A 72,089-nucleotide genomic window follows, 5' to 3' on the forward strand; every position below is an offset into this window, starting at 1 on the left:
CATTTTTATCTTCTTCACCTCCCTCAAAAAAAACTCAGACGATCCAATACCATAATCAAATCTTCACAATACCGATTTTATACTTCAAAATAAATATAAACAACTAGTATCCAAGATTGTGTTAACATAAAAAGGAAACAAATTATGAAAAAAATGAATTGGTAGAACATATTGCTTGTCACGACCCTACTTTTTCCGTTATCTTTTACCGTTAATTATTTAACGACCTTTAACTGTTATTCGTGCCACATATTATTATTTTTGTAATAATATATTAATTATTATGTGTTAAATGAATATTTGTATTCATATTTTAAATCGTACGTTTCTACGTGTCGCGGATTTCTATCCGGCGAATCTTTTCGGTTTTCAAACCAACGGTCGAGCTTTTGGGATTTTTAAATCCTAATTATTTTAAATATGATATTTTAATGTCATATATTTATATATAGTGTTTATATATATTTTTCGTCGCGTATTTGTTATCTCTCCGAATTTTCAATCGCGTAGTAGCGTTTTCGCGTTTCGGGCTTCGTTCGGGCATTCGGGCCACAAGCTATTGAACATTTAGAAATTTGGGCCACAAAGGGGCCCACCCTTTCATTTTTGGCCGAAATACTTCCACCCTTACCCCATTTTCTTTTTTTTCAAATTTGTATTTCATTTTATTTCTTTCTTAAACCTAAAACTAGCAAGTCTTTATTATTTTTCTCTCATTTTTTTTTTGCTCTCTCCTCCTCTTTTCTCCCTTTTGGAGCAGTCAACCACCACCATAAACATCATCATCATCTTTTGATTTACACCTTGAAGATTTAGGGCTTTTCACATAATCGGATTCTACTCTTCAAGCTCTACGCGATTACATCCTTTGTTCTTTGATTTGGGTATACCTATGAACCCTAATTTTTTCAATTCTTATTCATTTCTACTGATTATGTATGTATTTGATGTTATTATGATAGTATAACACTTGTGTATTGTTGTAGTGATGATTGTATGCGTAGAATTGCTCGATTATATATGTTTTCGGTTTGATTAATTTGGGACAGCAGCCTTTTCATTCATTTCTGGTTATGTATCTGTTATAAAAGTAAAATTGAAGTATTTAGATGAGTTCCTCTCATCAATACATTAATTTTAGACTCCGGATTCATGTCATTTCGATTCCCGGAGCTTAAGATATGATTAAAATGGTGTTATGTGGAGATTAAACTATGAAAACGAATTGAACCAGGTTTGGTCCGACTTTGTGACTATTTTTAGAGTCCTTAGGGTGTACTAGTGTGTTAGGATTGATTATGGGATGAACTTTCATGTTCGGGTCATCGAAATCCGAGCCACGGATCACCTGTTATGACTAAAACACGTTTTTGAGCGGATTAAAGGTCCAAACTGATTAAGAGCTGTAAGTCACGACTTGGTGACTGTTCTTGGGATGTTCTTGAGCTCACTAATGTTTCGGGTGGGTTGGTTAGGCAAAGATATATATAAGGCTCGCCGAAAACTGATTCCCGGGGCTCAAGCTATGACCCGACGAACTTTTGATTAAAACTTATGGTTATTAAATAAAACTTATGATATAAATAATGATTTTCATTATTATTAAATTACTTATGATATAAAAAGTAATTATTATAATTTAAGACTTATGATATATATTTATTATATCATTTAATTATTACTTATGATTTAATTAAACTTTTAATTAAACTTATGATTAATAATACTTTTATTATTAATGGAAAATACTTATGATAAGTATTAAACTTATATTATGAAATTATTATAATAAGACTTATAATAAGGATTAATTAATTATTTAATTATTATAAGGCTTAGTTATTATTTAATTATAATTTAATTATTAAATACTTATGATTTAATAATTATAATTAGAAAATTATGATATGATTAATAATTCATTATTAATTAATAATACTTATAATATGATTTAAATTTTATTATTAATTAATAATACTTATATTATGACTAATATTTAAGTAATTAATTAAATACTTATGTTATATTAAATATATCATTTAAACTTATGTTAACTTTAATAATTCATTTTAATTTAATTAAACTTATATTATGACATAATTATACATATTTAACTTTAATTAACATTATAACTTATATTATTATTATAACTTATACTTTTAAAATTAATGTTGACTATGTTTGACCGAGGTTGACTTTTAAGTTGACTTTCGGTTGACTTTGACTTTCAGTTGACTTTTGTTGACTTTCTAAATAAGGAAACTTTCCTAACTTGAAACTTTCTAAAAATAGAAACTTTCTAAATTTGAAAACTTTCCAAAAATAGAAACTTTCATAAAATAGAAACTTTCCAAAAATAGAAACTTTTCAAAAATAGAAAATTTCCAAAAATGGAAACCTGCTAAAAATAGAAACTTTCTAAAAATAGAAAGTGTGTGTCCGTACGCTGTTCCGATCAAACCGATGCATGTTGAGTATTGTTCTATGTCTACTTGCAACATGTACAATAGCTATCATACTAAGACTTGACCTAAGTTAGTTATTTATATCGACCTGCTTTATTTATAGGTCGGCGTTGTGATCATTCCTGATCACTTTACTTCTATTGTTGTTCGCTTATTTGTATGGTTACTTCGCTTGCTATTAAGGTGAGTTATAGTCCCATTTTTCTATTTTAAATCTTTTGGGATGAGAATACATGCAATTTATTTTGTATTTTTGGACACATGTGGAAGTTGGTTTAAATTATTCATTGTGAGTTGAACAAAAATATTCCCTAGTCTGGTAACTGTAATCACTGGTTTCTACTGGTGAACGCAAATCCTGCGGATAGATCTATCGAGTTTGACAACCCCATTTCGAGCTAGCCGCGCTAGCAATTTATAATCGAAATGTTTAGTACTTCGTATTTAGTTGAAGATACACTTGTTCGGTGTATATTATTTATTGTGTTTGGCAAGGGTAAATAAATGGTTAAGTGGTTACCAGGTGGCTCACGGAAAATGGAATAATGTTTTTATATGTTTTCTAGCATATAATTTTGTGGTCCAAACAGGGGTTTTTATGTTTTCAAACATAAATTTTTATGGTTTAAATTAAATATTGTTTGCAATATTAAACCTATAATTCACTCAACATTTTTGTTGACAGTTACTCGCATGTTTTATTCTCAGGTTCATGATTGATTGCTTCCGCTGTGCTTAGAGAGTCTACATATTTATGATGGCAGCTTTTGTTAAACAATAACTTGCATTCTATTTTGATACATTTAATAGTGGATGTTGTTGACTTTGTTTTGGTCAACTTTTGGTTAAGTAATAATGTATGGTTTTTCTAAACTTACATATTTTGGTAGATTTCCTTTATAGGAAATCATTTTTAAACAAAGAATGCAAGGTTATTTATTAAATTCATATAGAGTTATGATCAAGCTGTGGGACCAAGATAACGATGGTCGTCAAGTGTACTTTGACGGGTCGTTAAATTGCTGATGTTTGTCGACATATACAAAAAAAAAATTGATTTTCGAATTCCATGAAGATTTGGAAAATTGTTACAACATAAAACACATTTTAAATCATTTATAAAAAGTATTGGAATCATCAATTTAACTGGAAACATCACAGAAAATTCCAATTCGATTGAAAAATAAAAGTTAACTTTTTAGAACAATACCTTTGACTTCAAAATTCGTATTTGATATTAAGAATTGGGGTATGAAACTTTACAGATAGTTTGTTTAAAACATTCCTAACACAAATGCAATTATAGATTCTGAAAATTAAAAACAATTTCGAGCTCTTGGAAAAATTTGACACGAATAGAGGGTAATGGGTTCGTTGCTTGAGTTTTCTGTTTAATTCTTTATATAATCGCCATTTACAATTGATAATTGATAGTGATGAATAACAGATCGAATAAATTGATTACAGAAAAATATGAGATGGTTGATTGGGTTTTGTGGGACTGATGTCGACCAGAAATCACAGACGAACAGAATAATAGAGAAAAAAAACAAATAATCGATCAGATAGTGATGCTGCATAAATAACGCGTGATATATCTGCTCCATTATATATTGTTTTAATTTTTAATAAATAATAATTATATAATTAAAATTGATATTGATATTATTATTAATAATAATAAACATACTAATAACGATAATAATACTATCAAAATAAACTCAATAATAAGACTAATAATAAAAGTAATAATGATAACAATAATTTTAGTAATTATAATACATTAATTGCATCAAATTTTATGTATAACTATCATATATTGTAATATTAATAATACTAATATTAATAATAATAATAATAATAATAATAATAATAATAATAATAATAATAATAATAATAATAATAATAATAATAATAATAATAATAATAATAATAATAATAAGAGTAATAAAAATTAAATAATAGTAATAATAATAGGTCACAATAATAATAATATTAGTGAAAATGATAATAATGTAAATGATAATAATATTAATATCATACCAATTTATATGTATCAACATTCCTATCTAGATTTTATCTATTGAAGATAATAATATGACTAACACTGATTTTTAATTTTAATATTAGTATTGGTATTGGTGTAACAATCATATTTTAAATTTGTAATTTCATTTAATATCATACCTTGTAATTATACCATATATATATATATATATATATATATATATATATATATATATATATATATATATATACGTTGGATATTTATTATTTATACATTTTAATATAAATACATTATAAAATATATGTTTGCATATTAAATATGAAAATATAATTGTTTAATATATATGTATATATATTATATTATTTCAGCATTAAAATAAATTTCGACATATAATATCTATAACTTTTATTACATAACCCAATATACATAAAATTATAGAAATAATATATATTTATACATAGATTTATTTTAATAACAACTTATCGTGTATATTATTTTACATATTTAATTCAAATGGTTAAATCATATTTATTATTTCAATTTATTAGATATTTTTGGTTATATTTATTTATATACATATATGCATTATTACTCACACACAATTGTTCGTGAATAGTCAGGAATAGTCAATGGTCAAATGATATTATGAATATAGTTTACAAACTTTATTACTCAACATTACAGACTTTACTTATCGTGTCGAAATCATATAAAGATTAAGTTTAAATTTGGTCGGAAATTTCCGGGTCGTCACAATTTACCCCCGATATTAAGTAGTAAAATAATCAATTAATTAACTTTATTGAAGAAATAAGTGTTTATTTGCTTTATTTGGTAGATCAAATGAATTGAAGACGATGTAAGATGAATCGAAGAAAACGGACTTAAAACGAAGAATCTAGAGCGAAAATGATGAAAACCAAGTTACGACCTAGGAAACCAAGTTACGATCCCGAAAATAAGACTCAAACGTGACCTGTAAATGGATGGTGCGTTTTCATACAGCACACTTAAATGGTCTGTAAATGGATTGTTACAACCTGAATATATAGCAACATTACTTAGCAAATCATGATGGGCACAAGTTAACAATCTAATAGTCCTATAGAGAAGGGATGTGAACAGCAATAAAAAAGTGACAAATGTATGTGGTTGATCCTTAAATTTTACTCATTAAAAATTACACGGATGATGATCTTTTTCTTTAATTTTGATCTAGATGATTTTCAACTTTGCAATTGTAACACGGATGACCCTGACAATAACAATCGTTAGTATTTTTCCATTAAGTGAATCAAGTGTGTGGCATGTGAGGGTATTTTTGTCAAATCACATCTTCATCACCTATCTTTCAAAAAAAATTAAAGCCCTAAATTCATGTGCAACTTCCAAATCAAAATACCCAAATATCACTCCCACCTATCCTCACCCACATGAAGCATGTAACGGAAAAGATTGCACCATTACTTGTTCTTCTTTTTTAAAATGTTTCAAAAAAATTAAACAACTTGAAAGTAAAGAACAAGACCCAAAAATTCAGAATTGGAAATCGAAACCTTCAAAGAGCACTAAGAAGAAGAATCTAAAATCGAAAGGTGGAAATCTTAATAAAGAAGCTTTTGAGTCTTCTCTACAGCTTGAGTCTGAAGATGATGAGTTAGACGGGTTCACGGATGAGTTAACAATTCGCAAAGTGAAATGTCCCGTTCATATTGATTATAAACGTTCCATATTAATTGATTTCGTCGCGAGGTTTTGACCTCTATATGAGACGTTTTTCAAAGACTGCATTCATTTTTAAAACAACCATAACCTTTATTTTATCGATAAAGGTTTAAAAAGCATTACGTAGATTATCAAATAATGATAATCTAAAATATACCGTTTACACACGACCATTACATAATGATTTACAATAAGAATATATTACATCAAAAATAAGTTTCTTGAATGCAGTTTTTTACATAATATCATACAAGCATGGACTCCAAATCTTGTCCTTATTTTAGTATGCAACAGCGGAAGCTCTTAATAATCACCTGTGAATAAACATGCTTAAAACGTCAACAAAAATGTTGGTGAGTTATAGGTTTAACCTATATATTATCAAATCATAATAATAGACCACAAGATTTCATATTTCAATACATCCCATACATAGAGATAAAAATTATTCATACGGTGAACACCTGGTAACCGACATTAACAAGATGCATATAGAATATCCCCATCATTCTGGGACACCCATCGGACATGATAAAATAAAAGTACTAAAGCATTCCAAATTCCAGAATGGAGCTTGTTGGGCCCGATAGATCTATCTTTAGGATTCGCGTCAATTTGGGGGTCTGTTCCCAAATTCTTAGGCTACCAAGCTAAAAAGGGGCATATTCGGCTTCAATCATTCACCCATATAAAGTAGTTTCATTTACTTGTGTCTATTTCGTAAAATATTTATAAAATTGCATGTATTCTCATTCCAAAATATTAGATTTTAAAAGTGGGACTATAACTCACTTTCACAGATTTTTACTTCGTCGGGAAGTAAGACTTGGCCACTGGTCGATTCACGAACATATAACAAATATGTACATATGTATCAAAGTATGTTCAAAATATATTTACAACATTTTTAATACGTTTTACTGTTTTAAGTTTATTAAGTCAGCTGTCCTCGTTAGAAACCTACAACTAGTTGTCCACAATTAGATGTACAGAAATAAATCGATATATATTATCTTGAATCAATCAACGACCCAGTGTATACACGTCTCAGGCTAGATCACAACTCAAAGTATATATATTTTTGGAATCAACCTCAACCCTGTATAGCTAACTCCAACATTACTGCATATAGAGTGTCTATGGTTGTTCCAAATAACATATATACATGGGTCGTTATGATATGTCAAAACATTTGCATACGTGTCTATGGTATCCCAAGATTACATAATATATTAGAATACATGTATAATACAATATGAGTTAGCTAGGATATTATTAATATAGATTTGTTACCAATTTTCACGTAGCTACAACAAGCAAAAATATCCAATCTTGTTTTACCCATAACTTCTTCGTTTTAAATCCGTTTTTAGTGAATCTAATTGCTATGGTTTCATATTGAACTTAAGTTTATGAATATATACAGAAAAAGTATAAGTTTATAGTCGGAAATATAGGTTACAAGTTGTTTTTGTAAAGGTAGTCATTTTAGTTGAAAGAACGACGTCTAGATGACCATTTTGGAAAACATACTTCCACTTTGAGTTTAACCATGATTTTTGGATATAGTTTCATGTTCATAGGAAAAATCATTTTCCCAGAAGAACAACTTTTAAATCAAAGTTTAACATAGTTTTTAATTAACTAACCTGATAATGCTAAAAACGAACATATATTTCATAGCATTATTCCTCAAGAAAGACAAGCTTTTAGTTGCAGTTGTCCTATTTACAAGTGATATTCGTTTAAATAATAAAAGGTGAAGACAAAAGATAGATTTGATGAATTGAAGACGCAAACGACCAAAAAGCTCAAAAGTACAAAATACAATCAAAGTGGTTCCAATTATTGATGAGAAACGTCTCAAAATTACAAAGAGTACAAGATTCAAAACGCAAAGTACAAGATATTAAATTATACGCAAGGACGTTCGAAAATTCGGAACCGGGACCAGAGTCAACTCTCAACGCTCGACGCAACGGACTAAAAATTATAAGTCAACGGAGTACAAGAATATAATATAATATATATATAATTAAATTTAATTATATATATTATATTATATAATAAATAAATAAATAAGCAGCCTACGTTTTTGTAGACTTTTGAGCCTCCCCAGCTGGCCATGCGATCGCATGAGCCTGAAGGGCAAAGCTCATGCGATCGCATGAGCACCTTTTCCAGCCCACATGCCCTATAAAAACGAGTGTTTGGTTCATCAATATCATATATAAATCTCTCTATCTAAATGTATATATATATATATATATATATATATATATATATTTATATTTTAATTTTAATTTTAATTTTAAATTCTAATAATAAGGGTATGTTAGCGAATGTTGTAAGGGTGTAAGTCAAAATTCTGTCTGTGTAACGCTACGCTATTTTTAATCATTGTAAGTTATGTTCAACCTTTTTACATTAATGTCTCGTAGCTAAATTATTATTATGCTTATTTAAAACAAAGTAATCATGATGTTGGGCTAAATACTAAAATTGGGTAATTGGGCTTTGTACCATAATTGGGGTTTGGACAAAAGAACGACACTTGTGGAAATTAGACTATGGGCTATTAGTGGGCTTTATATTTGTTTAACTAAATGATAGTTTGTTAATTTTAATATAAAGATTTACAATTGGACGTCCCTTTAAATAACTATATACACTCGATCGGACACGATGGGCGGGATATTTATATGTACGAATAATCGTTCATTTAACCGGACATGGGAATGGATTAATAGTCTATGGAATTATTAAAACATGGGTGAAATTATGTACAAGGACACTTGGCATAATTGATAACAAAGTATTAAAACCTTGGGTTACACGCAGTCGATAACCTGGTGTAATTATTAAACAAAGTATTAAAACCTTGTTACAGTTTAAGTCCCCAATTAGTTGGAATATTTGACTTCGGGTATAAGGATAATTTGACGAGGATACTCGCACTTTATATTTATGACTGATGGACTGTTATGGACAAAAACCAGACGGACATATTAAATAATCCAGGACAAAGGACAATTAACCCATGGGCATAAAACTAAAATCAACACGTCAAACATCATGATTACGGAAGTTTAAATAAGCATAATTCTTTTATTTCATATTTAATTTCCTTTATTTTACATTTAATTGCACTTCTAATTATCGCACTTTTATTTATTGTCATTGTATTTAATTGCACTCTTAATTATCGTACTTTTTAATTATCGCAATTTTATTTTATCGCACTTTTATTTATCGCAATTTCCTTATCGTTATTTACTTTACGCTTTAAATTAAGTTATATTTATTTTTATTATTTTACATTAGGTTTTAACTGCGACTAAAGTTTTTTAAAATCGACAAACCGGTCATTAAACGGTAAAAACCCCCCTTTTATAATAATAATATTACTTATTTATATATTTTTATTTTTATAAATTAAAACTAATATAGAGTTAAGCTTTGGTTAAAGATTTTTCCCTGTGGAACGAACCGGACTTACTAAAAACTACACTACTGTACGATTAGGTACACTGCCTATAAGTGTTGTAGCAAGGTTTAAGTATATCCATTCTTTAAATAAATAAATATCTTGTGTAAAATTGTATCGTATTTAATTGTATTTCCTAGTAAAATATACAATATTTCATATACGCCTCGCATAACATCATAACCCAAAACAGCCCGCGGTGTTACTACGACTGCGTATATCCAGTTTTACGGTGTTTTTCGTGTTTTCAGGTTTTAAATTATTAAGTTAGCATATCATATATATATAGAAAATGTGTCTAGTTGATTTTAAAAATCAATTTAGAAGTATTAACTTTATTTGCGAACAAGTTTAAAATTAACTAAACTATATTCTAGTGATTACAAGTTTAAATCTTCGAATAAGATAGTTTTATACGTATGAATCGAATGATGTTATGAACATCATTACTACCTTAATTTTAGTAGGTAAACCTACTGGAAATGAGAAAAATAGATCTAGCTTCAAAGGATCCTTGGATGGCTTGAAAGTTCTTGAAGCAGAATCATGATACGAAAACAAGTTCAAATAAGATTTCCACTCGAAATAAGATTGTTATAGTTATACAAATTGAATCAAAGTTTGAATATGAGTATTACCTTGTATTAGAAAGATATCTTACTGTAAATAAGAAAGATTTCTTGAGGTTGGATGATCACTTTACAAGATTGGAAGTAAGCTAGCAAACTTGGAAGTATTCTTGATTTTATGAAACTAAAACTTATAGAATTTATGAAGAACACTTAGAACTTGAAGGTAGAACTTGAGAGAGATCGATTAGATGAAGAAAATTGAAGAATGAAAGTGTTTGTAGGTGTTTTTGGTCGTTGGTATATGGATTAGATATAAAGGATGTGTAATTTTGTTTACATGTAAATAAGTCATGAATGATTACTAATATTTTTGTAATTTTATGAGATATTTCATGCTAGTTGCCAAATGATGGTTCCCACATGTGTTAGGTGACTCACATGGGCTGCTAAGAGCTGATCATTGGAGTATATATACCAATAGTACATACATCTAAAAGCTGTGTATTGTACGAGTACGAATACGAGTGCATACGAGTAGAATTGTTGATGAAACTGAACGAGGATGTAATTGTAAGAATTTTTGTTAAGTAGAAGTATTTTGATAAGTGTCTTGAAGTCTTTCAAAAGTGTATGAATATATATTAAAACACTACATGTATATACATTTTAACTGAGTCGTTAAGTCATCGTTAGTCGTTACATGTAAATGTTGTTTTGAAACCTTTAGGCTAACGATCTTGTTAAATGTTGTTAACCCATTGTTTATTATATCTAAAGAGATGTTAAATTATTACATTATCATGATATTATGATATATTAATATATCTTAGTATGATATATATATACAGTTAAATGTTGTTACAACGATAATCGTTACATATATGTCTCGTTTCGAAATCAATTAGTTAGTAGTCTTGTTTTTACATATGTAGTTCATTGTTAATACACTTAATGACATGTTTACTTATCATTTATAATGATTAAACATAGTGTATCAATATCTTAATATGATTCATATGTATTTAGTAAGACGTTGTTATAACGATAATCGTTATATATATCGTTTCGAGTTTCTTAATTCAATAAACTCAATTTTATGTATATAACTCATTGTTAAAATACCTAATGAGATACTTACTTATCATAATATCATGTTAACTATATATATAATCATATATGTCATCATATATTTTTTACAAGTTTTAACGTTCGTGAATCACCGGTCAACTTGGGTGGTCAATTGTCTATATGAAACCTATTTAAATTAATCAAGTCTTAATAAGTTTGATTGCTTAACATGTTGGAAACACTTAATCATGTAAATAACAATTTCATTTAATATATATAAACATGGAAAAGTTCGGGTCACTACAGTACCTACCCGTTAAATAAATTTCGTCCCGAAATTTTAAGCAGTTGGAGGTGTTCACGTATCTTCTGGAAATAAGTGCGGGTATTTTTTCTTCATCTGATCTTCTCATTCCCAGGTGAACTCGGGTCCTATACGAGCATTCCATCAAACTTTAACAACTGGTATCTTGTTTTGCTTAAGTCTTTTAACCTCACGATCCAATTTTTTGACGGGTTCTTCGACGAATTGAAGTTTTTCGTTGATTTAGATTTCATCTAACGGAATAATGAGATCTTCTTTAGCAAAAAATTTCTTCAAATTTGAGACGTGGAAAGTGTTATGTACAGCCGCGAGTTGTTGTGGTAATTCAAGTCGGTAAGCTACTGGTCCGACACGATCAATAATCTTGAATGGTCCTATATACCTTGGATTTAATTTCCCTCATTTACCAAATCGAACAACGCCTTTCCAAGGTGCAACCTTAAGCATGACCATCTCTCCAATTTCAAATTCTATATCTTTTCTTTTAATGTCGGCATAGCTCTTTTGTCGACTTTGGGCGGTTTTCAACTGTTGTTGAATTTGGATGATCTTCTCAGTAGTTTCTTGTATTATCTCTGGACCCGTAATCTGTCTATCCCCCACTTCACTCCAACAAATTAGAGACCTGCACTTTCTACCATAAAGTACTTCAAACGGCGCCATCTCAATGTTTGAATGGTAGCTGTTGTTGTAGGAAAATTCTGCTAACGGTAGATGTCGATCCCAACTGTTTTCGAAATCAATAACAACATGCTCGTAGCATGTCTTCAAGCGTTTGTATTGTCCTTTCGCTCTGCCCATCAGTTTGTGGATGATAGGCAGTACTCATGTCTAGACGAGTTCCTAATGCTTGCTGTAATGTCTGCCAGAATCTTGAAATAAATCTGCCATCCCTATCAGAGATAATAGAGATTGGTATTCCATGTATGGAGATGACTTCCTTCAAATACAATCGTGCTAACTTCTCCATCTTGTCATCTTCTCTTATTGGCAGGAAGTGTGCTGATTTGGTGAGACGATCAACTATTACCCAAATAGTATCAAAACCACTTGCAGTCCTTGGCAATTTAGTGATGAAATCCATGGTAATGTTTTCCCATTTCCATTCCGGGATTTCGGGTTGTTGAAGTAGACCTGATGGTTTCTGATGCTCAGCTTTGACCTTAGAACACGTCAAACATTCTCCTACGTATTTAGCAACATCGGCTTTCATACCCGGCCACCAAAAATGTTTCTTGAGATCTTTGTACATCTTCCCCGTTCCAGGATGTATTGAGTATCTGATTTTATGAGCTTCTCTAAGTACCATTTCTCTCATATCTCCAAATTTTGGTACCAAAATTCTTGCAGCCCTATACCGGGTTCCTTCTTCCCGAATATTAAGATGCTTCTCCGATCCTTTGGGTATTTCATCCCTTAAGTTTCCCTCTTTTAAAACTCCTTGTTGCGCCTCCTTTATTTGAGTAGTAAGGTTAGTGTGAATCATTATATTCATAGCTTTTACTCGAATAGGTTCTCTGTCCTTTCTGCTCAAGGCGTCGGCTACCACATTTGCCTTCCCCGGGTGGTAACGAATCTCAAAGTCGTAATCATTCAGCAATTCAATCCACCTGCGCTGCCTCATGTTCAGTTATTTCTGATTAAATATGTGTTGAAGGCTTTTGTGGTCGGTATATATAATACTTTTGACCCCATATAAGTAGTGCCTCCAAGTCTTTAATGCAAAAACAACCACGCCTAATTCCAAATCATGCGTCGTATAATTCTGCTCGTGAATATTCAATTGTCTAGACGCATAAGCAATTACCTTCGTTCGTTGCATTAATACACAACCGAGACCTTGCTTTGAGGCGTCACAATATATCACAAAATCATTATTCCCTTCAGGTAATGACAATATAGGTGCTGTAGCTAACTTTTTCTTCAACAATTGAAACGCTTTTTCTTGTTCATCCTTCCATTCAAATTTCTTCCCTTTATGCGTTAATGCAGTCAAGGGTTTTGCTATTTTGAAAAAATCTTGGATGAACCTTCTGTAGTAACCAGCTAGTCCTAAAAATTGGCGTATGTGTTTCGGAGTTTTCGGGATTTCCCACTTTTCAACGGTTTCAATTTTTGCTGGATCCACCTGAATACCTTCTTTATTCACTATATGACCGAGGAATTGAACTTCTTCTAACCAAAATGCACACTTTGAAAACTTAGCGTATAGTTTTTCTTTTCTTAGCAACTTTAGCACTTTTCTCAAATGTTCTTCGTGCTCTTGATCATTCTTTGAGTAAATAAGTATGTCATCGATGAAGACAATGACAAACTTGTCAAGATATGGCCCACACACTCGGTTCATGAGGTCCATGAACACAGCTGGTGCGTTAGTCAATCCAAACGGCATAACCATAATCTCGTAATGACCGTAACGCGTCCTAAAAGCAGTCTTCGGAATGTCATCCTCCTTCACCCGCATTTGATGATACCCAGAACGTAAATCAATCTTCGAATAAACTGACGAGCCTTGTAGTTGATCAAATAAGTCGTCGATTCTCAGTAGTGGGTAGCGGTTCTTGATGGTAAGTTTGTTCAACTCTCGGTAGTCGATACACAACCTAGATGTACCATCTTTCTTCTTGACAAATAGAACAGGAGCTCCCCATGGTGATGTACTTGGTCGAATGAAACCACACTCTAAAAGTTCCTGTAATTGACTTTGTAATTCTTTCATTTCGCTGGGTGCGAGTCTGTATGGAGCACGAGCTATTGGTGCAGCTCCTGGTACAAGGTCTATTTGAAATTCAACGGATCGATGTGGGGTAATCCCGGTAATTCTTTCAGAAATACATCGGAAAATTCTTTTGCGACGGGAACATCACTGATGTTCTTTTCTTCAGGTTTAACTTCCTTGATGTGTGCTAGAATGACGTAACAACCTTTTCTTATTAGTTTTTGCGCCTTCAAACTACTAATAAGATTTAATCTTGCGTTGTTCTTTTCTCCGTACACCATTAAAGGTTTTCCTTTTTCACGCACAATGCGAATCGCATTTTTGTAACAAACGACCTCTGCTCTCACCTTTTTCAACCAGTCCATACCAATTATTACATCAAAACTCCCTAACTCGACTGGTATTAAATCAATTTTAAACATTTCATCCCCCAGTTTAATTTCTCTATCCCGACATATATTATCTGCTGAAATTAATTTACCGTTTGCTAATTCGAGTAAAAATTTACTATCCAAAGGCGGCAATGGGCAACTTAATTTAGCACAAAAATCTCTACTCATATAGCTTCTATCCGCACCCGAATCAAATAAAACATAAGCAAATTTATTATCTGTAACATCCGTCCCACATCTGTTGGAGAGGAGAACGAAGCATGCCTTATAAGGGTGTGGAGACCTTTCCTAGCATGACGCGTTTTGGGACCACAAGCGCAGCAGATCCCATGAGAACTCTTCAGTTAAGCGTGCTCAGGCGAGAGCACTATCGGGATGGGTGACCTCCTGGGAAAGTGCTCATCGTGTTTGGTCGCCAAGAAAAATCCGTGCGCCTACGGGCAAAGCGGACAATATCATGCTACGAGGAACGTTTTACCCAGGGTGTTACATTATCAATAAGAAACGTACCCGTAACAAGCTCCGGGTCTTCCTGCACTTCCGTCGTATTAATATTGAAAACTCTTCCGCGGCCCTGCCCATTAGTATTCCCCTGATTCGGGCAATTACTTCTAATGTGGCCCGATTTTCACATCCATAACAAACAAAGGCGGCATTACTTGTTTCGCCACTATTTGTTCCTTTAGTTCTGTTAAACTTTGGTCCGTAGATCTCACACTTTTTCGCACCATGGCCAGTTCTTTTACACTTGGTGCAAAATGTCGTGCAGAACCCATTCTGGTGGTACTCTTCACACCTTTGGCATTTTTGGTTTTTGTTGCCATTGTTGTTATTGAGGTTGTTGTTGAGATTGTTATTGTTGTTGGAACGGCTATTGTAGTTGTTGTTGTTATTGGGACGTTTATTGTAGTTATTGTTAGGATTGAGGTTATTGTTGCGATTGTTGTTGCGGTTGTGGTTGTAATTGTTGTTGTTGTTGTTGTTGTTATTGTATTGGTGACCCTTGTCACTGGTTTCTTCTCACTTTCTCTTGAGTTGTTTCGTGTTGGATTCTTCGGCCACCTGCTCTTTAATTCTTCCCTCAATCTGATTTATGAGTTTATGAGCCATTCTACTTGCCTTTTGTATGGAAGCGGGCTCGTGTGAACTCACATCTTCTTGAATCCTTACTGGTAACCCTTTTACAAAAGCGTCTATCTTCTCTTCTTCATCTTCGAATGCTCCCGGACACAATAGGCACAACTCTGTGAATCGTCGTTCATATGTGGTAATGTCGAATCCTTGTGTTCGTAACTCTCTAAGTTCTACCTTGAGCTTATTGACTTCGTTTCTAGGACGGTACTGCTCGTTCATTAATTGCTTGAATGCCGACCACGGTAGTGCGTAAGCAGCATTTTGTCCTACCTGTTCAAGATAAGTGTTCCACCACATTAACGCAGTACCTGTGAAGGTATGCGTAGCGTACTTAACTTTGTCCTCTTCAGTACACTTGCTTATGGCAAACACCGATTCGACTTTCTCGGTCCACCATTTCAATCCAATTGGTCCTTCGGTTCCATCAAATTCCAAAGGTTTGCAGGCAGTGAATTCTTTGTAGGAGCATCCTACACGATTTCTTGTGGAATTAGTTCTAATGCTAGATCCAGAGTTATTATTATTTTGCATCGCAGCCTGTACTGCGGCTATGTTTGTTGCAAGGAAAACACGGAAGTCTTCCTCGCTCATGTTCAAATTCTGACGAGTCGCCGGTGCCATTTCCTTCAAAAATAGGAAAAATAATTGAGTTAATCATACAGAATATTAAGAGTAGTCAATAGTATTTTGTAGCATAATATGAACTCATTTATAAAAGCTTTTTCTTCATATTAGCGTTTTATAAGTTTAAATTCGGGTACTACCTACCCGTTAAGTTCATACTTAGTAGCTAATATACAATTCAACTACTACAATTCCATATGAAAAACTGATTATAATAATATATCACATACATATATTCTTCAAACTTACAACATCGCTATATTACATATAACATGAAATATAGTACACTTTGATACAGGACAGTTTTGAAGATAAATCTAGTTAATACGAAAGTTGTTCAGCAAAGGAAATAAAGACACGTAATTCATAAGTCCAGAAACAAGTCATGCATTCTGGTTTTACTAAGACGACTTCCCATCCTTGGTCTTGTGGAAAATAACCGTTATGACCATTGGCTAGGCAGCATGTTGTAATGTCGTCAAAAGGACGAGGGTTTCGTAATGTCCAACAGCCCCGTAATAATCTAAAAACCTTGTTTCTCACCCCAACTACTGAATCCGTCACTTGTGGGAAGGTTTTATTTAAAAGTTGCAATTCGATGTTCTTTTTCTCACTTTGGTAAGAAGCGAACATCACTAACCCGTAAGCATAACATGCTTCTTTATGTTGCATGTTAGAAGATCTTTCTAATTCACGAAATCCTATGTTGGGATATGTTGAGTCAAAATAGGTTCTTAACCCGTAGCGTAAAATTGCATTTGGATTCCCCGCATTTAACGCTTTAAAGAAAACACGGCGTAACTTACGGTCTCCCCAATGTGATATACCCCACCTATCAAAGGAAAGCCTTTTATAAACTAAGGCATTTCTGGAAAGTCTTTCAAATGTTTGACAAGTTAATTTTGCCATAATTAATTGTGCTGATGAATTCTGACCGACTCTAGACAAGATTTCCTCAATCATATCCTCTGGTAGATCTTCTAAAATATTAGTTGTCTGCCCTTAACATCCATTTTGTTTTTATACTGTAAAATAGACAAGGATTAGATTCGTAAAAGATAATTAACAAACAATACAAGTAATTTTTACATAGAACATAAAAGTACAAGCACACTACAATACATATAATACACAACATGATTACAACCCTCTAATCTGAATCACGGGTTTCTTCTTCTTCGGACTTGGTTCGTTTTCCTAATTTTCTAGGAATATATGGTGTTCCTCTAATACGAGCCATCGTTTTCCACAATGGTTTAGAAAAACTTGGTGGTTTAGTGGTTCCCAGGTCACTGTTACATTTTAGGAAATACGGATGTTGCCGATACATATAAAGTTCATCGGGGTTGGAATCGGGTTTCTCTATTTTTATACCTTTTCCCTTATTATTTTCTTTCGCTTTATTAAATTGGGTCGAGGTAATTTCTATAACATCATCGGAATCCTCATCGGGATCCGATTCATCGAAAAACTGGTAATCTTCCCAATATTTTACTTCCTCGGCAGAAACACCATTGACCATTATTAACTTTGGTCTGTTGGTTGAGGATTTTCTTTTATTTAATCGATTTACTATAGGCATCAATATTTCTTCCTCCGAAACCTCTTCTTCTTCTTCTTCTTCTTCTTCTTCTTCCGGTTCCTCCTCTTCCGGTTCCTCCTCTTCCGGTTCCTCCTCTTCCGGTTCCTCTTCTGAATTTGTGAATCTTCCCAAAATATATTCGACTCTTCATTATTATTAGGTGAATCGATGAGATTTGTACTAGTGGTAGACATCTATCACACAATATCAAACATATTAAGAGGTTCTCTAAGACCAACGCTCGGATACCAACTGAAATGTCCCGTTCATATTGATTATAAACGTTCCATATTAATTGATTTCGTCGCGAGGTTTTGACCTCTATATGAGACGTTTTTCAAAGACTGCATTCATTTTTAAAACAACCATAACCTTTATTTTATCGATAAAGGTTTAAAAAGCATTATGTAGATTATCAAATAATGATAATCTAAAATATAACGTTTACACACGACCATTAAATAATGGTTTACAATAAGAATATATTACATCAAAAATAATTTTCTTGAATGCAGTTTTTACATAATATCATACAAGCATGGACTCCAAATCTTGTCCTTATTTTAGTATGCAACAGCGGAAGCTCTTAATAATCACCTGAGAATAAATATGCTTAAAACGTCAACAAAAATGTTGGTGAGTTATAGGTTTAATCTATATATTATCAAATCATAATAATAGACCACAAAATTTCATATTTCAATACATCCCATACATAGAGATAAAAATCATTCATACGGTGAACACCTGGTAACCGACATTAACAAGATGCATATAGAATATCCCCATCATTCCGGGACACCCATCGGACATGATAAAATCGAAGTACTAAAGCATTCCAAATTCCAGAATGGGGCTTGTTGGGCCCGATAGATCTATCTTTAGGATTCGCGTCAATTTGGGGGTCTGTTCCCAAATTCTTAGGCTACCAAGCTAAAAAGGGGCATATTCGGCTTCGATCATTCACTCATATAAAGTAGTTTCATTTACTTGTGTCTATTTCGTAAAATATTTATAAAATTGCATGTATTCTCATCCCAAAATATTAGATTTTAAAAGTGGGACTATAACTCACTTTCACAGATTTTTACTTCGTCGGGAAGTAAGACTTGGCCACTGGTCGATTCACGAACCTATAACAAATATGTACAAATATATCAAAGTATGTTCAAAATATATTTACAACATTTTTAATACGTTTTACTATTTTAAGTTTATTAAGTCAGCTGTCCTCGTAAGTAACCTACAACTAGTTGTCCACAGTTAGATGTACAAAAATAAATCGATATATATTATCTTGAATCAATCCATGACCCAGTGTATACACGTCTCAGGCTAGATCACAACTCAAAGTATATATATTTTTAGAATCAACCTCAACCCTGTATAGCTAACTCCAACATTACTGCATATAGAGTGTCTATGCTTGTTCCAAATAACATATATACATGGGTCGATATGATATGTCAAAACATTTGCATACGTGTCTATGGTATCCCATGATTACATAATATATTAGAATACATGTATAATACAATATGAGTTAGCTAGGATATGATTAATATAGATTTGTTACCAATTTTCACGTAGCTACAACAAGCAAAAATATTCAATCTTGTTTTACCCATAACTTCTTCGTTTTAAATCCGTTTTGAGTGAATCCAATTGCAATGGTTTCATATTGAATTTAAGTTTATGAATCTATACAGAAAAAGTATAAGTTTATAGTCAGAAATACAGGTTGCAAGTCGTTTTTGTAAAGGTAGTCATTTTAGTCGAAAGAACGACGTCTAGATGACCATTTTGGAAAACATACTTCCACTTTGAGTTTAACCATGATTTTTGGATATAGTTTCATGTTCATAAGAAAAATCATTTTCTCATAAGAACAACTTTTAAATCAAAGTTTAACATAGTTTTTAATTAACTAACCCAAAACAGCCCGCGGTGTTACTACGACGGTGTATTTCCAGTTTTACGGTGTTTTTCGTGTTTTTAAGTTTTAAATCATTAAGTTAGCATATCATATAGATATAGAACATGTTGTCTAGTTGATTTTAAAAGTCAAGTTAGAAGGATTAACTTTATTTGTGAACAAGTTTAGAATTAACTAAACTATATTCTAGTGATTACAAGTTTAAATCTTTGAATAAGATAGTTTTATATGTGTGAATCGTACCTTAATTTTAGTAGGTAAATCTACTGGAAATGAGAAAAATAGATCTAGCTTCAAAGGATCCTTGGATGGCTTGAAAGTTCTTGAAGCAGAATCATGACACGAAAACAAGTTCAAATAAGATTTCCACTCGAAATAAGATTGTTATAGTTATACAAATTGAATCAAAGTTTGAATATGAGTATTACCTTGTATTAGAAAGATATCTTACTGTAAATAAGAAAGATTTCTTGATGTTGGATGATCACTTTACAAGATTGGAAGTAAGCTAGCAAACTTGGAAGTATTCTTGATTTTATGAAACTAAAACTTATAGAATTTATGAAGAACACTTAGAACTTGAAGATAGAACTTGAGAGAGATCGATTAGATGAAGAAAATTGAAGAATGAAAGTGTTTGTAGGTGTTTTTAGTCGTTGGTATATGGATTAGATATAAAGGATGTGTAATTTTGTTTACATGTAAATAAGTCATGAATGATTACTAATATTTTTGTAATTTTATGAGATATTTCATGCTAGTTGCCAAATGGTGGTTCCCACATGTGTTAGGTGACTCACATGGGCTGCTAAGAGCTGATCATTGGAGTGTATATACCAATAGTACATACATCTAAAAGCTGTGTATTGTACGAGTACGAATACGAGTGCATACGAGTAGAATTGTTATGAAACTGAACGAGGATGTAATTGTAAGCATTTTTGTTAAGTAGAAGTATTTTGATAAGTGTCTTGAAGTCTTTCAAAAGTGTATGAATATATATTAAAACACTACATGTATATACATTTTAACTGAGTCGTTAAGTCATCGTTAGTCGTTACATGTAAATGTTGTTTTGAAACCTTTAGGCTAACGATCTTGTTAAATGTTGTTAACCCATTGTTTATTATATCTAAAGAGATGTTAAATTATTACATTATCATGATATTATGATATATTAATATATCTTAGTATGATATATATACAGTTAAATGTTGTTACAACGATAATCGTTACATATATGTCTCGTTTCGAAATCATTGAGTTAGTAGTCTTGTTTTTACATATGTAGTTCATTGTTAATACACTTAATGACATGTTTACTTATCATTTATCATGATTAAACATAGTGTATCAATATCTTAATATGATTCATATGCATTTAGTAAGACGTTGTTATAACGATAATCGTTATATATATCGTTTCGAGTTTCTTAATTCAATAAACTCAATTTTATGTATATAACTCATTGTTAAAATACCTAATGAGATACTTACTTATCATAATATCATGTTAACTATATATATAATCATATATGTCATCATATAGTTTTTACAAGTTTTAACGTTCGTGAATCACATGTCAACTTGGGTGGTCAATTGTCTATATGAAACTTATTTCAATTAATTAAGTCTTAACAAGTTTGATTGCTTAACATGTTGGAAACACTTAATCATGTAAATAACAATTTCTTTTGATATATATAAACATGGAAAAGTTCGGGTCACTACACAAAGTGTCTAAACCAATCGGCAAGTTGGTAAATCCAACGAAACACATGGTTGAAATGAAAAGCTATACCGAATTTATAAGTGGGATGAGCAAGTACGGCGAACCACCTACGCCCCCTCACAAGAAATGAAGATGGGCCAAAACTCATCGACAACAACAATGCTCTTTGGATATTGCGACTCTAGGAAGCTCGGATAATATGGAATTGGTTATGGGCTCATCATGTTGAAAGCGAACGGTTAAAGACAGATCTTCAATCGAATTTTGGAACGATGTCTGGATATCTTCTACGCCTCTGAGTTTATGGTACCCGTACTTGTTTTGATTGTGTTTGTTGAAAGACAAGCATATTAACATTATTAATCATTCTACTGTCGGTTCTCTAGTTATTGGTTGTTACATATTCCTATGTCATTGCCTGAGTACGATGCTTCCAAATACGACATTTTGATGGCCGAATTAGATAAGTGGATCGCTAGAAATATCACACTATTTGGAGGTGTTTTTACTTGCTGGAGATTAGTTGTGAAGTCGATCAACTTAAAGGCCTTTTAATGGGCTTCATGTGCAAAGCTAGTGAACTCCTTTCAATATCACGTTTGGTCAATCAATCCTTGGATTTTAATTTAGATCTACTGTGTTGCTTTGGCAATTATGCAATACTTTTGTATCCTAGTATGCACGTTTTAGTTTTTATGGGTTGAGTAACCTATCTGTTCGGTTATCTCGATGCCAACTCTCTTGTACTTTCTATATCATCATTTTGATGATAGTTTATTTATATATTCCTGTTTTTTGCCACAAAAAAAAAAAAAAAAAAAAAAAAAAAAAGATACCCAAATATTATCAACATATAAAGAAAATAACGACTAACTAACTGAAAGGGTACAAAGTCGACGTTCCAAATCTATCTTAAAAATAACCAGAGATCTGAACTCATTATTTCACCAAGAAAAACAACAATAAAATTAGCAATAATCTGTTTGTTATTACCTAGTTGTGTCGAATGGTGTATGAGAATAAAATTAGCAACAACAACAAAATTAGCACTAATATGTGTATCTATTAAACTACCCAAATCTTTAATTCCGATTTCAAATTTGAAACGTTTCATTTAATTCAATTTCACATCATTATATCATCATTATATATACATAGTACGTACATACAAAATATAAATATCTATGCATCTATCAGACCTTACTTCTTTACCTCAAACAACTAGAAATATTATATGTGTACACTAAGACACTCCAACCAAACTTTAAATAACTAAAAATCAATGAAAAAGAAAATGAAGTTAAAACTAGAGAAAATAATACGACGGGAAAGAGAAACCGGCAATGGTTGGTTTGCCGTTGTCGGCACCATCTTCAACCACCACAACCGTCGTCGTGTTCAACCACCACAACCACCTCGTCTTCAACAACCACCACAACAACGGTCTTCATCAACTCACGTCGTCTTCAGCAACTCACGTCTATCTGATTGAATTTAACGATTTGAAACCCAAATGAGGTGGGTGGTTATTGGAGTCGGAGAGAGAGATTTGTTTTTCTCTTTCATTGATTTAGAGGCAAATATTTGTTTTCTCTTACTCTACAACTCCATTTTTCAAGGTTTTTGGTTTGAAGATACTCTTGGAATGAAAACAAATACAAAGGTTATAGAAAATGAGAGGAATTGACACAAATACCCTCACATGTCACACATGCGATTTCAACGGAAAAACACTAACGATCGTTAGTGTCAGAAACATCCGTGTTTGCATAGTTTAAGGTCATTCAGATCAAAATTAAAGAAAAATGTTATCCACGTAATTTCCAACAAATATTAGGGACCAATCAAATAATTTTAAGGGCTGTAAATGAACCCCTGCCCCTGTTTTAGTGAATAAATCGGGTTGTGTTAATGAGCCTGTTTGTGAGCCTGAACTGGGCTCTGTTCGTGGTGATAGTGTATCTAACCACCCGGTTATAGAAGAAACCAATGAAGACAATATCACTTTTGCGGAAAGGTTGGATTACTTGAAGAAAAAGAAGAAGAAAAAGAAGAAGAAAAAGAAGGAAGAACTGAAGGTGAACCGAGAGGAGGTCTCGAAAGAAGATAGGCCCTCACCGATTTTGTTTGGGCATAGTGGAAGGATTTATTGCGATTGCGAGGACCCTTCGTGTGAGGGTTTTTGTAAGTCGTGGTACGTTTTAAACAGAAAAGTTCCGAGAGATCAATTCGAAGGCGTGAATTTGTGTTCAAGAAGGAATGTTGCTTCTACTTCGGGTTCATTGAATCTCGTTGATCATGACGATGATTTGGACTATGGGGACGCCATTCAAAACCTGTTTATGGCGGGTAAGGTGGAGAACAAAATTAGCATTGCGGGTTCGACAAAGCTTAATATGACCAACGAAACTTTTGCGGCTTTTGATAGCATGATGACATGTTTGGCCAAGAGTGAACCGGCTACGGTTAACCCTATTAACTCTAGTGATATCCCGCATCTCCCGGTTAAGAACAAGAAACAGCAAAAGCGAAAGGAAAAAGTGGTTCATGGCGCTGAAAAGGCAAAATTCGGAGTGTTCATAAAGGACATTTGAGTTCCTTTTCGGTTTCACATTTATGTTTTGTAGTTTTTTTTTCATATTTGCAATTTGTTTCTTTCGTTTGCTTGTAGTTTTGGTTTGTTACAGTTTGGGTAGGTGAGACTCGGTATCAAAAATGTTTTTAGTAGCCGACGTCTAGATGCGAGCCTCATCGGGGCCCTATGTTGTACTTCTTGTTGAATCCGTTTTCTTTTCGAAAGCGTGTTCTGTTTATATAAAAGTTCTCGTCATTTTCGTCGAAAAAAAAAAATCAAATAATTTTATCTAAAAAAAATGCATAAGTTTTTTTTAGAGTAAAGAAAGAAAATGAATGATTTTATTGTAATTTACGTTTCAATCTTCCATTTCCTTCCGGTTCATCCATCTTTCATTTCTTCTCTTTTAGTTTCATGACAAAACTCAAGAACATAGCCAAATAACATATTACCATATTTTTAAAAACCACACATAAGCATCTATAGTTGTTTTGTCTATCCAAACCTACAAACAAGATTTCAAAAATGATTATACTCACACATAAACTGTTTTTTATGGATATAAATGGGGAATTTTCTCCAACAATGAAATTACAGTGACATACAAAGAAGGCAAAGACCAGTATAATGTTGGAAAAATGTCATTACAACAACAAAAGTGCTTACATTAAAAATGAGACAACTAGTACTTTTGAGAGATGGTGTGTTGAAAATGATCGGTATCACTTGGTGTAAAGAACATCTTCCCATGGATGCCTGTATAGTGGCTGCTTCAACCTCTTTTGGTCAAACGTGTGCCTGCAAGTTTCAAATCATCGATTCATTAGTCGAATGGAATGGCATACGAAAACAAGCATAACACGCGTTGAATGTACAATTCATATCAAAAGACGATTCTCATACAAGTTCAAGGTTGTGAAAGTCGCGACAAGTCGGTCGAGACTTTGTAGGGGCGAGTCGGTCGAGTTGAGGACGACACGGGGACGACTCGTGCGTTGACCGACGTTGACTTTTAGTAATAAATAAACTAAACATATATATTACATATAAGTATATCAAACATAAAACATAAGTATTCCAAACATAAAAAACTAATTTTTAAAAATAAAAAATTTTTGATCTAACTTTGACTTTGACCCACTTAGACCCGAGTCGGCCGACTCAAGACAACTTTGACCCGCATTGACTGACTTCTAAGACGTCTTTGGGCGAGTTGAGACGGGCTAGTCATTAGCATTTAGTAGGTCTAATGGATCTTAATTAGAAAGTAAGATGGATTTGTAAGCAAGGATGAAACTCACCCGATGAGACCGATGGAACGGGCCAAGACGAAAAGCCCGTTGAGGTAACCGATAGCGACAATTTCGTCAATTTCTTGCTTAGTGAACATTCCACTACCAGCAAGAAGATCCATGAAAAGGGTACCAATTGCACCATCGACGTTCATCACTAAATTATTCGCTTTTGAAAGAGTGTAAGTTTCGACTTCAACCGCATACTCCATGTATTTAGTTGACGGAAAATGTGTGCGAGCAAATAGTTGTAGTAATTCAACTCTTTTATCTCTATTATCACCTCTTTTGATCCTTTTAACCAGGACCAAATACATGTTACTAACGTTCCATACTCATTGCTTTATGAACTGAAAAAAATATATATATATAAAATAAAAGAAAATGTACCTGTGCCCGATTCCTGGCACGCGAATACCCTTCTTTTTCATGCTTTCGACAAACTCATATGGTGTAAGTTTCTGCATTAAAAAGAAAGAAGCAACAATTTAGGACATGACATATTGAGTTTGTTCAAGATTTGGACATTAAAATTGTAACTCACCCTGTCATAAGCATCCTTAAAGTATCGAGCAGCGTCATCAACAGCACCGCCAAAACGAGGACCAATTGTTAGCAAACCTGTTTCAAAAAAATACAATTTCTCAATATGAATAAAAATGAGCAGGAGCGGACCTACGAAGGGTCAACCGGGGTTGGCCGCCCCCAATGACCCAAATTTTTTTCAATGTACATACGTGTTAAAGTTCGACGTTTGGTGTATATGTTAAAATTCGTCATTTTGCACCCGTTTTCTTGTTTGTTTTTTTTTTTTTAAAACATTTTGCACCTGTCGGAAAAAATTCTTAATCCTCCAAATGAGCATTGTTGCTTAGAGATGACAAGTTTATTTGATTAACCAATGTATTATATAAAACCAAAATATTATTTTTCTCGAATAAAAAGGAAATTACATAGACTTGTACACCGAAACAGACGGAAGTTGGCTTTAAGTTAACATACCTGAAACAAGACTGGATACAAGATCTTTTCCTGCTCTTGCAGTCACTATTGTGTTGTGAGCACCAGACACACAAGGACCATGATCAGCACACAACATGACGCAAATCTGAGAAATTTTTACAATCATTAGTCAAGAAATAAAAATTAGTCTAATATTTAAAAAAATAATTAACGTTTCGAATATGATGATGGATTGATATGACTTAAATAACAAACTTTTATTCTAATTAAATGATTTAGGAGACTTTTTGCATTTAATTTAAGGCGACTTCGGATTACCCTATCAACCCCTATGACTGTTTCATTATTCCCCAACTACCATACGTTTAATCTCTAAGGAATATAACATGACTCAAATCGACCCATTCATAAGTCAATAGGTTGAAATTGTCACCTCTATTGTGAATACGTAGGGGGTGTTTGAAGTTGCACTATTATTGTGCTAGCAAAACACAAATTATCATAAAAAATGTTTAACAGCAAGTGAATAACTGTGATTTGAACCACAAAAGAGTAGCCAACCTCTATAAATTGTGTGCAGTATCGAGGAAGACTACGTTTAAACCACAAAAGCGAAATAACGTCGCCAATACCCATTCCTTTTTCAACAATTGTCGACATTGGAACCCCGGCATAGCATGGCTCTTCACCTGCAAATAAAAAATAAAAATAATCATTTGCTACAAACCATGATAACATTATTTGTTTTAAACTGAACCCATTTTAACCCAATACCCAACCCACTCAAACGCCCAATTTGCCACCTCAAAACGAACATGACCACTAAAAAGATCATGCTATAAGTTCATACCTCTATCATCAGAGATGGTTGAGATAATATGAGTAGGTGCTCGTACTTTTCCACTTTTAATTGCTGAGTTAAGATCCTCAGGAATTTGTGGAGGAACAATTTCGTTTACAGGGGTAATCTTGCCATCCTCAGCCTATATTAATACCCAAGAATTATGAATTTCTAAAAAAAAAAAAAAAGAAAAAAAAAGGAAGAAAAAAACAAAAACAAAAAGAGGTAAAATTTAGGCTTACCAGCTTCTCAAATGTTTCCTTGATCGAAGTTTCAAATGCTTCATACGAAGTGGGGACAACGGCACCGGCATCTTTAAGTGCTTGATTTTTAGCTTGTGCAGACTCCATTTCACCACCACTTTTGGCACCCTGATTGTTGGGTAAAATATTTACCATGGTAAGAAAATTACTATACTACCCCTACCGATGAAGTATAGGAGATAAAGGTAATAAGATTACCGCATGACCAAACTGGACTTCAGATTTGAAAAGGCGTGCACAAGTTCCGCTGACCCATGCGCATACTGGTTTACTGATTTTTCCTGATTTAAGTGCTTCAACTAATGAATACTCGTCTCGACCACCCAGTTCCCCAAGCACAACGATCATTTTTATCTAAATTACACCACGTATAAATGGTAAAAAAAAAAAAGGTAAAAACAATAATAGATAAATAACCAAACGAAGTTATACCTGTGGAATATTATTGAACCGCAGAACATGATCAGAAAGGGTCGAGCCGGGAAAAACATCCCCACCAATAGCAATGCCTGCAATAATTATGTAACCGAATATATGTTAGATTTTTACACTAAAATAACTTGATCTCAAACTATATTAAAAATAATAATGACAATAAGCAAGGTACAAGCTTTCAAATTTTATGATTTCATCTACATATTTGGTTGTTTGAAAGGAGATAATGTTGTTAAACACTTTTCGTATCCACACAAAAATTTACTATTACTATGTATAGTAAATGTAAGCCAAGAACATGTGTACTACCAGATGAGATAATGAGTATAAAACAAATGATCCAGTAAAAGTATGTAAAACAAGATTGTTTTATGTTTATGTGGTACCTTCATATAGTCCATCTGTCACGCGAGCGATAGTGTTGTATAACTCATTAGACATGCCACCCTGTAGTTTAACAATAGCGTAATAGTATTATTACTCACAATTACCAATAGATAAGACATTGATTTAAATTGGTTAACAGCATTTGGTCAAACATATTTACGTACAGATTTGGAGACGAATCCAACAGATCCAGGCCTGTACAATTTGCATTGTATAATGTTATCGATGGTTCCAGCAGTATCACCGATCTTAAAAGCTCCGGCTTGAATTCCACCAACAGTTGCTGGCCCAATAACGACCTGCAAAAATCATCATATGTCATATGGGCATGCCAGCTTAAACTTGGACAACTATAAATACAGATGGCATTATAGATGGGCCAGGATGTTTAATTTGAAACTTTCCATTTTTTGTAATAGTCGAAACAGGGCATGTCGGGTTGAATGCATTTTTAGCAAGAAAACGTTAACGAAAATAAAATACAATGCTTAATTGAATCTTGAATATAACACTTTAGGAAGTTGAACTCATTAAAGATAAAGTTTAGACAACTTTCGCTCCGTGCGACACATATGACCAGTTCCTTCTTACCTTTCTTTATTAGAAATGTTTAAGAAAAAACACAACAAAATAACCTTTTTGAAACTATATGGGTCGAAAATTCCACATATATATGAAACTGGTACCTTGTTGTTTGACCTTGCATAAGAAATCAACTCCTTTGTGTCAGATTCAGGAACACCCTCTGCTATAATAGCCACAACTCTAATGGTGGGCTGTTTTAATGCAAGCTTGGATGAAGCTGCAGCACTGTATGAATTTCCAATATATCACTAGTCGTTCAATATAATTTATAATTTATAATTATAATCATAAAAAAATTAATAGCTTTTTGACAACCAATAACTTAGAAACTAACCAACCTTCTGAATGATGCGAAGTTTATGAATACATCGGCAGTAGGGTGTGCAGCACAAGCCGATTCAATGCTGCGATATAAAATGCAAAATCGTTTTCAGTTATACCAGCATAACCCTTGATATTTCGATAGTATTGCATGATAATTGTAATTATTATTACAATAACAATTTACATTTACAATACAAAATAAAGTATATATATAACAATAATAAAGCATACGATGAATGAACTGGTATGGCAATTTCCTCTTGGCCAAAAAATAGTTTCTGAAATCCCTCAGCACCAGGGTTAATGATTCCAGCAACTGAAGGTGTTTCCCTCCCTAAAACATATATAAAAAATAACGCGACTTTTAAGCAAAATCTAATCATTATTACGAATCTAAAACTACTAAAGTTTATAATGTTGAATGATGATAAAGGAAACTTTACAAACCGCAAAGGAAGTCAAAATCAAGCATCCGTTGAATTGGTAATTGCTTATAGTTATAAAACAATGCTTGTGTTGTACGCGAAAATATTTGCCCGGTCGCCATGATACTCGCCCAAAGTTATCCTTACCTGCACATATAACTAATGTAAATATATACATTACATCAAAGATACGATATACATAGAGTCGGATCAAATAAAACAGATCATATAGTAAATGGTAAATAAGGAGTGAGGCAATAGTGTGCCAGTTGTGCATCACGCACAGTGGCCAAAGCACGAATTTTTTTCACCGGGAGTGAATTTTTTTAAAAAGCATAGAAACTTTTTTTGAGCAAAATATGGAGGCTTTTGGGCAAAATATGTAGGCGTTGGGGCAAAAAATGGAGACTTTTTTTGTTGGGTAGGGTTGGGGGGTGGGGGGGTGGGGGGGGGGGGGGGTGGTGGATTCCACTGGAGTCAAAATCGAAAAATTTAAAATTTTTGCACTAAAAATTACAAATCCACTAGGGGCGGGGGCAGGCCCCCCCAAAACATATTTTCGCCCCTGATCACACACAACCAGCGCGTCTTCCTGCGCACATTTTTATTACCTTACTTTAGGCTTTACAATAGCTAAATTCTCATATTTAAAGCAAACAATCAACTAAATACACAATGTGATTAACTATGAGTAGATCATAACAATAACAGAGCATGTGAAGATTACACAAGCAAACAAAATTGATCACTATCACATTTGTAATGATCATAACAACTGAATTTTGATAAGAATTGTAATTACAATTTACAATAATATTAATTATAAAAACAACTAATGATGCAGATAGTGATCAGATCTGGTAATCAAAGTCAACAGCGAAATTGAAAACCGAAAATTATAAATACTATTTGATCTATATATAGACACAAGAAATTAAATCTGATAATGTTCATATCCAAAATATCGATGGATGAAATTAATCAAATAGTAGATTCAAATGATATAGGAGTAGACGACCAAGTCAAAAGTCAAATTCGAATGGTAAAACACGCAGAAACACACCTGAAAACACACACACACAAATCGATACGATTGAATATAATTATGTAAGTAAGGAGTATGTAATTGTACCTGAAAGAGTAAGTAACTAAGTATGTAGGAATTTGTTAAAACTCGTGAAACGGGTGGGTGAGTTGTTTACCAGACGAGCTATTATCAAGTACGAGTAGTGTGCAAGACAACATTTGTGTGCGCTCGTATATATTTATTCTATTTTATTTTATTTACTATTAATTTATTAATTAATTACTCCGTAATATATATTAAGAAAAAATTACGCCGTTGGTACCTTTGGTTTGTTTACATTTGTATCATAACACCTAAACTTATTTTTTTGCGTAGCTGGTACCTCAGTTTTGCTGAATTATCATGGTTGGTACCCCAACCTAACTATAGTCAAAGTTTAATGGTTAAGTTCTCACACGTGCTATGCATGTGAGGGCGTATGTGTCAATCACTCTTCCTTTTAATAATTACTACGTATTTATTAACCACGTAGCTGTCATCTTCACTTTTCCTTGATCCATTTCTTTCATAAGTTAATTAGCTTATAATAATATATTTTTTTAATAATAATTGAAATTGTCATGCATACGAGAAAAATATATGAAAATGGTGACACATAAAATGAATTGCATGTAGCGGCAATATGAAGCTGCTTGTAACCGACAACAATCAATTAAATTTGCGTAGTTGTTGTTGGTTGAAATGACGGTGGTTAACGGCGGTGGCGGTGACGGTTTTAGTGACGTTGACTGTGGTTAGCGGGGGCGGCGGTGACGATTTTAGTGATGTTGTAGTGTCATGGCATTGTTAGTGATTGAACTTGAGATTGATTGTTACTTAAAGTTGTAAATATTTTCAGTTAATGTTGAGTAGGTTTTGTTCATTTGATTTAACAGAAAATTGGATGACTCCAAATTGTAGTGATTTAGAATGTCATGAATCTATAGTGGTATTTGTTCGTCTTGTTTGTAACAATTTTCAACTTATTTATCTAATATTTAATAAATAACAATGAGGTGATTGATTTATTTATGTAACCATAAACCATTTGACTTCAAGGTTCGTTTTAGTTCATCTTCTCAATTTTACTTAAAGCATAAAGCATTCACACATTTATGTACCTTGTTGACACATAAAACAGTCCATCATCATATGATATATATTACCAGGGGTTGGGTTGATGGGTTTACGCATGCACACATTTATGTACCTTGTTGACACATATGCCTTCACATGCATGTCACATGTGAGGGGTTAACCATGAAATTATTATTGCAGTTAGGTTGGGGTGCCAACCACGATACTTAAACAAAGCTAAGGTACCAACTACGCAAAATAAAAAGTTTAGGTGTTATGATGCCAATGTGAACAAACCACATGTATCAACGGCGTAATTTTTTCATATATTAAATTATTTAATAATGTAGGAATTCGTGATTTTTGATATCTAAGCTATGTATGTTGTGAAATTATGTTGTGTCTTTAAAGTAAGTTAGATGGCCAAAATTGACCACCCAGCGACCATGGGTCAACAGATTTTTAAATATCGAGCTAATTATATGTATAAATCATGCTTTTACCAAATTAGAATTGAGTAGAATTTTGAACTTATACGATTAGTATTCTGTTTTCACGTTTTAGGCTGGCCCAATTTCGTTCTCTGCTACTACGAAAATCCTTTTTTCTTTCTTTTCCTTTTGCTACTATGTTTCAGTTCGACGAGTTGTCTCTTAAAGAGCCGGCCCCGAGTTTTCCAGTGCCCCGAGCGAGGCGGTAAAAAAAGGCCCCTATGAATAGATAGCTTCTTTTCGAGGCAAAGCAATTGAGGTTCAACTATGTTCTATCAAACAAAGCTAGAAGCTTAAGTTTACATAGAAATGAATTAAAATTTCCCTAAACTACTACTATAGACTTGTGTGTCACCTTAAATCTATAAGTTATCACTTGAAGAAGTGACAAAATATTTAAAAGTAAAAATAAACAAATATTCACTCAAATACTCAACTTAAAAAAGACAAAGCATTTGAGGTTCAATTATGTCCTTGCGTTGTCTTGTTTGAGGTTAAGTGTGCCAAGTATTCCACTTTAATTATTACTATAAACAAATATATACGGAGTAGAAATCTTTTGATTATGAAATCTTTGTAAAAGACTACTAGTAACACTATGCTTCATCAGTTATATACAGTATATATAAGTATATATAGTATAGTATATATTTGTATATTTAAATTTGTGAAAAGCATACACTTTATTGCCACTATTCCATTCAATATATACGGAGTATTCTATTAAAAGAAAACTACATATCTATGTTTATCATCTCTTTTATCTTTGAAGGTGTTCCATGGTCACTTTATTGCTAATGTTGTTTTTTCCATCCCACGTCGAGTTAACAAACAAGTAAATATATTGTATAAACACAAAAATCCTTTGCTGTATTGTAGTAAAAAGAAAAGTTTGGCTTGATTCTCTCCTGCCAAAAAGTTTCCAAAGGTCTTGGGCTTCGAACTCTTATGCTAAAATTATTGGGCCCCATATATAAATGTGCCCTGTGCAAATGATCCTCTTGCTCCCCCTTTCAGCTCCACGAAGCATTTCTTCGCTTACTACTACGCTCTTCTTTGTCTTTTAACCCCACCCTTGATTTTTAGGTAAGAATTGATTTTTAGGTTATGTCATCCTAAGGTGCCGCTAGATGGATGGATCTTATCAACGCCCAAGAATGTTAAATCATACAGTAGCTAGATCGCATCGCCGAATCAAAGAGATTAGGTGTTTTTTATATAGCTTTGTATCGGCTAAGTTCACGAGTTGGAGATAAGCGGAAACGAAGCGCTAATATCCGCCGCAGAGTAAAACAACGCCTCTCAGGTCCCCGACTGATTCTACCATAAAGGCCAACGAGAGACAATACCCCCTCCCCTTCCGCAGACTCTTTGACCTTAAGAATATTGGTTTTAAGAATGAGGAAGTGCCCTTCTTCGACCCTTACTGCCAACTTGAGAGCGGACAGCTACGAGTTTCACTTATTGAAGGGAGTTCTATAGTCGGTCTGTGACCGTCGGATGTCGATGGCGTCCTTTGGGTAATCGCGTAGTTCCTACGGGGTGGAGATGATGGGGTCAGTCCATGATTTTCATTCCCCTTTTCCGCATTTCACTCAAAAGGTTGAAAGGAGATGGTGCATTAAGCTTATTCGCAAGGGCCAACCTGATCATCTTCCAAGGAATCCCCGATAAGGGAACCCTAGAAGAGTGGCCGACTCCAACTACCGTTCATGTACAATCAATACTAGATCTGACCAACTGTCTATCCTACCTCCTCTACGTTATTGTCATTCTTGACAGCTCATTATGGTCTCGGTAGAGTCTTTTTGTGGCATATTTCGGTCCACTTCCCCATTACTTAGGAAAAGTGAGCCACCTGTTCAGGTACAAGATAATATCATTACTGCCAGGACAATTTGACATCTGACTCGTAATCGCAACGACCCAATTGCAAGAGCAGCGCTCTACCTACTGAGTTATATCCCCCGGAGCCAAGTGGAGCATGCACGAAAGAGTCAGACGCTTCTTCTATTTTTTTTCCCGGCGCAGCTGGGCCATCCATGACTCTAACCAGAGACCTTGCTCGTGAAGTAAATCATTGCACCTACGTTTATTTCACTAACTGTGATTATTTACAAGAGACAATACAATTACATGGCATCCAACATTCATTGTTACAAAGCTACATAACTGTGATTATTTACAATAATTTTTTTACGGAATGAGCTCTTCATATAGGCATGATTGTATCTATCATAAGAGCTAAGAGCAGATCTATTCATCTACAATTAGTGACTACTCAATATAAAACACAACAAAAAGTGCAATATTGGTTGATAGGTTGGGTTTGTTCCATGTTTTTTCGTTCTCTTTTTTACGTACATTGATTTCACTTTGTTTGTTTAGTTTGCTTCAGTATTGGTTAGTTTGTGGTGAGGTTTTTCGGGTTGTTAGGAGAAGCTCATTTATAGATAGTTTTCGTTTAAATGGATGCTTTTGAGGTGCGACCTTCTCCGTTTGTCCTGTTCTTTTGTAATCTCTGTTGAGGGTGTTTTCCTTTGAAAAACGACCTCGTTTCTATGAGTTTTAATTATTTTTGTTGACAAAAGTGCAATAATTTAAAAAAAAAAAGCATGATATAACCTCAAATTACTATGAAACAGAAGAATCCTCAGAAGGATCCAAATTCCAATAACTTCAACCCCAGTCTACAAACAACACAACAACTGTAATGGTATTAGCAAGCAAAGTTTTTTGTAAGCCAAAACAACATTTAGAAGAAACAATCATGAACTGCAATTTCTCCTAATCACAAGAATACCTAAGCATTACCATATATTCCATCAATATTCAAGCTATCAAACCACATCACTTTATTCACTACATGAAGTAAATCTTAATTCTAAACCAAATCAGTCCTTCCAATACTATGATTAATAGTAATTTAAATGACTTTGTGTCACACCCCCAAAATGGACCAGGGGTAATTGTGACCAATCATATCATAACACAGTTGTATAAGCGAGAACGACTCTAAATGAGACGTTTTATTTATTAAATAAACAGCGGAAGCATTATTCAAAGTTTTACATCATAAGAGTACAGTAAATGGAAAATGTCTTAAACAAAATGATAAATATGAATGATGGACTCCATGCAAGCAGCAAAGCATACATCAATCATCTAGTAGCAAGTAGCAGCTAGCTCAATCATCACCTGAGACAAAACACGCTTAAAGTGTCAATCAAAAAGGTTGAGTGAAATTCATAGGTTTATAAATAATATTCAAAGTTTTAGACCACAAGATTTAGTTTAAAGTTGATTGATATAGAAATATCAATCTAAAAGTGTTGCTGCATTTTGTAATATCGCTACTAAACAAGTTTACCCTATGACACCTTGTACTGTCAGTGTCGTGGAATCATTATTATGTAACCAAAGACCAACGGTCGAATGGTTAGAGACGTTACTCTCAATAGGCCTACTCACAATAATTAAGTTTGCATTTAAACGTAGCAATTAATGATATTACGGTAGGGATTTAGCATGAATCAAAGCATGACAGCATAGTTAACAATTTAGTACTTGTGTCTAAGCGTAAAACAGTTATAAAGCAAGCATGTATCCCACCCCAAAAGTTATAAAACAGTTATGAAATAGTAAAAAGTGGGGCTATGAAGTTCACCTTAATAACACACGAAAGAATTGAACGGAAGGATGTGACCGAGATCTCAACCTAGAGATAGAACGTATGATCAGACATTGCCTAACAGACAATAGTATATAGTACTATATTGATAGTAATGGTTCAGAATTTGTAGGTATGAAGTTTCGAATGAACCTAATGTTCTAAGCGCAATATCACGATTTGATTTGGTAAATTACCAGAATTACTGAGGATAGAACTATCAAGAATATATGTTCTTGATATGTTCAGAGATTAAGTAGAATGTAAGAGTCGTGTAACATGGCAAATAATGATTATAAAGTCTATGAATCATCATCTTCCATTAAAAATTTAGCATGACTTACTGTAATATAATCACGTTGGCCTGACGTCATTATATTATACTAACTCATGCTTCAATTTTCAACATTTCTTCAAAACATTTATAATTTAAACTTGAATTTTACTGAATATAGAAACTAAAATAGTTTCCTTTATAAAGATATCGCAAAGAGATACTTAATTGTGGACAAGAATCGTTATGAAAATATCTTCAGAAATATAGAGGATATTTATAACGACATTTTGGAATTTCTAAGTTCGAAGGTTGATGAAGAAAAATTTTTCGCAAGCTTTTAACATAACTTCGGAGCAAGATATTCTCTAAAGATTTCATCGGATCTAGAATTACTTGGATTCTTTGAATATAGGGTTTGGTCCTTGTATTTGTCCTTGGTCTCCTCCATGGTTAGCTCAATCCGTTTTTCAGTTCCAAATTTTCTTTTGAGCTTTTCCAACGTACCATTCTTTATTATCAAACTTTTGGCCATTGAGACCATCTACAATTTTGCTGTTTCCTCTGCATTTAATGCAGCCATATTTGATTCATCGGTTATCAATCTGAGATGGTTTCAAGAAATTTCATTTTTAGATGATTAAACGCTGATTGTAATCGTCAACGGATCTAATGGTTGATGAATAGGCGTTGTTGATTTCAAAAGTAATGAACGATAATTTCGGTGGTTTGATGTGATAATTCATCATAGAATACAAATGAATATAATTCATGAATGTAGTGATCTTTAGGAAGATTACACATGCTAAAGCTTTACTTGGATTCCGTTATGTCTAAATCAGAATAGGTAATTAAATTTGTATGAAAATGGTTGTTCTTTAGTGAACGGATACATATGTGGATGTAAGTAGTATAGTTACTAATTATTGAATCAGAATTTGAAGAATGTACACTGTAAGATATTGATGTGAGATATAAATATTTCTCGGGTTTTACCTACCCGTTAAAATATTTTCACAATTAACAGTTTGTACAAAAGGATTTTTAATTACAATATTTATGAAGATATACGTTCATATATGTATTCTTCACGTATAATATAGATTTAATGAGTTAATATACTATTAAAATCATTTGATTTGCGGTTGAAGCGAGAATAAATAATCTTCAAAACTTGAGAGATTACATAATCATCGCAGAATCTTTCTTTAATGAAGTTATGAATCAATACTCCATCGTTCATTGTTATTGATATACCTCGGTATATGATGTTGATGCTCGTGGAATTCTTGTGAAATTCACAAGGCACGAATGATGTTTTCTAAAGAGTTTTGAGTACATCGAAAATGAAAGTGTAAAACCAAACATGTATTTGAATAATTCACTTAGTTTATTATGAAATGGAGTTTATTGTGATGAAGCAGTGATTAACGAGGAATGTATATCATAGCATATTAGTGATACGAATTAACCAAGTAGTACATACTATTTAAGATTCATACTATTTATTTATATATATATATATATATATATATATATATATATATATATATATATATATATATATATATATATATATATAAAGTATACATATATAATTTTCAGGAAGAATGAGTCAATACATCTTAACTCATTATTACTAATATTCCTTGGTATCTATGGGGCGTATGATGTTGATATCCGAGGTACAGATTATGGTGTTTGTTGTTGGTGAAGCTGATGTTGTTGGTGGTGATGTTGTTGGTACTGGTGGTGATGCTGGTTATGCTGCTGGTGCTGCTGCTGGTGCTTGTAGGTTTCGCACCATATTCTCCAGAGCCACCACTCGAGCGCGAAGCTCATTGACTTCTTCTATTATTCCGGGGTGATTGGCGGTTCGGACAAGTGGATGAATAAGATCTAGAATTTTAGATATTATATATTCGTGACTGGATACCCTGGAAATGAGGGTGAAAATAGTGTTTCGAACGGGTTCGCCGGTAAGTGCTTCTGGTTCTTCACCAAGAGGTGAATTCGGTTGGTGAAAGGGATCACCTTCTTCTTGTCTCCATTGATTAAGTTTACTACGAACCCATCCCCAATTCATCCAAAATAGATGATGACTAATTGGTTGGTTCATTCCGGTTACTCTGCCATTGGAGCTCGAGGAGTTCGAGGAATCATGTGAGAAATCCATATTATCTGATCGGAATAAGGGTTTTTGTTATGAGATGAGTGTTGAATATTGAATGATATATTTGTCTTCTTGATATACGTATATATAGCAAAAAGATTTCCATAATTTATGGAGGAAATTTAGGAAAAGTGTTAGACAAAGTTTATTAAGATAGATATGATAAGATATAATAAGATATGATATGTCTATAATCCAATAATAGCAGTATGACGTGTCGAGATCATAAAATGATAAGTATGTAATCTGATAATCTTTCGATTAAAGACTTTTAATTCGTAATGGCCTATTCAGGTCTAGGGGCTTGAGCTATAGGATCCTTTAAATTGGTAATCCAAACCCTTCCATTCTAGAGTTTCGTAGACGCCATCCGTCAAGAAAATTCAATAACGAGAAATAAAAGGTATAAAAGTAATGAATATGAGTAGTGATGACATTATAATGTCTTTGAGATTCTCGATAACTCAATGACATTTTTCGGTTCGCAAACTGATGCATAAAGGCATAAAGCATATAGGTACGTGATATAACAGGGAGTTATATACGTTTGAGTATGAATAGTAACAAATATAGGAGTTTCAAAAATTCATAGATAATATTTCATGTAATACACAAAACCATGATAAATGACATAGGAATGTCGAGAACGGTGTCGCATTTAAATGTGGTGGCGGAATTGAATACTACTTAGGAGAATGAGCAGAGTTCTTAGATTGGCTCGGCATTCTAAGATAAGTAAAGTTTCTAAAGTATAGTGTAGCATTTAACAGTTAAAGGCAACAATTAAAGGCACTATAGTCAAAGGAAGTTGTAGTCCTACATTGCTAAGGTACCTAATTGTATAAGACACACATAAGATGCAATCCTGGTTCTCTACAACAACCTGCTCTGATACCAATCTGTCACACCCCCAAAATGGACCAGGGGTAATTGTGACCAATCATATCATAACACAGTTGTATAAGCGAGAACAACTCTAAATGAGACGTTTTATTTATTAAATAAACAGCGGAAGCATTATTCAAAGTTTTACTTCATAAGAGTACAGTAAATGGAAAATGTCTTAAACAAAATGATAAATATGAATGATGGACTCCATGCAAGCAGCAAAGCATACATCAATCATCTAGTAGCAAGTAGCAGCTAGCTCAATCATCACCTGAGACAAAACACGCTTAAAGTGTCAACCAAAAAGGTTGAGTGAAATTCATAGGTTTATAAATAATATCCAAAGTTTTAGACCACAAGATTTAGTTTAAAGTTGATTGATATAGAAATATCAATCTAAAAGTGTTGCTGCATTTTGTAATATCGCTACTAAACAAGTTTACCCTATGACACCTTGTACTGTCAGTGTCGTGGAATCATTATTATGTAACCAAAGACCAACGGTCGAATGGTTAAAGACGTTACTCTCAATAGGCCTACTCACAATAATTAAGTTTGCATTTAAACGTAGCAATTAACGATATTACGGTAGGGATTTAGCATGAATCAAAGCATGACAACATAGTTAACAATTTAGTACTTGTGTCTAAGCGTAAAACAGTTATAAAGCAAGCATGTGTCTCACCCCAAAAGTTATAAAACAGTTATGAAACAGTAAAAAGTGGGGCTATGAAGTTCACCTTAATAGCACACGAAAGAATTGAACAGAATGACGTGACCGAGATCTCAACCTAGAGATAGAACGTATGATCAGACATTGCCTAACAGACAATAGTATATAGTACTATATTGATAGTAATGGTTCACTAAAGAATTTTCATTTTCGGAAGGTTACTATTTATGGAAAGTTTCCACTTATAGTAATTTTCCAATTTTAAAAAGTTCGGGTTAATCTTTAGCAAGACGTTGTATAACTTTACTTAAACTTTGTTGCTATCAAATAAGTCAGGAATGACCAGATGTAACCGGGGGCCCAGGATTCTTGACCAGAATCTAAGTCATGGCATTCGAGATCCACAAGCTTACCCATAAATGGCAACCTAGACATCATTCACTTACGACCGTGAGTAGCGATGAAGTTCACATGAATTATACATTATCTTTGATTAACCTTCACTTTAGGTGTATACACACAACGAATTATTAATGTACTTAATAATTATATATGTGATAATATAACCTAAGTTTTATTTAATATTTTGTTATTATACCTTAGTATGTCTTATATATATTAAATATAATTACCTTTAAATAAATATCTAAATTACTTCAAAAATAATAGTGTTTTATTAATCGAACATTATTCAAAAATGTCTAAATAATAAATTAAATATCTAAAAATTACTTACATAATTTTTATAGTCTTAGTTAATCATATAGATTAGTAGAAAAATTTAAGAAAACATTTTTATTATATTTTTGTATTTATTTTTGTTTTTACCCTTAATGTATTCACAAAACAATTTTAATTCTACATAATTACTAAATAAACCCAAATAATTATTTTTATAATTTTTATAAGTTTCTATCAGTTTAATAACCTGTAGAAAAATATTTAAAAAAATATTTTTTTATTATTTTATATTTATTCTTAATTTACCTTCGAATTACATAATAATAGAGTTTAATTATATAATAAATACCAATTCGACCCAAGTAATTGTTTTTATAATTTTTTTCAGATCTATATAAGTTTTAAAAACTCAGAAAAAAATTATATATATTTTATTTTTGGTTAAAAGTATTTATTACGAATTTTACATTGTTTTTACTTTTAAACACTACATAATTCGTATTTAATTATAAATAATATTCCATAAATTATCAAAATTATTTTTATGCATCATAACACTTATAATACTAATTATAACATATAAACATAATTAATTTCAAATTTTACAAAGAATATACAATAAATATAAATATAAATGACAATATTGAAAAAAATTAATAAAAATAGAAAGTACCTCAAATTTTCTTCAAGGTTTTGAGAGAATAACTTAAGTCTTGGTGTTTGGCAAGAAAAAATGAATGAGGAGCCATGTATTTATAGGTAAAAAATGGTTGGTGAAAAGAAAAAAAAATAATAAAATAAAGGTGCCAATTTTGACAAAATAATAAAAACATGTTAAAAATGTTTTTAATAAGTTTTTGTTTTTGAAAATATTTAGTCAAAATTCATGGGCTCATTATTTAATTTATAAAAAAATCTTATTTCTTTTTATTTTTATTTTTTTTATAAGCTAAAAATATATATAATGATTAAAATAACTTATCATTTAATTAATAATTATGTTACATATAGTTTTAAATATAATACTCATTAATATTAACTAAAGTTATTTTATATAATTAGTGTAAACTTTAGTTAACAGAACATGTCGACTAAAAATAAATATTTGATCAACGTCGAATTTAATTACGTATGGATAACAACCCTATAGTCAAATTAGTCAATTCAGGTATGGAAATACGAGGGTTGTTATACTTTGTTACTTGACTTCTCAATACTAATGATCATCCATGACTGTTTTTGTCTAACACTCCAATGACACTCACAATTGCACTTAGACATCAACCAAAGAATGACACAATCATTATCCACCCCAACCCATTTAGAATTCACATTAATTGACTTTAGAGTTTTAAAAGAAATAAATGATAGTATAATAATGTATTCATCAATATGTAGTTAAAACTAAAAACAAGCAATTTCACCGATTAAAACAACCTGTTTCCATAACAACAACAACACTCAATCCCGTTAGGTGCCAATAGCAGAGCACAAGAGGTACGATGTAGACAGTCATACCCTTAGCCGAAAATAAAGATAATGCTTCCGGTAAAACTTCATGCAGACTTGCTGTGTGCATATAAAATCACAAAGTGTGTTTGCAAACCTGTTTGTGGTTATTGATCTTGTGGGGCACATTTCTATCCGAAATAAACAAATACAATGACGCTCCATTGACACATTTTATACAAATTGCCAAGCAGAAACACAAAAAACAGGTACATCTTTCCAATCAATAAGCAAACAACCACCATCAACACGAATCGAACAACCATTTCCACAATTGAAGCTACTAATAAGCACCTTCGCTTCAAAAACAGACTCATCGCTCACTTCATTCTCCACCATTCCAAATCGCGCCAAAAACGTCCTCCAAACATCAACACCAATGTGTCTAATTGTCCTCTCATCTCCATCAGCTGCTACAATATTACGTATCGTTTGTCCGAAAAAGACAGATTCTGTAATCTTTCTGTATCGTTCATCGTTTTCAGAACAGCATGAGCTACTATCAAAAATTGTACCGTAGAAGAAAAGAGCTTGGGTGAAACGATTTGCAAAAGCTGGTGTTGTATGGTTTGCTTCGATTTCAGTTATTACAGTTATACAAGGATTGATCTTTCGTATGACACGCATGAGGTGTTCGAGGCTTTTTGGTTTTGAGATTAAAGTCGATAAAAAGAACGGTGCACATACGGCTACCTTTTCGTCTTCATCAAGTTCTAGAAGATCTGTGTTAAAATCGAGTATATCTGCTACCATAACAATCTTGAAACTAAACGCGATGTTCATTGACCTTGCATATTCAGCAAGACGCGTACCTGCAAACAGCAACAACTTTCAAGACATAGATAACACTAATTAGCCACTCGAGCGACCCCAGGGCCAACCAACCAGCCCATTTTGACACCCTCAAAAAATGACCCGTTTTCTAAAATTATTAATTTTTGGCAAAAGGTGTAGATGGTCAACCCAACCCATTTTGACACCCTCTAAATATGACATGTTTTATAAAAATTACTGTACTAATTTTTTGCAAAGGGTGTAGATGGTCGACCAACCCATTTTGATACCCTCTAAAAATGATCTGTTTTAAAAAATACTAATTTTTGGCAAAAGATGTAGATCGGCAGGGATACCCAAACGCCGTGTTTCCTTTGGAACCCCACCCCTGCAAAAATTTCTAATTTTTTGATAATTGGTAAAAGTAGAATAACATTTTTTAGACTAAAATAGTTGGTTAACTAAGGACTAAAACTAACCAGCATCTTTTATCTTCAATTCAGCTTTTGTACCAACAGCCGTTATCTTCAATTGCTCAACACGCCATTCTTGATTTGCAAATGTTCGCAACATAATCATGTATTTCATACCACTCCTGATCTCGAAATCAATTACATGAACTTTTCTAGATCCTCTTACATTTACCACTATTGATTGAATCGTACTAAATTGGTAAATTTGAGACAATGGAAGCTTCTGATGAAACGCTAAAATGCGTTTATCAGCTCTCATCATGGCTTCATGAAGATCAATCACATGCATACTTTCAAACTTACAACGCACCACTTTTTCAGTTTCTCGGTTTATTTTTTCACGAATCGCTTCAGAAAAATAGTAAACTAATCTTTCAATAGGATTACCTTCATCAGAAGACATGTTATTACATATTTCAATGAATTTTCTTGCTTGGTTAAACTGTCGTTGATCCGTTTTCTCAACTGAAGCTAGAAGACCAATTAGAAGTTTGATATCTTTAGCTTCTTCGTCTGATAGCCCTAATGCTGACACGGTAAACGGGTGGGCCGGGTCAGAGATTTCATCAAATTTTGAAGAATAAGATTCGATAAACAGTTGACCCGCCAACCGAATTCTTGCATCGGTCGATAAAGTTTTGTCAATCACCTCACTGGTTTCAAGATTACGTATTGGATCATGAGTCTTTTTGTCATCTAGTTGTCTCGAGTCGCTACCACAAGAAGAATCTTTTGTACGCTTTATCATGTCCAGATAAAGAGAAGAAGAAAAACTGACACAAAGATTATCAAAATCAAGTCTAGATCCGATTTCATGATCAACTTTCTTTGAATGAAACATACTAAGCTTATTGCAACACAATCTTAAATATTGTTATGAATTTCTTGAATTCATACGAATATGAAGGAAACTCTGGTAATCAACTTGAAGACTTCGAATTACGAATTTGTCTCGAAATCGATATGAAATGACTTTCTTTAGTAAGAATCAAGGATAGCTCACAAGATTACATTGACTTTTTATTTATATTCCCAGTTATTCAATAGAAGACAAAATAGGGTTAGTTGAATTCCTTAATAGACATTAACAATGTTATTGATTTCTTCAATGGTGCTTAGATTCTCATACTCATCAGCCTGCATAAAATGACAATTATTTCAGATCGATCATATAATAAACATGAAAAGTTGTTAATCGTAGTAAATTAAGCATAATAAGTTAAACAGACCAGAATTTATTAAGAGAAATCGAATCATCCGACAAAGAAGTTGTTTTAATCGAATAGTGAAATTTTCGAAACAGAGTACTGAATGCATTGTATGTTATTATTTGTAACAGCAAACATGAAACATTTTGATTCTAAAGCATACAAACTTCCAATCAGAAAAAGTCTACCTTCATATATTAATCCCAATTTGTTGAATTGTTCTCCTTTTCATCAGCTGCCACAATATTACGAACTTGTTGACCATAAAATACAAACTCCATAACCTTTCTGTTAAAACCATCATTGGCAAAACAATCAGATACAGTAAAAAAAAAAAATATGCACCATAGAAAAAAAAAAAAGTTCTTCGATGAAACGGTTTAAAATGTGAGAGTTGATCATAAAAATGTAGTTGATCATAAAAATACATTCACTCCTATATCTAGTTACATGACAGCAATAAGAGTAGTAATTACAAGCGTCTACAAGATAATGAAGCTATAACTATAAGCATACCTATACTGTAAAGTTAAAACACAATAAGCCTCATGTTTATTTATGTGAACTAGCTAATAAGCCTCAATAAATCCAGAGTGAACACTCAGATTTTCACTTTGCAACATCAAATCAAATTGAAAGATACACATAACACATAATTGTAAATCACTTGATACTTATAACAGTTGTATTTGAGATGTCACATTATATACAAAACAATACAAACATTGAAATATGAGTAAAATTAACAACAAGGAAACTATAGACCCCAACCTAAGACATCATAACAACGGAAAGAAGCAAGAGCTTTAACAATTTAGGTGATACAAAACCTTTAACAATACTAAGTAATGCAAAAGTTGAGGTTTTTTCAATGTCTTCCATCTGAAATTTTACACCATTAAAAACAAACTTTGATTAAGGGGAGAAGCAATATCAAAATAGGTGCTACCTAAATCTCCAAAATTGTTCATAAATTGTGGTTATCATGAGCAAGTTTACTATGATTATATTCCTAAGAAGGAGACATTTTGACAATCTTCAATGTATGCTCATACCTTACATGATCATATTCATGCAAATGTTCAACAATACTTATCTATGATCAATTAAAACATATAGATGATAACAAATATATATTCATTGCACATTTAACAGTCGATAATTAAACTACTACAACAACTTAGACACCTAACTAGTGTCGATCGATCACAATTTCGCTAAACAAGCACAAGTACTACATATGTAAGATCGAACGCACATATATGATGCACCAAGACTACACTCATTCGAATTTCCAAGCAGAAAGACACTGAATCGGTGTTCCTTTCCACCCAATAACAAGACTATTCCCATCCATATCGAGCGTGCACGAACCACCATTACATAACTTTTCGACCATCAAATTCGCTTGATATAAAGCCGACATACTAAGTTCAACCTCCTCCATCCCAAAACGCGCAAAAAACTTTCTCCAAACATCAATATTCACATGTCGAAAAGCTCTTTCCACTCCTTCGGTACCCACAATACTCCTTATTCCTTGACCTAAATACACCGATTCAACCAAAGCACGGTTTTCATCTTCACGCCCCATACAATCTTCTAACGAATCAAAAAACGCCCCGTAAAAGAACAACGCTTCAATAAAACGATTCACAAAATTCGGCGAGTTCAAATTGGCTGCAGTCTCACCCACCACCATAACACGAGGATTCGTGCTTTTAATAACATTCATCAAACATTCTAATCGATCTTGTTGCGCAATCATGGTCCATAAACCGTTACATGAGTAAACACCCAACGCTTCGTCTTGATCCAATTCGAGAAGATCTTTATTAAACTCTAACATATCTTTCACTACAACTGCGTTAAACGAAAACGATAAGTTTATTGATTCAGCAAAAGACTTCAACCGATCACCAGTTTGCTCAATCTTCTGCTTAAATCGAGTCCCGATCGCAGTTATTTTGAGATGCTCGATAGGACAATTCGGTTGAGATGCAAGAGCTTGCATTAGAATTGTACTTTGTAACCCTTGTCTTATCGAAAGATCGATTATATGAACTTTTTTCGACCCAATAACACCGTCGACTAAAGCCTGCACACCCGAAAAAGTAGCCGCTTGAAAAAATGGTAAATTTTGATAAACCGCAAGTGTAGCGGGATTAGGTGTCATTATTCTTCCTTCGATATCTTCTACGTGGCTTTTTCCTGACCCGCGGGTCAAGATTCGCCCATTTTCACCTTCGACCTTCTCACGTAAAGTTTTTGAGAAATAGTATACTAATCGTTGAATCGGGTTGCCAGAATTAGAAGATAAAACGTCGCACCATTCAAGAAGCTTAATTGAACGTTCAAACTGTTGTTGCGAAACTTTTTCTGCACAAAGTAACAGATTTTCAATGAGCTGAACATCTTGAACTTGTTGATCCGATAGGCCCGAAAACGAAGTGCCATAAGGATGACTCAGCGTCGAAACATCCTTCGTTGAAGATGAAAAAGATTGTATGAACCGTTCTCCACCTAATCGAATAACTGCATCAGTTGATAATTTCGGACCATTCATTTCATCGTGAGTTGGTGGGTCCCTCCTTTTAGGACGTGGGGTTGGTTTAATAAGCTCGGAATATTGAGATTCGATATCTGCAAGCTCCTGCATTTGATGCTCATAAGATCGAAATTGAGGTGCAGTGTCAAGAAATAAAGCATCCAAATTACGAAATTTTTTCAGTAGTTCTTGTTCTACCGAATCGTTTTCTTCGTATAGTCGAGGCAGCTTATCAGTATTTACGATTTCGCCCTTGGAGTAGACTTGCTTGTTGTGGATTTTTCCATAAATAAGAGAATCAAAAGGGAGCATTTTTGACTCAATATCAAAATTTTGAAATGAGAAAACTATAATTATACATGCACTAAAAAGTAGAGCAAATAAGATCAAGTTTCATGTATTAATTTTAAACATGAGACATTGATGTTATCGTTGTCGTTGTGTACGATGTTGCCATATTAATCTAAGATGTTTTGACAGATTCAAAGGAAACAGCCAACAGCAAAAATACAAATGCAAAACATATGTAAGAAAGAAAAGTTTAGTAAGAGGACTGCATCATTTGAATACAGTATATAAATACTGAAATCTGTTTTAACTAATTAAATAAATGGTCTAAGAGTATATATTTGACAGTAAGAAATTCACAAATCTATACTGCAAGACCAGACATTCAAGAAATATATATAAATCTGAAGTATTCGATGTCGAAATAGCCGTTAAAAAAAGGTAGACCTCACAAAAATAACTTAAAGAACAATCCGGCTACAAAGGATCGTTATTTCTCCCCGAGATCTCGTTTTTGGAAGGGAGCCGAGACGAGATGTCAATCTGCCGAGATTTCTCAGTCAACGGGGTCAAACTTGGTCAAAGCCACGTTTTCTCGGATTTTCAAGCTCATTTCTCGGATTTTCTCGCTTATTTCTTGGATTTTCTTGTAAAATCTCCTAAAAGTGTATATAAACATAGATATATATTTATTTATTTTTATATATTTATAATATAAAAATTAAAAAGTCAACATAAGTTAACGTCCGAGATCTCCCCCAGATTTTCCCGAGATGCCTACATCTCCCCAAAAATGTCCAAACGAGATCTTCCCAAAGATCCGAGTTCTCCAACCTTGCAAAGGATATTCGTAAAGATTAAAATTAGTAACTCTGATTGCCATTGTTACCATCATGAATTACAGTACAAACATAGGTTAAAATCAATTTCTAACTTACTGATTAAATAATTCTAACATGAATATAAAAATCAAATTTGTCTATAATAGAGGGAACAAATGACAAAATAGGTGAGTGTAACAATAAACATGTTTTCAAATACACACAAATTACACAGAGGTAAATTCCAAAGATTATACTTTATACTGAGAATGGCCAATCTCAGTTTCTTATGAAATATGATGTAAACATTGAATTGATGGAGATAGGATTATAGTTTATTAAACCTCCAAATGTAAGATTATGACATGCTGATTATAGCTACAAACAAGATTACTATACATGAATATATATATTAAGCAATGTTGCCAGACCCTAATTTAATATATGCCATCATAAATTTTCTAATATGGAGTATAATATAATTATAATTAGATTAGATAGGTAATAGATAATTAAAAAAACCGACCACCAAATTTGAATTTCCCACTATATTCTAAACCGTTAGCCCTAGATAACTTAATGGCGATCGAAAATGATACAATAATTTAATTAAAGATATACAAGTTGGATTAAATAATGAATATGATGAAAAGATCAGTGAATGCAACAAGAACTATTTTCAATTTCCTGGTATACAAACAAACAAAGTGATGTATATGTTCTGAAACGATAATGTTGAATAATTGATGGGAATTTATACCTGGAGCTGGAGGAAGGTTTTATACTTCAGTAATTTTGTTTTTGGTTTCGTTTTGATGTGAATTCTGAGTAAGATCGGTGTTAACTGTATTGTATCGAGTTTATAATTGAATTCGCAATTGCAAATTGTAATTTGTGGTTTGTATTATCCATTTTTCCATCTTTTTGAAAAGAGTTGCAGGCTTGTAGCACGCAGATCATAACGGTTAAACGTGAGGGAAAATAGATGTTAAACCCATTAAGTTCAATGGTACTCCTCCATGAAAAAGAATGTATTACATCTTTTATAGATATCAATTTAAACCTAATATTTAAGTTTAGCTAAAATTGTACTCCGTACTACGTTAAATTACATCAAACGTCTTTATTTTTCGTCTCTCATCAATTGGTCCTGCACTGCGGTTGTTACTATAGTTTTCATGAAATTACACAAATCGTTCTTTATCATAAAATTACACTGATCGTCTCTAAATTACTTAAAGTGTACGTTGATGGTCCTTAACTTACTCAAAATCCACGTTATAATAGAAGAGACAAACAACGGCGCATCTTAAATAAATCAGGGACCTTCAACGTACATTATTAGGTAAGTTGTGGACGATCGTCTAGTTTTCAAAAGAAAAAGACGATTGATGTACTTTATGAAACTACAAGGACTATCAGTGTGATTTTAAACAGTGTTATTTTCAACAGATAATGAGGGTAGGTGTAATTTAATGTTAACTGCAAAAATTATCGGTATAACATATATATTTAAACAACGAAAGTTACTACTAAGAAACACTTGTTAACATGAACTTGCAAAATGAGCCGGCCAAAGGAGACACACACTTTAGACTTTTTAGTCTCTTAGGTAAACGGCAACTTATCACTTTTAACACTTCATCTCTTTCTTAATACTTTATAAAACGTACAATGCGTATTATAGTGATATATTGACATTGACCTTCAACTTATTGTAGGTAACGAGTATAATATGATCAGTTTGTTATATATTGGATATATAACCTTAACATAGTCCATTCAACGTAAACTGAATATTGAATACTTACTAATAATTGTCATAATCATATTTGCATCTACCTTGTAGCATACAAAAATAGTATTTGATACTATACTTGCTTTAATATTAACGAAACATGATTAATGCCATGTCCAATTAATTGGTAAAACTAGACCTTAAAATTCTAACTTTGATGACAAAAGAACTAGCACATAGTTGCATACAAGTGATTTAAAACTAATTTTAGTTGCTACAAAATACTGTCACATTAGCTAACAAACTAGTTTTCTGCTTCATTTGAGGTTTAACATTTTACAGTATGTTACTAGAAAAACCTTTAAAAGAGAAAAATTGTTCCTTATGAGAAATGATTTGATTGTAAAAAGTTTACAAAAATTCTTTTATAAATCGAGTTGTCATTAACAATGAAATGGTAGCCGATTGGCAATTGTGGCTTTCCACAAAGTAGAAAGAGAGGTCAGGAGTTCAAAATCATAAAGCATAAAAAAAAAAACCCTCAGGGATGTGGAGGTTCTTCATGAACGACTCCGGACAATTTAAAAAGCAGGTTGTCGCCTCGAAATTTATCGGGTCACAAAACGAGTTGAAAATTCAAGCCCAAAAGGGAACTGAAAAAATGAGATATCACCAATAAAAATAAGAGACAAAAGTAAACCAACGTGATGTTGACAAATATTTTGTCATTATATTCATTATATATTATATAAGGGAGATGATTCTCACACACACTTTTTTGATCCTCACACACCTATTTTAACCTTTTACTCTTCTAATAATACTCAATTGGTGTGTGAGGATCAAAAAAGTGTGTGTGAGAATCATCCCCCATTATATAATATATAACATTGTTCATTTGGTATAAATCTATTTGTAAGTCTAGCATTGTTCATTATATAACATATAGACCATACAATAGATAGGTTAAGTCGACACTCAAAATCCATAAAAGCATTTTAGCATGTTCATTTATAGGAATCAACAATGCTTAAGACCATATATAGTTTATGAATGATTTTGACAAAACTCGTAAGTTATATTACTATGAAGTTCTTTTAGTGTAAAAGGTTTTGCCGGATGCTTGTTATTCTTCATAAAAAGGGTGTATATTGACACGAACACTCAAACTTGTATAGAAATGCACCCGTAAGATTTGGATGATTTTAAATACCTCTATCGAATACCCCTAAATGACAAAAACGAGACTAATTCCACTGTAGCAAGACGTGTAAATTTTTGACACAAATGGACTCGAACCAGCAACCACATTTGCAAAGAGCTTTCACGTAGCGAACTCCAACATCTCAAGTAATGAGTACCATTCGCGCCAAACCACGTTGGCGATGCTTGTTATTCTTGTAGTATATACCGTATATCATTAGTAATTTACAAAAAGAAGTACAAAGTAGTATAGCACCTTGTAACTGAAAGTTCTGACTCCGGCCCAGATTAAATGGGCAGTGTTGGCTGATGACGCTGGCAGATTGAGGTGCGATCAATATCCACATCACTTCTTACTACAGTAATAACTAAAAAACAAGTATACAACGATGAAACATGATGAAATTTATGGGGTCTAAAATCATACATTATCGCTCAAACCAACTAAGGAAATACCAATTCTACAATAGTTGCTCGGTTGCTCAAATCTCCACTCTCGTTTAGTAATATGAAGCTAAACCTTGAATAATTTGGAGTTGTTATATTACGATGATTTGGATCTTGACTTTTGTAGTTATGTAACACAAGTACGACTTACATTTGAATTGTGTGAAACCTTGCTCATGATGATAACACCAACTACAAAAACCCTAATATCACCAGTTAGTCTAAAAGACTACACCACTTACATATCACAAATTTTTAATCACAATATCGATCTCGATCAGACCTTCGACTATGCCTTTTTCTCCTCCTCTTCCTTACGCCGTCTGACTCAGATTCAGAAGACTCTGAAAAAGACCTGCGCCTTTTTCTCTTCTTTTTCCTTTCATCCGATTCAGAGTCACTCGACTCTGAATCAGACCTCGACCTAGTCTTTCTTTTCTTGTTTCTTTTTTTACTACTCTTATCCTTTTTCTTCTTCAAACCCTTTTCGCTATCCATATCACGTGAAAACGGCGGCACAGATTCCGGTTTCGTGTTTTCTGGTGCCGGTTTCTGACACTCGTATGTCCAGTGACCCGTTTGGCGACATTTCTGACACCGTTTTTGGTTTAAAGTTGCTTGCTTTTCAGTACTTTTCAGATACATTTCTGTCTTTGCTGCTTTCTTTTCTTGCCATCTACTTGGGCCTTCTTCCTTTTGTCCATATGCATTTACATTCCGTGTTGCGTTTGCTGTTGCACGTTCAGCTTGGACACGACTAAGACCTTTAGTAGCTGCTGATATCGCTGCGGCTTTCATTTTATCAGACATGGTCCTTGTTGCTCGCAGAAAAAGAACCGATCACAAGTTTCAGAATGATTAAATTTTCCTAATTACAAAGAAAAAACATACATCAATGGTGGTATAAAAACCATACAGAGAAAACATAAGATATTTATACATGACACTTGACAAAATGTTTAGGGTGAATGCTGATATGGATTATCAAAATCAATCGTCATCTAAAAAATCATAATGACCAGAGGGAGCATGAGTTTATGTCAAATAACTGAATCTAATTCTAGGGAATTAAAGTACTACGCGTGGAACAAATTACTAACCTATAAGATTAGTGGCATCAAACACTATAGTCAAAAAAAAAAAAAAATAAATAAAAAAAGATAGAAAAGAATCACGAGATTAATGGGATTAAATACTATAGCTTACAAAAAAGATACAAGAATCACACTTTAAAATTCCACATCGATAAAACTACTAAAGGTATGTTTGGCAAAACATATGTAGATTGTAGGTTGGAGTGTAAGTTGGAGCTTTATCGTATAAAAGTGTTTGTTAAACTAGTTGTAGCTATAACATAGAAAATTAAATTACATAAAAAACAATAATACGGACACAAATGACAAAATATAGCTCAACGATTAAACTTGAGTCGAAGTGTAACACCTATTATATTTTGGTTTAATGTAATAATAACTGTATACATGGTATTCTTTTTACTATTCTAGATACCTACAATATATCATTGGTGATAATCGATGAAAATATCTCAAATGTGAATCGTGTATATTATACATTTCAAATGAAGAATGGCAGTAGCCTACAACAAGCAGTATCTAGATAAATTAAGAAAGGACGGTGCATGAGAGTATGAGACGGTTGTACAGATGAGTGCATTTGAGTAATTAACATAATAAAACGCTAAAGTTAAATTCAAACGCTTCTATGTTTAGCGTATACATTTCAAGTTTTTAGGAACTTTTCTAAAAACTAAAGCTTCATTTCATTAATCCAGACACAAATTTTCAGTAATGGAGTTTCATAATACGGAGTATAAAAGCTTAAAGGCTTAAAGCTCCGAAAAGCTCCCTACCAAACAGACCCTAACTGTACATTCAGTTACTCCAATCGGCTTAGGCCAACACATCACACAACTGAAACAACTAGGTCTTAGGGTTCTATAACTTAATACAAAGTCTATACAAATGTAACCATATTTGGCACTCCTTCATCATATCACAATAAAACTATCGATTCCACGAATCATCTCCTAGGCCTAGAACCATGTGGCTAATAGTCACGTTTTCAACATCAGAAAGAAAATCATGCAGTTCTCATAGGAGATACGATTATAAGAACGACCAGAATTACTATTGCTACAAACTAATAGTCTCATGTCCCTCAATTCGTAACTTCTTAGGACTTTCATCAAACACCTTTTAAGCACACTTTCTGCAACTTACTCTATTACAGATAAATACTGAGCCTTTTTATTCTCTTACTGTAAGCATATAAATTTAATTCATAAAAATACGCGAAATATATACAGTAAACCCTACTCTAACAAATATGGAGTATGATCAATATAGAGTAACAGTATGGTCATTAATTTCATTATCATAAAACCAAATTATTACTAAGCTAGAATTATCTGATCAACAACAACAACAACAACAACAATACCCAATCCCACCAATGTGGGGTATGGGGGAGGTTGATCGTAGACAATCCTTCCTCTATCCTAGAATAAAGACTAGAATTATCTGATCGATGACTTTATTTACAAACCCTAGTTTTTAGCTACACATCCATATATCAGATACAGCAATATATCTACACCAAATTCGTTCCTAAATATAAATTTGTGAACTAGCAGTTTAAAATAAACATAATTCGTACACAAATAATTTATAGATCAGATGATTAACCGAAAATTTGGAAAACGATGGAGTTTTAATCCTTCAACTAACTAAAACTTACCGTAAATACAATCAATTATGCAGCCGATTCGTATATTGATCTCGTTGTTTACTCCGATGGAATTTGTAGTGAACAACGGAGGTCGTGGTCGACGCCGGAAGTAGACATCGCCACCGTTGAGATTCATATAAAAGAGGGCAGTCAACGCATCGATATCATTTTCCTCTTACTTACAAAAATTGTTCTTACAAATATTAAGTGTGGCAGATTTGGCCCAATATTGGACAACTTAATCCCTACTCTTTATGATCTGATAGTTTGTGCCCCGGTGTTCTCAATCTTGCGATTCTTATAATAGTAGTTCATGACTAAATGATTTTGGTGAAGATATTAATACGGTATTTGTTTATTATTGTTGTTTTATTTTCTGAATACTAAGACTTACAAATTGATTATTGATAAAAGTACTCGTATTATGCAAGTCTTTGTGCCCCCTCAAATAAGCCCATGGCTTTCTCGAGAACAAGTGCACATCCTCATGAGGGATGGAGAGATTTTGATTAAACCAAACCGACCCATAGTCAATGGAAAGGAGTTCGTCAATTCCAGAAGATAATGCGGGATATGGATCAAACCTTCAATAAGGATTTGTTAGACCATCTTTAACGCGCGTGCTCGGCAGCAATTTTGAACCAACACTCGTGCTCAACGTAATTAATTCCAGTAGGATTTTTTGGTGAAACTCAGCAGAACACTTGGTGGCGTAATTCTACTCCAGCATGTCACTTGGTGGCGTAATCCTAGTGTAAACTACTCCATGATAATTTTGATAGTTTTGAAAAAAAATGAATTGTAGGGGTTTTCGACTTAGGAAATAAGTTTTCTCACATATTCCAATAGGGAACCCCTAGGCCACAAATTTTATCATTCCATACCTCAATTTTGGAGCTAGAAACATAAACCCTAACATCAAAACACTCATCTTTTCAAGGATTAAAGACGCGTTCATCATGGTTCATCCTTCATTCATTGTGTTCATCATCATCAACATGCTCGGCTAAGTTTCATATTTATTCCTTCCATTGAACATTGGCGTATTACAACCAATCACTTTTAATTACTTGTTTTAGTTTTTGCATAAACCTTTCAAAGTTTAAGTCTTTTTAATCACACATCTCCTAACTAGTTTTAATTTAACTTTTATTCATCAAACAACTCAATAATTGCTTGCTTTTGATCACAAACTTTCGCAGACTGAACTTTTCTTACCCTACCTAATTTAACGTATTGAAGCTATTTTTGATTGGTACTTCGCCGCCCATCAAATTTTGACGCTGCTATCGAAGAGTGTGCGCTTGATTGCAAACTCTTATTTTAATTTGCTTTCTTTTAAATTTTTGAAAATTCATAAAAATTATAAAACTAAAAAAATCCTAAAATATTTTTCTTTTTACATTTAGTTTACAATAGTTTTTTTTATTTTCCTTTAGTTTTGTTTGGTTTTACGTGTGGTATTTTCTGTTTTCAAGTAGTGTATGTGAACTCGAAATTCGGGGGGAGATTCACCATTGATCTTTGACCCGAAAATTGAGAAATCTGCTAAAGCAAATCGAAAAGCTACGGAGGCTTCTTGTAGTTCAAAAATGGCTCAACAACCACCAGAAGGACAAGCATCACCGGAAATGTCATCGGAGCCAAAGTCACGAAGTCAAGTGAGCATTCTTACTCGTCGAAAGAAACAAAAATCCCATTTGTCACTTTAACAATGGGAGATTCAGGAACATGTGGGGTGGACTCGTACTACCAACAAGGTGAGTACGAGGATCATTCACCCATTGTTTATCTGGCCGCTCCGAATGCCGGAAACAACCGGAGATTTGAGGTTTGCCCTCAATTGATCGCTATTTTGCCAACCTACCTAGGTATGGTAGCATATCATAGAATTCAACGATATTTGTGTTACAAATAAAGTAAATGGCTTCCCTGATGAAGAGGTGTGTCTTCGCATATTTTCATATTCATTATAAGACAAAGCGAAACGTTGGTTTTCATCCTTGCCCGCCCGGAGTGTTACTACTTTGGTAGTAACGAAAAAGCAATTTCTTGAGGAGTTTTACCCCATAAGTAAAACTTTGGATATGCATATGCAAATAAAATCTTCCAGGCAATTACCGGTGAACTTTTTCATGAAGCATACGAACGTCTTAATGAATTACTTAGATCTTGTCCGCACCATGAAATACCGAAATAGAAACTTGTCAAATTTTGTATGATGGTCTTGACTCGCAAAATCGATAGTTCCTATTAGCGGCTAGTGGTGGTGTGTTTTTAACCCGTAACAGTTGAAGCGACCCGTCCTAATCCATAAGGACGAATACAATAACATATGGTTACATTGCAAGGTATTTGACCTCTATATGATACATTTTACAAACATTGCATTCGTTTTCAAAAAACAACCTTCCATTACAATGAAAGTTGACAGGCATGCATACCATTTCATAATATCCAAAGTGTAAATGACCTAATCTGTCATTTATTAAATAATAATCTTTATTGAACTCAACGACTTGAATGCAACGTCTTTTGAAATATGCCATGAATGACTCCAAGTAATATCTTTAAAATGAGCGAATGCACAGCGAAAGATTTCTTTAATACTTGAGAATAAACATGCTTTCAAGTGTCAACCAAAAGGTTGGTGAGTTCATTAGTTTATCATAATCATTCATTTTCATCATTTTAATAGACCACAAGATTTCCAGATATTTAATTGTACCCGTAACCCGAGTACAAAAATAATACGCGTAACCGCGAATTAAAAATCATTCATATGGTGAACGCTTGATAACCGAACTAACAGGATGCATATAGAATATCCCCATCATTCCGGGACTCTCACCGGATATGATAATCGAAGTACTAAAGCATTCGTAAACCGAATGGGACGTGTCAAGGTCCATAGATCTATCTTTAGGATTCGCGTCAATTAGGGGCCATTTTCCTGATTTTTAGGCTACCAAGCTAAAAAGAGGCATATTCGATTTCGATAATCCAACCATATAATGTAGTTTCGATTACTTGTGTCTATTTCGTAAAATATTTATAAAAGCAGCGCATGTATTCTCAGTCCCAAAAATATATATTGCAAAAACATTTAAAAAGGGAGCAAATGAAACTCACAATACTATATTTCGTAGTAAAAATACATATGACGGCATTGACAAATGCAAGGTTGGCCTCGGATTCACGAACTTATATTAATTATATATATTTATATAATGGTCAATATATGTCTACAATTAAGGTCGAGTCATAGTGTACCACACTCCTAATGCTCGAGATTATCATGCAAAAGTCAACAAAAGTCAATTTAACCAAAATGACCTTAAAAAAAAACAATACATGTTTATTATATAACTTAAATATAGTCATTTTTGTGACGACCCAGAGATTTCCGACCAAATTTAAACTTAATCTTTATATGGTTTCGACATGATAAGCAAAGTCTATTAAATTGAGTTTCAAAAACTTTGAACTGTGTTCATGTAATTAATTGATCTTCGACCATGTCCGATGATTCACGAACAATTGTTTGTAAATATATATGTGTATAAATATATATATAGATATAAATGTAAATATATATAATAATATGAAATGATAAAATGCAATTAAAACATTAGAATAAAGTAAAACAATATATTAGATAATAAAGATCAATGTAATATAGATATATATATATATATATATATATATATATATATATATATATATATATATATATATATATATATATATATATATATATATATATATATATATATATATATATATATATATATATATATTTACATATATATAGATATGATTCTTAAACAAAATTAATATTATATGTGTATTATAATATTTATATAAAATGTATAATTATAAAATATTAAATATATATATTATATAAGTATATCTAATAAATTAAAATAATAAAATACAATTTGATCATTAAGATTAAATATATAAAATAATGTACAAGATAATAAAGTGAGTATTAAAATAAAGCTATATATATAAATACATATGACTTCTATTAATAATTATTATGATATGGGTATTGGAATATATATCAAAGTTATAGACATTATATGTTATTATATATATATATATATATATATATATATATATATATATATATATATATATATATATATATATATATATATATATATAATTATTAAATGATACATGATTAGTAATATGTAATATTAATAGATTAAATTTAATTACAAGTTTAGAATATAGTTGTTATAATTACTTTCATTATTATTAATACTAATATTAATAGTAATAACAATATTAGTAATATTATTATTTCAATATATAACATATAGATATAATAATTTGATATATATGATTTATTATATTATTATTATTATTGATATCATTATTAATTTTATTAATTATTATTATCATTAGTATAATTACTAATCTTATTATTAATACTATTAGTAATATCATTATTACTAAAATTATTATAAATATTGTTATTGCTATACAACTAATTATCATTATTCTTAATAAAATTATTATTATTATTATGTCAGTATTTGTATTATTATTATTAATAATTAATAGTATTATTATTATTATTAAAATATTTATTTATTAATAACTGATATTATATACAATATATAGAAATAGATAATGACGCGTATATATCTCAATCAGTCCATTTTTTTTCCTGTTATGCTCGTGATCACCTTCATCGCTAGAAAACAACTTAAATCGAATCTTATTGTTACATAAACCATTCAATTACACTATATAATGATATATATCGTCCGCAGTTTAAAAAAAAAGAAATAAATGAAAGAAAACAAAAAAATGAGTCGACCCCTGTTGAAGAAGCTTTTAATCCATAACCCAACTTCGAACCAATTTCTAAAAACTAAAAATGCAATTGTATTAGTATTTATCTATTAAAACGCTCTGCAAATTTTCAAACTTCAATTCGTGATATCAGGTATGAATTCAGGAGTCAAAGTTTTAAAAATAAAAAGTCAAAGGATGTGTTTATCCTGAAATTCGAAAATTGTTTGATGTTTCTGAATCAATTGACTAGTGCCGAAGGTTCTATGATTGATTTTAAACATAATTCATGTAGTGATCTTAGTCTAAAAACGTTTTAATAATTGAATCAAGATTTGAGTTGTTCTTCATGTTTTTTAAGCTGCTGCTGCTTAATTTTGTTTCTTTTATTCTTCTGTTGATTTAAAAACAAACACAAAAGGTCGTTTCTGCTTAATTTCACATCGTAAACCAAATTTTATAATCGCTATTTTGATTAACAATTGGTCTCTGGTCGATTGAATTTTGAGAGGAAGAAGAAGAACTAGGAAGAACAGATAAGACGGGTTAAATATAAATCAGTTGTGTATTAAATCAGAAAAACAGGAGATGGGTCAATGGTTAGGGACGTTTGTGTTTAACCGAGAGGTTTCGGGTTCGATTCCGGCCTGAGTCGTTTGCTTTTTAAAGAGCCTATCACTTAGAGGTAGTATTTTCTTTTTAATTTCATTATTTCCTTAGTATTATTATTATTCTTAATTATTATTATTATTATTGCTATTATTGTTATGATAAGTATTATTATAATTAACATTATTATTATGACTATTATTATTATTGATATTAATAGTATTGTTATTATTAGTATTATAACCATTATTATTATTATTATTATTATAAATGTTATTAAATAATCCTTTGATGATTATTAATTTATCATTTAGTATTATTATCATTATTATAATTATGAGTATTATTATTATTATTATTATTATTATTATTATTATTATTATTATTATTATTATTATTATTATTATTATTATTATTATTATTATTATTATTATTATTATGAAAATAATACAATCCATCATTATTTTTATAAATATTAGTATTAGTATCATTCTATAACTATTAGTATTATCATTAAGTATTATTATTATTATTATTATTATTATTATTATTATTATTATTATTATTATTATTATTATTATTATTATTATTATTATTATTATTATTATTATTATCATTGTTACTGATATTACTAAATCACTATAAGTATTATTACTAATAATATCATGAGTATCATTATTATTATGCCATTAGTAGAATATTATCTTAACTAGTATTAACAGTAAAATTATTATTTTTATAGTTAATATTATTATCAGTATTATCTATATCAATATTATTAAAATAATTATGACTATAAAAATAAAAGTTTTAATCACGTTGTTAAGGTTATATGTATATAAATAAAGATTATATAAATATATATATATATATATATATATATATATATATATATATATATATATATATATATATATATATATGTAAATTACATAACTTAACTACATTAGTATTTTTATGTATATATAAAATGAATATGTATAAATAAATAATGAAACTTATAAACTATTAATATAACAAATATATCATTAACAATAATATATAGATTTATTCGATTACGAGTATATGTTTTAATATATATGAATGATATAGGTTCGTGAATCCGAGGCCAACCTTGCATTGTTCAGTTTCGTCGTATGAATATTTTTACTACGAACTACAGTATTGTGAGTTTCATTAATCCCTTTTTATATATATTTTTGGGACTGAGAATACATGCGCTGATTTTATTAATGTTTTACGAAATAGACACAAGTGATCAAAAACTACATTCTATGGCTGGATTATGAATATTGAATATCACCCCTTTTTAGCTTGGTAACCTAATAATTAGGAAACGGGTATGGCCCCTAATTGACGCGAATCCTAAAGATAAATCTATGGACCTAGACAAGTCCCATCCGGGGTACGGATGCTTTAGTACTTCGAGATTATTATTATTATACAGACGAGAGGTTCTGTTTGGGGATATTCTATGCATTAAAGTTAAGTCGTTTATCAAGTGTTCACCATATGAATGATTTTTAATTCGCGGGTTACGCGTGTTTTTTTGTACTCGGGTTATGTGTACAATTAAATATATGAAATCTTGTGGTCTATTAAAACGATGGAAATGAATGTTTACGATAAACTAATGAACTCACCAACCTTTTGGTTGACACTTGAAAGCATGTTTATTCTCAGGTTTGAAAGAAATCTTCCGTTGTGCATTTGCTCATTTAGAGATATTACTTGGAGTCATTCATGACATATTTCAAAAGACGTAGCATTCGAGTCATTGAGTTCAACAATATTACTACTAAGTCATTTATAGTTTGGATATATTATGAAAGGGTATGCATTCCTGTCAACTTTCGATGTATTGAAAGTTTATCTTTTAAAACGAATGCAATGTTTGTAAAATGTATCATATAGAGGTCAAATACCTCGCAATGTAATCAAATGTAATGTATTCGTCCAGATGGATTAGGACGGGTCATTATATGTGGTATCAGAGAGGCGGTCTTAGCGAACCAGGTTTTGCATTAGTGTGTCTAACAGATAGTTGTTTAGATGCATTAGTGGGTCTGGACTTCGACCGTGTCTGCATGTCAAAAGTTTTGTTTATCATTTAGTGTCAAAAATTATTTGCTTATCATCCTTAAAGTCTAGACACGTCTTACTGCCTCTATTGCATAGACAGTGTATAGATAAATTCATATCTTAGCGTATCTGTTATTGTTACCTTTGCCTGACAGCTTCCGTAGATTCCTCCGTAACTTATGGGATTTTAGTATTATATATGCTTATGTAAATTATGTATTGTAGGGTACTAATCTACATCCTATAATCTATTTCTTATCAAAAATCCTTCATCTGATCGTACGAGATGAATCCCTCAACCAGTTCGAGTTCCTCAGATTTCGATAGCTATTCCGATAGCTATTCCGACAGCTATTCCGACATGGATATTCACCTAAGCTCCGAAAGCAGTGTAAATGAAATGAATCAACTAACTAGTCATCTTCAATTCTGGATGAATTGGGGATGAGTTCGTAGTTGACTTAACCGGTGAAGACGAGAAGAAGGCGATCCTTTCCACCCATCAACCTGCACTCTTGGCGAAGAACCTGAAGCACTTACCGGTGAACCCATTCGAAACACCATTTTCTCACTCATTTTCCGAATATCTCGCCACGATTATATTCTATCTAAAATTCTAAACCTTATTCATTCACTCGTTCCTACCGAAAATCATCCCGGAGTAATAAGTTAACGAGCTTCGCGCCCGAGTTGTAGCCTTGGAAAATATGGTGCAAAACATACCAGCTTCAACAACATCACCGGCACCAACAGTACCACCAACATCAATACCAGTACCACCAACAACAACATCCGCATTACACGCCTCAACATCACAATCTATACCTCAAGCATAATCATCATTCTACATGACGTTTTACATCATTTATCGTCGTTCGGCATGGCAATTATGTAATCTCTAATGTTTAAGAGATTATATATTCTTGTTCTAACGGTAAATCAAATGAGTTTAATATCATATTGACTCATTAAATCCATGATTACATCTGAAGAAAATATATATGTATATATATTTTCATAAAGATTGTAATTAAAAATTCTTTCGTACAAACTGTTAATGGTGAAAATATTTTAACGGGTAGGTAATACCCGAGGAATATTTAGATTTCACATTAATAAGTACACTGTACATTCTTTCAAATCTAATTCAACAGTCATTTACTATCCTATTTACAACCACCGATATACATATCCGTTCACCGCAGAATAACCATTTTCATTCAATTTCATATTTGGATTTTGATCTATCGGAATCCAACAAGTGGCATAATGAAGAAAACATTGGACAAAAAAATAAAATTTATTAGAAACAAACAAATTAACTATGAGAAATTTTGTTAAGAATCCACGCTAACTATTCTTAGCTAACTGTTCCTTGCTAACTGTTAATTCCTTATTGTACATTTATTTATCGCAATTTAAATTCTCGCAATTTTATTTATCGTCATTTAATTTCTGTTATTTATTTTACGCACTTTAAATATCGGGACCCATATATAATGTTTTGACATATCATATCGACGCATATATATATATATATATATTATTTGGAATAACCATAGACACTCTATATGCTGTAATGCTCGAGTTCGCTATACAGGATTGAGGTTGATTCTTAAATAATATATATACTTTGAGTTGTGATCGAGTCTGAGACATGTATATAATGGGTCACGACACGTATCAATTAATTCGAATATTATATATTAAACTATATATGAATTGTTGAACTATTAATTGTGGACTACTAACTGTAGACTAATAACATTGGATAATTAAAATGAATTAAAATATTGATTATAACATATGAAACTAAACATTTCTTCAAGTTTGCCACTTGATTTCATCTTAAACCTCATTTGTATCTCGACGATTACAATCTGCGTTCAAATCTTTCATGATTCTTGAAAACACCTCAATCGAGAGGATGAACCAACCGCACTTCATCTACGGAAGAAAAGATTGATGCATATAGTTATGCACCTGTAAACACTCAGAATCTGAGTAAACGTTTAACACTTATCTGTGCTAGCTTATTTGGCGTTGTTATTACCAAAAATAACTTTGCAATCTCTTTCTAAAGTAGCCAATTTTGTCACAGCTTCAGCAGATCAATTTTGACTTTTCATTTGAATGAACTCTATTATAACCTTGATGTATAAGTTTGCCTTTCGTCTTCATTATCGGGGAACCATTTACACCCCATCACATTAGCAGTAAACTTACCAGCAACTTCATTACTCCTTGGCTTAAATCTCTCCGACAAATCACTATATTTATCTATTGAAGTCTTATCATGAACTCATCCGCACCTTGTAACGAGAATTTCCATACCAATTACCAGAAATCAGCAATCAGTATTTTGAAATCTCACAGCATGTCTACATCAACAGTTATAGGTATACATATAACCTTCGTCTCTTAGAATTATGATCTTCTATTCTGAAACTCTGAAAAGCACTAAGTCTACAAATCAATACTCCAAATTTTGAAAATAGCTGGATGAAGCAGCAGAAATTGTAAACAACTGTAAACAACTCCAATCATCAGAAGTTTAATGATACAGAATAGTATGTTGGCAAAGCTCAGAAAAGTTGGAACTGGAGCACGGATTGAGCAAACCATGAGGGAGACCAAGGACAAATACAAGGACCAAACTCTGTATTTAAAGAATCTTGATGATTCTATTTCTGATGAAATCTTTAGCGAGTACCTTACTCCTTAATTGCTCTAAATCATTGTGAATGAATTTCTTCATCACACTTTGATTCTAAAATTCTAAGATATTATCGTATCTTTCATTATAAATATCCTCGATATTTCTGAAGATATTTTCATAACTATTCTTATCTGAAATCGTTATCTCTTCGCAATATCAGTGTTACATCAGAAAGGAAACTATTTTAGTTTCTAAATTCTGAACAATTCGAATCAAAATATGAATGTTTTTGAAGTAGTGTTGGGAACTAAAGCATGAGTTAGTATAATATAATGACACTTGATCAACGTGATTATATTACAGTAAGTCATGCTGAGCTTCTAATGAAACGTGATGATTCCCAGACCATAACGTCATCATGTACCATGTTACACGACTCTTACATTCTACTAAATCTCTAAACAAATCAAGAACATATTTTCTTGATAATTCTATCTCTTCCTGTGACTTCTGATACTTTGGCAAATGCTTTGGAAATATGAATTGAAGTATAAAAGATGAGAATAATAGAACAAAAGAAGTTCATTTAGAGTTAAATATCCAACAGGGCAATTGAGGCAGATTATCGCATTTAACCGAAGAAAATCCTAATTTCATTAGTTACCGAAGAATCAAATCTTATTACGAAGATTTTCTCCAAATCCCTTGAATTCCGTAATTCAACCAAGACGACGTCAAAAGTTAAGACTAACCTTATTTTCTGAATTCAACCATGACTACGTCAAAAGTTATGACGAAACTTACTTTCCTCATTTTACTAGTTTGTGATAGCTTCACTCGTACTCTTCACATAAACGATTTGTTTTATCCATATCACTCACTGATGATATGTAACGACGCTTTTTCGACTTGCTTTTGTGCTTTGTGCTTTCACTAAACTGCGTATTTGTGCGTACTGAGCTAGCTTATGCTCTGGGATCTTTAATCATGATTAATTACTCTCGTTAATATCTTACAACGTGCTATTTAGTGTGTAATCACTTAACTTGATCCCCGAATGCTTTTACGATCGTTGGTGTCACTTATCGTTTTAAACGAGATACGTACTTGGTACACGTTAAACTTTTGTCGTAATTGGAATATTATGACTGCGTAAACTTGATTGTTATTTATAACAATTACTTGGCTTGAGGGATTATTTAATTAAGCTTAGTATTTACTAATGCTTACTAGTTACCTTAATGGACTTAACACCTTAATTGACTTTCCATGTCTTTCGACACGCGTTTTTCACGAATAATATTTCAAATATTATTTACGTACATAATTAATTATTATTAAGTATTTTTAATTAACTAATGTAAGTAGTTAATTACTTGGGCTTTTACTAATTTGTTGCTTACTTATACTTGGACTTGGACTTGGAAGCCCACCCTACTTTTCTTAATGGACTACTAGTAAGCCCACTTTTATGCTAGTAATTTATTAATGATAAGCAAGGTTAATTAAGCTAAGTAAGGAGACAAAATGTTCAAGCATGCAAGACCTCTTTTCCATACATTTAACTTATTACCCCTTCCTAGCATTACCACCTTCCCATGCATGAAAGTTGGAAGTTGACTACCTCTTTTGGAGGCCTTGAAACCGTCGGCCATAGCAAGGGAGAAGGGAGATCAAACTTTTTTTTTTGTTACTTATTTACTAGTGTTGAACTTCATTTTTGACACACACACTTACACCACTTCTTTTACTCTCACTTTTCTCTCTAAAATTGTAAGTGAACAACTTTATTTTTTTTCTTTCTTTTTCTTTCTTGAAACCAAAATGTATCATCATCATTTACTTGTTACTAGTTGTTTGTTGTTAAAAGATCAAACTTGTTAGTTTGTATCTTCATGAATCTTGTTACTTCCATCTTTGTTTTATGAAGAACCAAGAATAAGGATCTAAACTTGTTAGCTTATGGTTCTACACTTAAAATGTTATAAAGATCTAAAGCTCATGAGCCTTAAGATCTTACTTGTGTTCATGTTTTGTAAACTTAAAGTTTACTTTCCTAAGATCCAAGCCTTGACTTGAATCTTCTTAAGTATAAACAAACATGAACTTGTTACTTGTAGATTTAATTTATTTCATTCTTTTGTATGTATTTAATTTCGTGATGTATTATTTGGTCAAGTATTACTAGTTAATCTTGATCTCATTTTTCTTGAAACAAAAGTTAAACTTTGTAAGTTCAAGAACATGGAAGTTTAACTTTCTAGTTATAACTTCATACACTTATGTTAGATCTAAGTTTCTATAGCTTATGGTCTTCCAATTTTGTTTAAAACAAAAGCTTATAAGCTTACATACATTCTACAAGATTAAAATCTAAGTTTCATAACTTATGGTTTCATTAAAGTGAAGATCCAAGTTCTATAACTTAGGATTTAACTTAAGAACACTAGATCTAGACTTTTTAGTCTAGGATCTTTAAGATCTAACTAAGATCTAGGTTCTACAACTTAAGATCTTGTTTACTTAGTTTACTTTCAAGTTTATAGCTTAATATTACTACTAGAACACATGTATGTGTCGGATCTAAGATCTTGATGTAACTTTGGTTCATCAACCTTCATACAACCCTTAAATGAGTTGTGCTACATATCTTAGACTTACACTAGTGTCATGATGGTCACAACTTGGTAAAGATGATGCAAACACATTAACGAGTTGTACACTTGAAGCTATAGGCATCAAAGATGAGAACCGTGATGAGCATCAAGCACCAAGAACCCACCGGAACACTTTACCTGCTGTTTTCTGGGTCTGACCAGTAACCTGGGCTACTGGAAAAGTTGATTTCCAATTATTTTGGTTCGAGTAGATGATTTTGCATTTAGCCCTCGTCTTAATCCAAGTTACGGTTTAGGATTTATGGCCTTCCGAAAGTTACTACGCCCTATTAACGTTGTGCTGAAATTTCTGACCTACTCGCACTTAAACCATCACCATGGTCAAATGAAGACGTGTTTGGTTCTGGAATTTGGCTAGCAACTAGGGGACTCATATACGGAGCCATGTCCACTGGTCTCACCTCATTTCAGTTTGTATAGAGGTCGTGGCGACTGAATGAAGTCAGCCTTTATTTCAAACTCTATTCTTGATTGAAAACTTACTTTACTTTTTACTTATGTTGTTGAATGATGATGACACTTAAGACCTAATTTACATACTTTTAAACCTTTGGGAACAATTTACTGACTTAGTAACTTTTGACTTAGGTTGAGGACCTTTCGGACCAACTACTTGCTTACTTGTCTCGTACCGACTTTACTACTTTTCACTGTGAGTTATAGCATCCCTTTTTACTTTAACTATTTTGGGAACTGAGAATACATGCGTGTCTTACATTTTACATACTAGGCACGAGTACGGCATAAACTTCCCCCTTATGAACCGGTGAACGCGAATCTTAGATATGGATCCATAGGGTTTGACTTTCCCACTTAGGCTAGTCACGCTAGCATTTAACGGGTGTTTAATACTTCTTAAACATACGCACTCGCCAAGTGTACTTTTAGGGGGTGATATTTACGTTAAGTTAGTTACCAAGTGCCCACAGTTGAACATATACTTTATCATACTGATTTGAATTACTGATTTAAACTGCTGGTCGAAGCACTGAAATCTCATGGCCTACATTACATTACTGATTACAAACAAACTATAGCTCACCAACATTCGTGTTGACTTTTTAAGCATGTATTTCTCAGGTGCTTAGACCTTGTTGCTTCCGCTGTTAGACTTGCTGTCTTGGTGTTACAGACTTGCTGTGTTAGACTTCCGCTGCATTACTTAGAGATGTCTCAATCATGGAACTTTTATTTTGCATTCGTAACTTACGTTATTTTCAAACAATGGCTTTGTAATGACCTTTGGGTCACGTACTTATGTTTATGCTTCTATTCATAGGAAGCACGTTATCTTTTGTAAAATGCTATATTTTCATGAATGCAAAACTGGTTTTCAAACAACATATAGTGTTTGACCTTGTAATAATCCTGTTGTTGATGATCCGTACACGATGGTTTTGTACGGGGCATCACATTTGGTATCAGAGCATTGGTTGTAGGGAATTAGGTTGCATTAGTGAGTCTAGACCGGACAGAGTAGGATTCACTAATAGGACTAATCTACAACTTGCTTGTTTACTTGTTTCTGCAAACTACTACATGCTACTGTATTTTATTACTGCATGTTACTGCTTACTACTACCGCATGCCACTGCTTACTTCTACTGCTGTATGAACTTGCTGCATGCTACCGTTTCCTTTTACTGCTATGTAAACTCGCTGCATGCTTTTGCTTATTCTCGCTACTGCATGCTACTACCTGCGTTTTGCACGATACTTCTGTTGTTACTGTTATTACTGCCTTGCTATATGCTGCTGTAGACAATCTAGGCTGCTGTAGTTACTATGCCTGATTACGTGCATGCTACTCGTCTGCTTTTCGATGTACCGACTTGGAAAAACTTATCCTTCCTAGTTCAGATGTTTTTCTGAACCCTGTCCCCCCCGTCTAGACATAAGGATTTGTATTGTAATCCACCTGTTACTGCCGTTCCACCGTTCTGGAGATCGAAACATTACGTCACACAATCTAGGAGGAGTACCCCTCGGATTACATGCCCACTAAAGTTGATCCTCGGAGGAGGAGATATGTGAGGACTTATCGGAATAACCGCACCCCGAGCTGTGACGACCCAAAATATTCCGAACAAATTTAAACCTTAATCTTTATATGTTATCGACACGATAAGCAAAGTTTGTTAAGTTGAATCTCAAAAATTCTAAACTATGTTCATACATTCATTTAACCTCGACCAAATCCCAATGATTCATGAACCATTAAACGGATATGATTATATATGTATATGTGTTTATATTATAACTTGAAAACATTAACAAAGTATTAGACGTATAATACTTTACATAAATGTATTTGTTTCAAAATATATTTAGAATAATTATCGACTGAATTAAAAGATAATATCAAATGATTGAATTATCAGATACATTGAATTATGATTACAAGTCTCTGTTGAGAGGTCCACTATGATTTAGAAAATCTATTCCTTTTAATGATATTCGGAATAAATGGTAAAGTGATCTTCGAGTAAGGACAAAGTGTCAAGTAACGAGAGCTAGCCGTATTAGTGGAGACTCCTGTTTGATTTTCAATACATGCCTTACAATAATTTTATTGATAGGTTAATTACTAGGCTTTAATGATATTTTATCATGAAGAGTAAATAATTGAGTTAATGTTCGTCGGCAAGATAAAACCATTTGTCATGTTAAGATGATTTCATACGTACATTTATCCATTTGGCCTAACCCTACAACTCATGAATAAACTATAAGTTAATAACTTGAAACCTGTTATGATTTACATATTATTTTACTTTTTTTTATGTAAAAAAAATGCTTTTCGATATAATAGAACTTGATTATTTAAAATGTTTTGATTAAATAACGAATATTGGTTGTTAACTTGCAATGTGTAATTAAAATGTGTTTATGTATATTAGAACGCTCGCTTATTGATTCGATTTATAGTTAGATATATTAATTAGTACATTAAGAAGTTAAATTAACGCTAATACGTAAATGAACTATACTTCGTTAAGTTTTAAAATGAAAACGTCTTATGATAAAACAAAATCCTAATATGTAAACGATCTTAAAATTTATACTTTGAAATATATTTAGTTTTGAAAAACTAAATAATAAATAAATATTTCAAATATATGAATAAATTATATTTTTATGAAGATATATATATATATATATATATATATATAATATAATATAACTAGGCACGAGAATATAATATAATATTTAATTAATTCTAAAGATTTAATATTATATAAATATAAAATATATGTATGAACATGTTTTTTCGTTGGATGCTGTAATGTAAAAGAGGCTCATGCGATCGCATGAGTGCCTCCTCACAACCTCATGCGATCGCATGAGATGGTTAGGTGGGATAATTTTGCTTATAAAATGAGTTCGAGCTGTTTTGTGTTTCATTCATTCTCAATCTCTCTTTCTCTATGATTACTCCGTATTATATATTTAATTTATATTATTATTATTATTATTATTATTATTATTATTATTATTATTAAGATTAATATTATTATTAATCTTATTATTAGTGGTATTATTATTAATTATTACACATAAAATACTACGACGAGGTCATGAGCGAGTTATTTCAAAACATGTTTTTGAACGGGAAGGAGCTAAGGAAATTATGGGTTATAGCTAAGGAGGTTATGGGTATGGTTTGGGGGTATGCTCGTAAGGTCAACCTAGTGTTTATCATCTCTGTCGCATCTACGTACCTTTCCTGCAATATTGAATCTCAATATTGATACGTGAGTACTCATAATTTAACTTTTATATATTAATAGTGTATCCCTGATTAGTGCTCGAGTATATAGGAGTATGTATGCTTGTACTTTTGATATTGCCATTTGATATGTTATGTTGAATCCTGAATTAGTTACATATGCATTTGAGATAAGGTATAAGATATGCATGTCGTTGGAAAGATAGCGAAAAATTAAGAACTTTTCATTTAGAACTCGAATAGTTTCGATGAATGGATTAGAAGTTATAGTCAATTGAATCTTTGTATTATTATTAAAAATGATTATTATTATCGTCGTTATTATCGTCGTTATAATTTTTATCTAATTATTATTATTATTATTATTATTATCATCATTATCAATAAAAAGAATTATCATTAAAAATTGTTATTATTATTATTATTACTATCTTACTATCGTTAAAGTTATAATTAGTATTATTATTGTTGTCATTAAAATAGTTATTAGTATTAATATTATCATAATAATTATTATTATTAGTATTATTATAATTAAAACTAATATTAGTAACACTTAATTATTATGATTACTATTGTTATTATTAACATGAACGCGATATAAAAGTCGATTAAAAGCTATTAAATGAATTGAATAGAAAATAATGAGTATGAGTATCGTGATGAAATTAAAATATTGTAAGATATTGATTTAGATAAAATTATCGTTCTTATTATTTTTATCCTTACTATTATTATTAAAAGTATCGTTAGTATTAAAACTACCATTTTAACAAAAATTATCATTTTAATAGAAATGTCATTGTTATTATAAAATATCATTATTATCATCATCTTAAATAGAGTTATTATTTTAAAGTTAATATTAAAAAGAATCGTAAATATTTAAGTTATCATAATCAGAATTATC

The 72,089-nt window shown here is 32.2% G+C and overlaps 4 protein-coding genes across 6 annotated transcripts; all 4 read right to left on the reverse strand.

The window, feature by feature from the left end:
- Positions 1-24,833: 24,833 nt before the first annotated feature.
- On the reverse strand, positions 24,834-31,094 carry LOC139863859 (ATP-citrate synthase beta chain protein 2-like). Of its 2 annotated transcripts, none has more exons than XM_071852461.1 (17): positions 30,992-31,094; positions 29,882-30,006; positions 29,666-29,768; positions 29,449-29,514; positions 29,212-29,335; positions 28,690-28,824; positions 28,525-28,585; positions 28,136-28,212; positions 27,902-28,057; positions 27,683-27,811; positions 27,450-27,582; positions 27,161-27,288; positions 26,639-26,744; positions 26,181-26,257; positions 26,027-26,097; positions 25,646-25,930; positions 24,834-25,142 (listed from the first exon to the last, which is right to left on the reverse strand). In XM_071852461.1, exons 2-17 carry the CDS (start codon positions 29,979-29,981, stop codon positions 25,067-25,069), a joined length of 1,827 nt encoding a protein of 608 aa, XP_071708562.1. In that variant the 5' UTR covers positions 29,982-30,006; positions 30,992-31,094; the 3' UTR covers positions 24,834-25,066. The 2 variants fall into 2 exon arrangements, with proteins under 2 accessions (XP_071708562.1, XP_071708565.1); XM_071852464.1 differs by having other exon boundaries at positions 29,882-30,018; positions 30,992-31,068.
- An 11,441-nt stretch (positions 31,095-42,535) lies between these two features.
- Positions 42,536-44,449, reverse strand: LOC139888012 (DELLA protein GAI1-like). Its single transcript, XM_071871050.1, has 2 exons — positions 43,615-44,449; positions 42,536-43,173 (listed from the first exon to the last, which is right to left on the reverse strand). The coding sequence occupies exons 1-2, from the start codon at positions 44,447-44,449 to the stop codon at positions 42,536-42,538; spliced, it is 1,473 nt and encodes a 490-aa protein (XP_071727151.1).
- A 1,508-nt stretch (positions 44,450-45,957) lies between these two features.
- Positions 45,958-47,821, reverse strand: LOC139863868 (DELLA protein GAI1-like). Of its 2 annotated transcripts, XM_071852477.1 has the most exons (2): positions 47,563-47,821; positions 45,958-47,469 (listed from the first exon to the last, which is right to left on the reverse strand). In XM_071852477.1, exons 1-2 carry the CDS (start codon positions 47,674-47,676, stop codon positions 46,099-46,101), a joined length of 1,485 nt encoding a protein of 494 aa, XP_071708578.1. In that variant the 5' UTR covers positions 47,677-47,821; the 3' UTR covers positions 45,958-46,098. The 2 variants fall into 2 exon arrangements, with proteins under 2 accessions (XP_071708578.1, XP_071708572.1); XM_071852471.1 differs by having other exon boundaries at positions 45,958-47,821.
- A 4,114-nt stretch (positions 47,822-51,935) lies between these two features.
- LOC139863881 (uncharacterized) lies at positions 51,936-54,762 on the reverse strand. Its single transcript, XM_071852485.1, has 2 exons — positions 54,619-54,762; positions 51,936-52,729 (listed from the first exon to the last, which is right to left on the reverse strand). The coding sequence occupies exon 2, from the start codon at positions 52,669-52,671 to the stop codon at positions 52,117-52,119; it is 555 nt and encodes a 184-aa protein (XP_071708586.1). The 5' UTR covers positions 52,672-52,729; positions 54,619-54,762; the 3' UTR covers positions 51,936-52,116.
- Positions 54,763-72,089: the final 17,327 nt, after the last annotated feature.

The sequence above is a fragment of the Rutidosis leptorrhynchoides genome, chromosome 1 (genome assembly GCF_046630445.1).
Source record: "Rutidosis leptorrhynchoides isolate AG116_Rl617_1_P2 chromosome 1, CSIRO_AGI_Rlap_v1, whole genome shotgun sequence".
In the NCBI taxonomy this organism is placed as follows: domain Eukaryota; kingdom Viridiplantae; phylum Streptophyta; class Magnoliopsida; order Asterales; family Asteraceae; genus Rutidosis; species Rutidosis leptorrhynchoides.

Excerpts from the sequence above, each read along its gene's own strand:
- LOC139863881 (XM_071852485.1), bottom strand. The coding sequence starts at position 52,671 with ATGTCTGATAAAATGAAAGCCGCAGCGATATCAGCAGCTACTAAAGGT.
- LOC139888012 (XM_071871050.1), bottom strand. The coding sequence starts at position 44,449 with ATGTTTCATTCAAAGAAAGTTGATCATGAAATCGGATCTAGACTTGAT. Across the intron at positions 43,174-43,614 it reads ATTGAAGATAAAAGATGCTG|GTACGCGTCTTGCTGAATAT; the intron begins GTTAGTTTTAGT and ends TGCTGTTTGCAG.
- LOC139863868 (XM_071852471.1), bottom strand. The coding sequence starts at position 47,676 with ATGCTCCCTTTTGATTCTCTTATTTATGGAAAAATCCACAACAAGCAA.
- LOC139863859 (XM_071852461.1), bottom strand. The coding sequence starts at position 29,981 with ATGGCGACCGGGCAAATATTTTCGCGTACAACACAAGCATTGTTTTAT. Across the intron at positions 29,769-29,881 it reads TGATTTTGACTTCCTTTGCG|GGAGGGAAACACCTTCAGTT; the intron begins GTTTGTAAAGTT and ends TATATGTTTTAG. Across the intron at positions 28,058-28,135 it reads GGTTCAATAATATTCCACAG|ATAAAAATGATCGTTGTGCT; the intron begins GTATAACTTCGT and ends GGTGTAATTTAG.